Raw genomic sequence first — 72,089 nt, 5'->3', positions numbered from 1 at the left:
ACACAATTAAATTTTGATTCAAATCTGAATTTTTAAATTTTTTTGAATATGATTCAAATCTGAATTTTTAAATTTGTTTAAATGTGATTCAAATCTGAATTTTTAAATTTGTTTAAATTTTGATTCAAAACTGAATTTTTAAATTTGTTTGAATCATATTCAAATCTGAATTTTTAAGTTGAATATGAGATATTCAATTTAATTTAAGTATGTATGTTTTATTTAATTATTAAATAGTGATATGCATGATGGATGATCTTGGACTATAAAAGACCAATGTGATTGGATTTATTTCTTTTATGTTTCTTTGGGTTGTAAATTAATTAATTTATTTTGGGCATGTATTATAAAGGTTATAATATTTTTTGGGTTATAATTTCTTTTATTTGGTTCTTGTAAATTCACCTTGGTATGCCAAGAATTACTATGTAATTGGATTGCAAGAAGATCAAGGAGTTCAAGAGCATTGGAGGGACCAGTGGGAGGAATTCAAGATCAAGTATTGATTATGTACTCCTTCAGCAACTCTTGTAATATGAATGAATGAAATGCACCTAGGAATGCCCTGATTCAATTCTTGGTGGCTCAGAATCGAATCCCTTAGAAAGTCTATGATCATACCATATTTACTATTTATCCATTAGTGCATGAGATGTATGAGAATGTATGCAAGTATATGATATATGCATGCTAAATGGATAATGTGCAGAGTGAGACCATAATAGTAATTAGGACGACCACAAAATCTTCCAAACAAATGACTAAGTTGAATATGCTATAATTAAAGTAATTATAACATGGACCCTCCATTGGGGCAATTATTTTAAGAAATTTTAAATACTTGCATATGATGCAATTAATTGAAGAGATTTTCTTAAGAATAATTGTTAAGCATGAGATGTTGTAAATATGTAAATGGTTTGGTGGCCAATAATGGATGTGCCTGAGGATATTAAAATTATTTGCATGTTTACTGGCTCAATGGGATCAACTTAACTAATGCAAGATAAGTTAATAATGGATGTGCCTGAGATTTTGAGCATTAGGGGCTAGCTAAAGGATTGAACCTCACATGAGATGTGATGAGCAAGGAGTTGCTCACTTATAATTTATTGTAATTCCAATAATGGATGTGCCTGAGGATGATCAATAGGATTATAAGAATTCAATCACCCACTAGAAATCCATCCAACTAGGATTTTCGTTTTTCTACTTTGGAAGTGTAGGATTCGCTAAGTTAGTGGGGGGACCAATTTGATTAAAAGACCATAATCATTTTGGTTAATTACATGATACATTTACTAATTAATCTGGTTATTTCTGCTGTTAATTTTTTGATAATAATGAGCATAGAATAACCACCACCATCTAATATCCTTGCAAGCATACTTAATCGCAATAGGTTGACAGGACCTAATATATCTGATTGGCTAAGAAATTTGAAACTTGTCCTAAACCTTGAACATATAGGATATGTTCTAGACTCAAATGTTCCTGGTCCCTTACCTCCAGAGACCACTCAAGAGGAACATGAAACTTTGGACAAATGGAAGGAGCATGATACGAGAGCCAAGTGTTACATGCTTGCTTTTATGAGTAATGAGTTACAAAGTAGCATGAGAACATACAGAGTGTGAGTGAGATTCTCCTTCACCTACAAGAGTTGTATAGTGAGCACAGCAGGAATGCTAGGTATGAGATATCTAGGCAGCTATTCCGCATGAGGATGTCTGAGGGACAGAATGTTGGGGATCATATCCACAAGATGATTCGGGTAATTTAGCAACTAGAACATCTTGACTTTAACATGGATTTCCAACTGCAGATGGATTTGATCCTTCAGTCCCTTCCTGAGTCATTTGGAAATTTTGTGACAAATTTCCATATGATTAAACAGGAATGCACATTGGCTGGCTCAAAAGAATATGCCGGGCAATAAAGGAAAAGAGGTAGCTTTGATTGCATCTTCTTTTACTGGAAAGTCCAATAAGAAGAAGGGAAATAAGAAAAAGAAACCTCAAATTCCTGGTCCTTCCAAGAAAATAGCTAAACAGAAAGGGAAGACTAAAGCTGTTGGAGGCAAAGGAAAATGTTTCCACTGCCAGCAGGATGGGCACTAGAAAAGGAACTGCCTAAGGTATCTTGCTTCTCTGAAGGACAAGAAGGATACACCTTCAAAAGGTATGTCCATATCTTGTTATTTAGATTCTGATGATACTCATAGTTCATCTACAGCTTGGGTTTTAGATACTGGTGCCAGTTCTCACATTTCTTATGATATGCAGGAACTAGCAAATAGTAACAACTTGCGTTCTCGAGAAGTTAGACTCCGGATTGGCGATGGCTCAACTGTTGAAGCTTTAGCCATAGGATCAAAATCGTTTTACATGTTTGGACATGTTTTGTGTTTGGATAATATTTTATATGTACCTGATGCTTTTAAGAACATCATTTCTATATCTAGTTTGACTAGAAATGGCTATGAATTTCAATTCACAGATGATGTTTGCAATATTTATTTTGGAAATATATATGTTAGTTCGGGTTATATGAATGATGGTCTTTATTATTTGGATAATAATGACAAACACAAAATGAATGCAAGTGATCTAAATGAATGCAATGCCATGGTGAAAATCAACTCAAGTTCAAAATATATTTGGCACTTAAGGTTAGGTCATACTGCAAAAAATAGGATTATAAAACTAGAGAAAATGGGGATTTTATCCTCATTAGGCTCAGAGCCTACTCCAACTTGTGAATCTTGCCTTCAGGGCAAAATGACTAGATCACCCTTTGTAGGATAAGGGCTAAGAGCTGAAAATATTTTGGAGCTAATACATAGTGATGTATGTGGTCCATTTAAAGAAATGGTTAGAGGTGGCTTTCATTACTTTATTACCTTTACTGATGATAAATCAAGGTTTGGGTATTTGTATTTGATGAAATACAAACATAAATCTTTTGAAAAGTTCAAAGAATTTAAATCTGAAATATAAAATCAAATAGGAAAGAGTATTAAAGCTCTTCGATCAGATCGTGGAGGTGAATACTTGAGTACTGAATTTGATGAATACTTGAGAGAGTACGGCATTGTTTCCCAGGTGACTCCTCCAGGAACACCACAGTTGAATGGTGTATCTGAAAGGAGAAATCGTACCCTATTGGATATGGTACGTAGTATGATGAGCTATACTGATATGCCAATCTCCTTTTGGGGATTTGCATTAGAATCAACTTTGCATATTATGAATAGGATTCCATCAAAATCAGTATCTTCAATACCTTATGAGATATGGCATGGAAGAAAACTAAGTCTTAAGCATGTTAAGATTTGGGGTTGTCCAGCTTATATCAAAAAGCTGAACACTGATAAATTGGAAACTATATCAGAAAAGGGTCAATTTATTAGATATCCAAAAGATAGTTTTGGCTATTATTTTTATTTGCCTACATCATAAAAGGTTGTGATAAGTAGAGATGCCACATTTCTTGAACAACAGTTTGTTCAAGAAGGAGGCAAAGGAAGGCAAATAGAGTTAGAATTGGAGAATTCTGACCAACCAATAGATCAGATGGATATAGATCCATCTAGTCAACCTACACCTATTGATGAAACATCTACAGCTGTTCCTCGTAGAATAACCAGGGTATCTCACCCACCAGTGAGATATGGTTTCCTTCATGAAGAAGAACAAGAGTTGTCTACTCATGAAGAAGTAGATCATGGAGATGATCCACTTACCTATGAAGAAGCTATATCAGATACAAACTCTTCAAAATGGATTGATGCTATGAAATCCGAGATTGATTCTATGTATAAGAATCAAGTTTGGGATCTTGTTGACCCACCTGAAGGTATTGTACCCATAGGGAACAAATGGGTTTTCAAGAAGAAAATTGGTTCTGATGGAAAGATAGAGACTTATAAAGCAAGGTTAGTAGCAATAGCTACATACTATGATTATGAGATTTGGCAGATGGATGTCAAAATAGCTTTTCTCAATAGATACATTGAAGAAAACATTTTCAGGGAACAACCTAGAGGTTTTGAATCCCAAGATGGTTCTAAGGTATGCAAGCAAAAGCAACCCATTTATGGGTTGAAAAAAGCTTCGAGGAGTTGGAACATCCGTCTTGATGAAGTCATTAAGTCATTTGGTTTTAAAAAAATGAGGATGAGCCATGTGTATATAAGAAGGTTAGTGACAGTGCTATCACTTTCCTTGTTTTATATGTGGATGACATTCTATTGATGGGTAATAACACAGGTATGTTGACAACTGTAAAGGTATGGTTGTCAAATACATTCTCCATGAAAGACTTAGAGGAGACAACCTATATTCTTGGGATTCACATCTATAGAGATAGAGTGAAAAGAATAATTGGTTTATCCCAAAGTCTATACTTAGAAAAGGTGTTAAAGAGGTTTAACATGCTTGATTCCAATAGAGAATTGTTACCAGTGAGACATGGTATCCACCTTTCTAAAGAGATGTCTCCAAGGACACCTGAAGAAAGAGATAAAATGGCCAGGATTCCATCTGCTTCGGCTATTGGAAGTTTGATTGTAACATCCTCATTTTCATAGTCAGTACATTCTGCTGTTCCGACGGCTAATGTCTATCCCGAAAAGTCAGAATGTCTGGAACTACACTTCGGTGATAATGAACAGACATATAATGATGAAATAAATAAGAAGAAAATGCAAGAAAAATCATAGACAAATGAAAGAGAGAAAATGAAGCTAAGTTAAACGAGCCGACATGGCGATGGGTGACCACTTTGGGAAGGCCGTTGCAGGCCCGAGACCATGAGGAACCCTTAGAATTTAATTCCAGGACGTGAGTAAAGGTCTATTGAAATATAATTGACACAAGAATTATTAAAGAAAAATTAATAAATTAGTATAAAGAAAAATGAAAAATCGACAAACAGATAAAAATCGGTGTTACCGAAAAATCGGGAATATAACCCGAAGTGGGTATTTTGGTCATTTGACACCTAGAGTTGTCTTTTGACCTCAATGTCCATTAAAAATAAATGATATTACACTTTATAAATGTCATGAAAAATTAAATGGTGGTAGATTATGTAAATAGTGAAGGAAATGAGATAAATGTGCAAATTAGGAAAATTGGAATAATTAAACATTAAGTTAAAGTGAGTGCTCTACTAACTCAAGTCATGGGACAATTAATTAAGTCATTTTGGACAGAAATTCAGTCCATCTTCTTCCTCCCAAATGACCAGCTGAATTGATCCTCCCAAAACCTCCATGGAAGTCCACCATGGCCAAACTCCCTCCATCACTATACAACCATGTTCAAGCCCTCATTTCACCATAGTTTCTTCATCAAAGCTTGTTGGAAGCAAAAAGAAGAGGATTTGATGAAGTTTTGGTGAAGCTCAAAAAAGGTTAGTGCTAGTTTTTCATCCCTTGCTTCATTAAAGTTTGTATTAAGGTTGAGATGAGTTGGATGGTGAAGAAATTTGAAGGATTCGATGAGTTATTTATATATTCAATTTTAGACAGCCATGAAAGTTTATTGTAGTTGAGTTTTTCTTACCTCTAATGGATGGAAATTAAGGTTGATTAACTTAAATGGAAGTGGTAGTAAGTTAATATCCAATGATGTGCATGTTAGTGCTTGAATTAAGGGTTTGAATATGGGTCTTGATGCTTTGGCAAACTGCCATATTTGGTCTCCTATTAAATCATGAATTTGTGTGTGAATATGTAGTTTATTAATGAAATATGCTAGTATTAAATTGTGAGCAGTATGTGTAAGTGATATTGAAGTATGATTATGTTGAAGTGTATGTGTAATATTAACATTGAGATATGTTGAATTTTGGTGGAAGTGAATGTTGAACTTAATGGTGAATTATGTGCATTGAGCACTTGAATATTCTGCCCAAAATTGTTGCTGGAATTGTGTACCATATATATATGGAAGTGTCATTGATTGAATATTGAAGTAATGAGGAGGAGAAGGAATATCAAATTGAAAGTGTATGTGTTTTGTGCAGGTTGTGTATTGATGGCAGTACCTAAATTAGGTCATAAGTGCCAAACTGCAAACCCAATTGGTATGAGGCCAATGGGAGGTGAAACTAGACACCAAATAGGCCAACTTTGGTGTAGAAATATTGCCAAAATTCTGCCTAGAAACTGACCTTAAAAATGACCAAATCCGGAATAGCAACCTTGCAACCTAGATTTTTGACCATATGAACAGTAGTCATTAGGATGACCATAACTCACTCAAAACAGGTCCAGTTGACTTGAAATTTTTACCATGAATTGTTTAGACATAGATCTACAATTCTTATGAAGACACCTAAGTCCAAAAATGGCCAGAACCAAGTCAAATGGCTTGCACAAATTCAGGTACCAAAACTGACCGAACCAAAAGTGACCTAAAAATGACCTAAGCCTACTATTTTAGTGCATTCTGTCCAGCATTGGTAAATTGACCATATCTTGGTCTACACAAATCAGAATGACCTGAAATTTTACCCCGCGTGCAATAAGACATAGACCTACAAGTTTATAGTTTGGACCGAAACCCAAAAATCGAGGGAACTAGGACGTCCGGCTAGGTCAAAATAGTACACCGAAATCAGGTAAATTGCAATAAAATGCAATACACTTGGAAATGAAATTGGTAACATATACCAACACTAAAGGGCTATAAAATGTGACATATTGGTAACATTAGAATTGACTCTCATAGAGGGCATCAAGGGTCAACATTATAGGTTGACTAATGAAATGAATTGAAGGGAATAATACCAAGAGAAATAGGATCTTAAGCTAGACAAATCTAGCACACAAAAATTGAGAAATTGACCAAATTTTGCACCAAAGGTGCAATCTGTCCAGTTTTAGTAAATTGACCATATCTTGGTCTATACAACTCATAATGACCGGAAATTTTATCCCGAGTGCAATAAGACATAGAGCTACAATTTTGCTTCTTTGACTAGAAGATAAAAACCAAGGAAAATAGGACTTTAAGCTAGACCAATCTAGCACACAAAAATTGCAAATTGGTAATTACATAAAATGATGCTTGAAGTGATTTGGCAATGAATGCCAACTTGTGAAAAGGGTAAATTGCATTATATTGACAACATATTGAATTGTAAATTGTGACATGTTGATGCTAGAATCAACCTATCCATGACGCATAAAAAGGTCAATAATTTTATTGACTAGTGAAAGGCATAAAGATGTATAAACCTTATGAATAAAGAATTAAATATGTAACATTGTAATATGCCCTAATTTGCCTAGTTGACTAGTTTGGATAGGTTGGCATGCCAATAGGATTCTGACAGCTGTTCTGTAAATGACTTTACGTCATACTATGTTTTATGGCTTATTATGCCATACTATGATTTTAATAGCTTATGGCTATACAGATTGTGTTATTATACTCGGCTTAATGCCTGATTGATTATATGGCTTTTTAGCCACACTGTTTGCACACCGAGAGATACTTTGTGATCGATGGTGTGACGGCCCGAGGTACTAGGTACCCAGTGCTAGTATATCCGTTTATCCATGCAGTCGATGTATAGGCTACATGGGCGATCAATTAAAACATTATTCAATTCGATGATTAAGTTAAGTTAAGTATACGAAAATTTCAAGACAATTAAATTAAGCATTGAATGAAATGAGTAAAAGAGATTAGTAAATGTAAACATAACAAAGATACAATTTACAGAACCTTAGAGACTTAAAATACAATACAGTTAGAATAATTGATTCCTGGATATCCGAATTATGAGTTATTTCTTTCTTTATTTGTATATATTATTTCTTGTTATACTATTGCACCACTAAGCAGAAATGCTTAACGCGATGGAATTGCTTCCTCGCGCAGGTACTGAAGATAAAACCAGTAGACTATCGACTGAGATTTTTAGAGTCCAGATCTGCATAAGTGTCAGAAGAGTTTAAGATTGTCATCTCTTCAGCAATGCATGTAGATAGGGCTCATAATTATACATGTTATGCATTTTGTTCATTCTAAGTATATTGTAATTTCATTTGTATATCCTGTACTTGACAAATTTATGTACTTAATTGGAAAATTATATAAGTTAATGAAATGTAAGAATTCTGATGTCTGAATTGATTGTTTAATCATAATGATTCTGAATGAGATTGAGTTTAAGAAATTTTGAGAAACTGATGAGATATTATTGAGATAAATTGAGCTATGAATATGAATATGTTGTGAATTGTCTTTGGCAGGTTCAGAAGAACTGTTAGTCCAAATTACAGCCGACACTTTGTTGGATTATCGTTAAAATTTTTGAAATTTCCAAATTAGTTAGATTTTGATAAAAGTAAAAATAGCCTAAACCTTAAATAAAGTTTTTGAATAAATAAATCAAGAACTATAATGAAATCAGATAAGATTAGGTGCTTCGACACTCCGTGTAACACACTTTACTTGGCTACACTGTAGATGGGTGGGGGGTGTTACATCGATGTATGCAATATTGTGTACTAGGTCGGATATCACATATGCTGTTAGTTTGACTAGCAGGTATCAATCCAATCTAGGTTTGGAACACTGGATAGCTGTCAAGAATATCCTTAAGTACTTGAGAAGAACTAAGGATTTATTCTTGATATATAGAGGTGGTAACTTGCAATTAAATGGCTATACTGATTCTGATTTTTAATCAAATATCGATGATAGAAAGTCTACCTCTAGATATGTGTTCATTTGTAATGGAGGTGCAGTTAGTTGGAAGAGTTCCAAACAGAGTACGACTACAGATTCCACTACCGAGGCTGAGTATATTACTGCATCAGATGCTGCAAAGGAAGCTGTCTAAATAAAGAAGTTCGTGATAGAACTTGCAGTAGTTCCTTCCATTGAGTAAGCAATTCCACTTCACTATGACAACAATGGAGCAGTCATACAGGCTAAGGAACCCCGGTCTCACCACAAATCCAAAAACATAGAAAGGCACTACCACATTATCAGAGAAATAGTTTGACGAGGCAATGTAGCCATGCAGAAAATAGCATCAGCTGAAAATCCAGCTGATCCATTCACTAAGCCTATGTCACAAACTCAACTAGACCGACATCTTGAGAAGATGGGTCTAAGATATTGTAATGAATGGCTCTAGTGCCAGTGGGAGATTGTTAGTAGTATGTCCTAGAGCATATCATTTAATATGTATTTTGTACATGTTTTTATTAATAAAAGGCATTTTCACTTTTTTATTTACATAATATATTTATGTGTAATAGAAAAGGTCCATTGATATTTTGTTAGAAATTCTATTCTTAAGTTGTTAAGAATATGAGTGACAATATTTCTAGCACAAAGTATCATAAATAGGTTCACAATCGAGGATACTTCACAATAAGGACATGACTTATCCAGAAAGATTGTAATCATATTTGTTCCCAAGTTATTTATATGAGATGTAAATAAGATGGAATGGTGAGTCTCATGCCATATAACAAATATGATAGGCACTTATACATGATAAGTAGGTCGAACCAGTGACACTTATGACAAGCACATGGAGTTTACTCTTGTCAATGCATTGTCATAAAATCATATCAGTGCATATAATCTTTAGACCTGAGATAGCACAGTTATCTTTTATATAGGTGGTTTGAGTTTGACACTGCTTTCATACTTATACTGTGTATGGGCATATGGGCATGTGTTGGCTCCTACTAGTTATATATAGAGGTAGGTGTTGATCAAGATGGAATCTGTTACCCTAAGTAAATAGGGATAAAATCCTATGTTCATTTAATTATTATTGATGTTTCAAGTTCCTGGCCAGGACAGATAGATTTATTCAGAAAAGAGTTTCTGATGAGAAAATCTTTTTAATCAAGAACTGGAATTAAAAGAGAACATAATATTCATAGCAAATGGAGTTTAACATAAATCATGACTCCAGCTCGAATTGAGATTTTATAACAGAGAGATTCTAGTGCATGGTAACATATGATTATATGTTCATTTAAGGTAAAACTTATTACTAATTAGGTGGCCATGGCATGCTATGCTAGGTGTTAACCATGGTCTATGAGGTGCATAAAATGATTTAGAGAAATCATTTATGTAAGAAAGATCTCAGATGATATTAAGAGTTGATATCATGTCTCATTGCCAATTAGTGATGAGCCTAGTAAGTCACATACATACACAAGTAATCACCAAATTAAATATGATTTAATTAATTAATTAAAGAGTTTAATTGATTAATTAAATAGGTTTGGTTTGCAATTAGATTGCAAAGTCTCTATCATGGCTTGAAACCAAATCTATGTTATTGAATGTATAATATAAGTTAAATTTATATTTAAAGTGTTTAAATATGAATTTAAATATGAGAAATTAATTAATAGAGATTAATTAATTAATTTATATTTGATATAAATTGATTAGAAGAAGAGAAATAATTATTTTGGGTTGAGAACTCAAAATTAAGACACAGGGGTATTTTGGTCATTTCACAGGGTGACATTGGGTCAATTAAACCTAGAACCAATCAGAAGGTGAAATGTGACAAGGGTTTTAAGTGTTGACCTAGCTATATAAGGGAAAGGATGAAAAGAAAAAATATAATCTGCTATTTGCTTCATTGGTGCCATCACCCATAGCTCCTCTCCCTTCTCTTCTTCTTCATCTCTCATCAATTCAAAGAGATTATATAATAATCTCTTGAATTAAAAATACTAGAAATCGTTTCTAGTGTCCTATTTACATCTATAATCTCTCAAAAGGCCAAACTTGATTTTCTAATTGATTGGAAAAGCTTTAGAAGCTGTTCAAGGGGCTGCCATTAGTTATCTTAGTGTGGATAAGCTAGAGGGGCAACATCTAGTGTCCTAGGCACATCCCAAAGGTGCCAAACACACTGCAGTGCATCAAAAAGGTTAGTGCACTTGTTCTTAATCTAATCTAGGGTTTTATTGAATTAATCTGATTAATTTTAAAATCTTAAATGGCAAATGTATATCCAAAATTATATTAAAAGAATTTTAATATACTGTTTATCATTGAAATCAAATAGATAAAAATGAATCTTGCATGATGTATGTGACCCTAGGTGAAAAATTTTTGAATTCAATGATATAAACTTATATTTTTCATGCTTCTACTCCTTCAATGTGCCCATGTATTGCCTAGACACATGTGTCAGATTGGATAAATTGGCATGCGAATAGGGTATGGTTGGAGCAGTACTATGTAAGACTTTATGCCTATATTTATGACTTTATGCCCGCATTCATTATTTGTATGCCCGATTATATGTTACCATGGCTTTTTAGCCATATTGATTGTATACATGGTTGACGTTCCGTATTTCACGTCCCATGGTATGACGGCCCAAGACACCACAGTGTCCAGTGCTCAATGACCTGCTTATCTAGTTTAGTCAGCCTGTCATAGGTTACTTGGATAGTAAAATACATTAAGAATATTAGAAATTAAATAAATGAGTTAGAAAGACTTGAAAAGAATTAGTTAGAATTAAGAATATTAGTTATTATGAAATGATCCAAACTACATAAAATTTTTTAAGTAAAGTAAAGTGATAAAAGATTAGCAAAAATAGGTATAACTTAAATAAATACTATAAATGTACATTCTATAACCATATAAATATAAACTTAGTATTTTTATTAATTTTATATTTTATATATTATTACTGTGAATTTAGGAACTAAGCACTTCCAAAGAGGAACAAATTAGAACAAAAGATAGTTAATACTAGAAATATCATATTAAATTAAACTAAATTTCTGAGTATCTAAATGATGCTTCATTTCTTTCGTTATTTGTATATATTATTTTCTTGTTATATTATCGCACCACTAAGCAGAAATGCTTAGCGCGATGGATTATTTCCTTTGCGCAGGTACTGAAACTAAAATCCGATGGATATTAGACTGGGATTTTTGGAGTCCAAATCTGCAGAAGTGTCAGAAGTTTCAAGATTGTCACCTCCTCAGTAATGCATGTAGATAGGGCTCACAAAAGTCATATTATGTATTCTGTGCATTATAATTAGTTATTATGTTAAAATGTAAATTATGGAATTATAATTAATTTGTATATCATGTAAATTGTAAATTTATGTAATTAGTTTGTAAATTATGTAATTAATGAAAATTTGAGAATTTTGATATATGAATTGAGCATGGAAATGAGTTACAAGAATTGAATGTGAAAATGATTATGATGAGCATAGATGAGATTTTTATTGTCAAATATTATTGAAAATTTCAAGTAGGTGAGTAGTGAAATATGCCAAACAGTAATATAATAGGGGAAACTCCGTTAGTTTCTCCTTTAGAAATATAATTTATTTTTAAAATATAACGAGTTCAAAATTATTAAAGAAATAAAGTAAGATAAGATAGGGTGCTTCGGCACTCTGTGTGACATGCCTTGCTCAGCTATGCTGCAGACAGGTGAGGGGTGTCATAAAAGCCGCAGTGCATGATCGTGTAACTCAGGCCATGTAACCTTTAGAGACCCGTGTAACCTTCTATTGCCAAGGTTTGAAGAAGTAAATGGAGAATACACAAGTACACAGGCCATGTATGTAACACCCTCTCTGTAGCAATTCTGTACATTCTATTGTTCCGATGACTGGTGTTGGTCTGGACAGCTAGAATGTCTGAAAAAATATTTAAACTAAAGTGAGGAACCATAATTATCTCAAATATTAATAAGAAAAATTTAGAAAAAATTTTATAAATAAAATACAACAAAGTTAAATGAGCCGGTGCCCTAGCGATGGGTAACCCAGTGGGAAGTTGCGGTCCTCGCAACGAGGAGCCTTAAACCAAGGAGAAAATTCATAAAATAATTTTTGGGACTCCAAAGAAGAGTCATTGAGGTTTCTAAGACATTAGAATGCCAAGAAAATGCTTAGAAAAATTTTTCAATCGATATAGACAATTTTAGTCTGTTAAGCCAAACGGAGGGCATTTTGGTCATTTTGCCTTCAGAGGTGATTTTTAGCCAACTTGTCTAGTTAAGTAAATAATTATTATGATATAAAATGTGAATAAATATTGCTAAAAATAAAATTGAAAATGAGTAGAGAAGAAAAGGAAAGAAAATGAGATTAAATGACAATTTTGACATCACATGATGGCATCAACCCTTTCTCCACCAATCACAATTAAAGGCCACTAACTTAAGTAATAAAAGAAGATAAAGGAAACAAAAAAAAAGTCATCAGCCTTCTCCAAACCAACCCAGCCGTCTCCCTCTCCTCCATACCCAAACCTCTATTAAAGCTTACCAAAGCTTCAAACCTCACCAAATCTCACATTGAAACTACTACTTAGCTTCACAAAAATTTGATCTTACAACTTGAACATCCTTTAGGTAGCCAAAAGAGGAAGGAAAAAACAAGTTTGGTTAGCTTGAAATTCAGCTCCAACAAGGTTAGTGTCCAACTCTTATTCTTTTTGGTTTAGTTCATGTTTAATGGCATGAATTGTGTAGGAATTATAAGAAAATAAAATAAACATATGTGTGTGTGCACCCTACAAATTTCGGTAGCTAGGGTTAGTTAGGGTTTGATGATTTTGCTTGATAGCAAAGTGGTTATAAGCAGCCCTAGGTATTAGATGAGTGATGGAACATGATTGTGTAAGTGAAATGCAAGGATTATGCATGAATGAACTTGAAAAAAATGTGGACACTTAACAACATTAGGGTTTGCTCATGTAATGGTATGTTAACTTTGTAATGGTCAATTAGTGACCATTTGAATGTGTATGAGAAGGAATTGAAGTGAGTAAGGATGTTGGAGTTAAAATTTGGTGTGCTGCCCTTGGTGACCTACAGGACTTAGTATGAGTCCAGCAGGTTTGGGCAGCTATAAATGGAGTTGTAGAGGTTCAATTGGGGCAAGGCCAATTGGACATAAAACTAGACATATAATGGCACAACTTTGGTGAAGAAACCCTGCCCATAAAATCAAACCAAGTTGACCAAAAAATTGCCCTAATCCGGGTGACTTACATTCTACCTGGGCAAAATGACCAAATGAACAGTGTTTATTCATTTAGTCATAACTCAGTATAGAAAGGTCCAATTGACCTAAAATTTTACCAGAAGATAGCTGAGACATAGACCTACAACTTTCATGAAGAAATCAAACCCAAATTTTGATTATAACATGTTCAAAATTTGACCTGCATTCAGTGTACAAAATACTGTAGATTTGGTTCTGTCAAGAATATCTAGAAAATTTGCAATCCGGCCAGTTATGGTATTTAGGCCATAACTTGAGTTACAAAACTCCAAATGGAGTGATTCAAAAAAAGAAATATAACTAGACACAATAAGAAACAACTTTCATGAAGACAACTTTGCCAAATTCCTACTGTACAAATGACCAATGGAACAATAAACATATTGCTTGAAATCTGAAAATTGTGAATAACTAACACTAAGCTTAGAAATGGTATTGGCAACCAATACCAACAACTTTAGAATGCAAAATGTGATATGTTGGGAGTATTAGAACCAATGTACCTATTGTCTATGCGAAAGTTAACATTTTAGTTGACTAATAAAATAATAGTAACACCTAAACCTAAATTTCAAGAATTGTAAAATTTAAAAGTGTAACATGCCCTAGTACACCTAGTAAGATTGGTTTAAACAGGTTGGCATGCCAATAGGGTTCAGTTAGCAATACTACACATGGCATTATGCCATTTTGTGATTTCATGGCCTTCAGCCATTCTGACATTGTGTTGATACTTGGCCTTGTTCCTAATGTTATTATAGCTTATTAGCTATTTTGTTGCATACCAAAAGATACATATGTGACCGATGGTGTGACGACCCGAGGTACTTGATACCCAGTGCTAGTTTACCCGTTTATCCAGTCCAGTCATCTAGTATAGGTTACTTAGGCAACCAAAAATGAAAGTGGATAAATTTAATGAAATAATGAATATAACAAGTACAAAATAAATAACACTATAAATAATTATCGAAAAATTGTCTGCATAAGACATCAGAATATTCACTGCATATTTATTTTCTGTTATTTCTTTTTATTCTATTATTGGAACCACTAAGTATTTTTGCTTAGCGCGTTGCTTTTTGCCATGCGTAGGTTCTGGAGAGACCGATAGAGAGCCCAGTAGACCATAGACTGGGTGAGACCATCTGCAGCTCTGCATAGTATCCGTGTCACCTCACTGTCTTCAGTGCATTGGTAGGACACTAGGTTTCATTTTGGTATATTGTAATTAACTTTTATTTTTTTCATGTGCAATTGAGACTTATGTAATATATTTTGGTATTAATGTAAATAGTGAAAATTGTGTTTATGAATGAAAAATTGAGTATTTATTTATGACTTATATATGAATATCATGAGGAATGAATGAATGAAAAATGGGATTATTATTGAAAAATATTGAGACTTTGTTGATGAAATGGAGTTTGAGAATGATTGAAAACATATTGGAAGTGTTTTTCACGGGTTTCGAAGAACTATTTTCTCCATTTTTAGCCGGTAATCTGTTGGATTTTCTATAAAATTTGCTGAACCTCAAATGAATTTATGTTTCAATAAATGACTTAAATGAATGATATTTCACAAATTGTACCTTATAACTATGAAAAAAATAAATAAGAAAAAATAAAAATAATTGAAATAAAATAGGGTGTTCCGGTACTCGGTATGTCATATCTTACTTGGCTATACTGTAGATGGGTAAGGGGTGTCACAATGTAAGTTGACTCGTGTAAGCATTCAAGGCCCTTGTAACTTACTGCCCCCCATCCGAAAAGAGGCCATCAGCTCCAGGAACTTACACGCCCTAGGTCGTGTAGTGATACATGGGCCATGTACTATGTTTTTGCAACTTTCTAAATCTGACTTCAACTCCTATTTTGGCACACTAATTGGAATTTTAATGCCCTTGGGACTCTAAAACTTAACCCTAGGACACCTAATATAAATAAAAGCCAGCAGAAAACAGAAAAGGAGAGAAAAAAAAAATACACAGCTTCATACACACAGAAAGGGAAGAGTTTTGAGAGAAGTTTTCCTAAGGAACCCTAGCCGTCTTGAAGAAGGATCACATCAGTGCCAAGGACAGACTTCTCAACTAAAGTTTCACAAGTTCACAGTTGCAGAATCTTCCCTCGGTTCTTTTGTTTTTTAGTCTTCAGATTGGTTTTATGTGCTTTTACTTTTATTACATTATAATTGTTAAACTCACCATGAGTGAGTAACTCTTTAAATTCTAGAATTTAGAAAGTAGCATTCTTGACTTTTGTTATGGATATATATTAGGTTTTATTTAATGAAATTGAGTTTTGTTCTTTGATTTAATCTCTTGTGTTTTTAATGCATGCTATATGTTGGTACCCACCTAGCCATGATGTAAGATACTAGTTGATGACCTGAGAGGTAAAGATTAGTATTAAAAAATTAAGATTTTGAACTTAGGAAATCTGACCAAGAGATAGGTTGATAACCTTTATGGAGTTTCAAAATTAATCATAAATCTCAAAGTATTTTCATTAGGACTAATCACCAACGAAAGTAGAGTTTGGCTCTAATTGAAATACATCTTAGATACCTTGAGAGAGGATCTAGGATTCCTTAAGATTGATTTTCATCAAAGAAATAAAATACTCAATCAATTGATAAAGCAAAATTAAAACTATAACATGGTTAAGGTGTGAAATCTAAAATTTCAGAATTATTCACATAATTAGAATTTTCTTTAAGTTTTCAGATTTACTTTCTTTAATGCTCAACACTTATTCATCTTAGTTTAGTATTTACCCTCTTATAACTTTTGATAGTTTAAATAGTTAAGATTGCTGTGTAGTTTAGTACTTACACTTATAACTCCTCGTGGAAATGATATTCTAGTCATTACTTTATTACTTGTTAGTGATTCGTGCACTTGCGGTGTTGTAAAACCAGGCAAACAAGTCACCTCTTGAATCGTTCCACCATGAGCGAAATTTGCACATTTGGACCAACTACAGTAGGACTTCCCTCCATGTCCTGAGACTTAATAATTTTTTTCTCCCAGTTTTTGGAGGCATGATGTTGCCTGCAAATGTGACACCCCTTACCCGTCTACAGTGTAGCCGAGCAAGTTATGCCACTCAGTGTGTCGGAACATCAATTCATGTTTTAATTTCAATTTATCCCTTTTTATTTATTTATTTACAATTTTTGAAAAAAATCTATATTTACCGCAAATTTTATAGAAAATCCGTGAGTCTGGCTATATTTTGGAAAACAGTTCTTCTGCACCTGTTTAAAAACACTCCCAATATAATTATAATCTCAATCTCAATCATTTCTCAAATCAATTCAGTATTCCAAAATTTACATTCAACTCATATTCACCAAGTTCAATGAGAAATACTCATATTTAATTCTGAACACAGTTCATAGATAATTACAGCAAAAATATAAGTACATGAGTTTATAATGTACATAACAAAAGTTTACAAAATACAAAATAACAAAATATCAAAATATCCCAGATGGCCTAATGTCCTACCAAATGCACTGCAATGTGAGGTGACTCAACTCGAGTGCGGATATGATGGCTCACCCAAGATGCGGTCTGCTGGACTCCCGGCTAAATCTCTCAGACTGCGCGTGGCAAAAGCGGCGCTAAGTATTCTGCTTAGTGGTGACAATATAAAATAGAATAAAATAAAATATAATAAAATATGCAGAATGTAGGTTTACATTTTTGGGTGGACTAAATTTCAAATATTTATTGCAATATTATTCGATTAAAGTTGAGTAAGATTTATTAACACCGCCGAGTAACCTATACTAGTTGGTGGATGGATAAACGGGTAAATCGCACAGGTACTAAGTACCTCGGATCATCACACCATCGGTCACATTGTGTCTCCGTGTGCAGCGAGCACTAATAAGTGTAATAATTATCGGGGTTAAACCCAAGTATAACAACTCACTATCATAGCCAAAGGCTATTATATTCTGAGAATGGCATGGGATGCCATGAAATACGAAACGGCATGAAGCCATATGCGATCTCGCTATGAGAACCCTATTGGCATGCCAACCTATCCAAACCAATCACATTAGGACTACTAGGGCATTTAACACTTTTAATTTGTGTAATTCTTTGAAATTGAAATTTTAATGATTACTATTCATTTCATTAGTCAACCAAAATGTTGACTTTTGCATTGACAATAGGTAAATTAGGTTAAATATCATCAACATACCACATTTTACATTTTAAACTTGTTGGTATTGGTTGCCAACACCATCTCTAAGCTTAATGATAATTAGACAAAATTTTCAGTTTTCATGCTTTAACTTTACTGTTCCATCAGTCACCTTTGCAGTGGTATTTTGGAAAAGTGATCAACATGAAAGTTGTTCCTTATTTTATCTAGATGAATTTCTTTTTTTGAATCACTCCATTTGGAGTTTTGTAGCTCAAGTTATGGCCTAAACACCATAACTGGCCGGATTGGGTAGATTCAAAATTAGGCAAACCGATTACGCGATTTGGTGTCTCAAGTTTGGTTGGCAATTTGACTAGGTTATGATCATAATTTGGGTCAGTTTTCTTCATGAAAGTTGTTGGTCTATATGTCACCTTGTTGATGGTAAAATTTCAGGTCAATTAGACTTTTCTACATTGAGTTATGGCCAAATGACCAAACACTGTTCATTTGGTCATTTTGCCCAGGCAGAGTGCAGGTCACCCGAATTAGGGCAAGCTTGTGGTCAAGTTGGTTTGGTTTTCTGGGCATGGTTTCTTCATCAAAGTTGTGCCATTATGTGTCTAGTTTTATGTCCAATTGGCCAAACACCAATTGAACCTCTACAATTCAAGTTATGGCTGTCCAAACAGGCTGGACTCACACCACACTGCAGTCACCCAAGGCGACCACTCCAACCTCAAATCCCACAACCCAATTCACTTCATTTCTGGTTCAAACCAAACCAAATGGTCACTAATTGACCATTAAAACCTACTTCTATCATCACAAGATCAAAGTCTCATTTTCCCCCCTCCAAACCCTAACTCAACATTATCAAACTTGCATTTTCACTTTATTTCTTCAATCTACTTAGCAAATACACATTGTGGGCAGCCCCAATACCCTTTTAACTTCATTAAACTCAACACCATCAAACCCTAACCATGGCTGCCAAAAATAAGGGATGGCATATCAATGTCTTTAATCAAGTTTCTTTGTCATTTAATCACCAATATAATGCTTAAACATGGAATTGAATTTAAATTTAAGGTTTTGGTCACTAACCTCTTTTAGCTCAAATCCAAGCCAACCAAAACTTTAATTTTTCTTCAAGATTTTACTGCCCAAAGCTTCCTCAAGGTGTGGGGTGAATTTTTTGTGAAGACAACTAGGGCTTTTATAGTGTGGAAGCTAGGGAAAATCAAGCTTGAAAAAGCTTGTCCATGGAGGTTAGGGAAAATTGGTTTACGGCAAGGAAGAAGAGGAAATGGAAATCTGATTTTTTTCTCTCATTTTTCAGCCCATTTTGTCTTTTTAAACATATTTATGCCATGTGTCAACACTTGAGTGGGTGAAGGCACACTAATGACATCATGTGATGTCATAAATTCCTATTTAATTCATTTTTTTTCTTTTCTTTTCTACTCATTTTCAATTCAACTTTTAGTAATATTTATTCACATTTTATGTCATAATAATTATTTACTTAACTAGACAAGTCGGCCAAAAATCACCTCTGAAGGCGAAATGACCAAAATGCCCTCCGTTTGGCTTAACGGGCCAAAATTGTCTGTACCGATTGAAAAATTTTTCTAAGTATTTTCTTGGCATTCTAATGCCATAAGAACCTCAATAACCCTTCTCTGGAGTCCCAAAAATTATTTTATAATTTTTCCCTGTCTAGGGCTCCTAGTTATAGAACCGCAACTTCTCACTAGGTTACCCATCGCTAGGGCACCTCATTTAACTTGGTTGTATTTTATTTCTAAAATTTTTGCTAAATTTTTCTTATTAATATTTGAGTTAATTATAGTCCCTCACTTTAGTTTAAATATTTTTCCATACATTCTAGCTGTCCGGACCGACACCGATCATCGGAACAGTAGACTGTACGGACTAGCTAAAGTGAGGATGTTACAACTCTTTCCCTCTAATAAAAATTTCGTCCTCGAAATTTACCTGATGCAAGATTGAGGAAGCTGTTGCCTCATCATCTCTTCACTTTCCCAAGTTGCCTCCTCGGTGTTGTGGTGCTTCCAAAGCACTTTCACGATGGAATCGCTTATGCCTCAACTCTTTTACTTCCCGAGCCAGGATTCGTATGGGTTCCTCTTCATATGTCAAATCCGGTTGTACTTCAATTTCTTCCATGGAGATGACATGTGAAGGATCTGAGCGGTATCGTCTTAGCATAGACACGTGGAACACATTGTGGATCTTATCCAGCTCTGGTGGTAAAGCTAGCCTGTAGGCTACTGGTCCCACACGTTCAATGACTTCATATGGGCCAATAAACCTAGGGCTCAACTTACCTTTTCTTTCGAACCTCAATATTTTCTTCCATGGTGAGACTTTGAGAAACACTTTATCACCAACGGTATACTCTATCTCTTTTCTCTTCAGATCGGCATAAGACTTTTGTCTATCGGAGGCAATCTTCAGGTTAGCTTTGATTATTTTCACTTTTTCCTCAGTCTGTTTCACAGTGCAGCCCCTACCCGGCTTATCTTTGCCCAATTCAGTCCGGACTGCTGAGTTCTACATTTCCTCCCATACAGTGCTTCATACGGGGCCATTTGGATGCTAGCTTGATAGCTATTGTTGTATGCAAATTCTGCCAGTGGAAGATATCTATCCCAACTTCTCTCAAACTCAATGACACAACTCCTCAGCATATCCTCAAGGACCTGGATTACTCTTTCTAATTGCCCATCCGTCTGAGGATGGAAAGCTGTGCTGAAATGGAGTTGTGTACCCAAGGATTCATGCAACTTCTTCCAGAATCTTAATGTAAACCTTGGGTCTCGATCAGATATGATAGAAAGTGGGATTCCATGCAGCCTAACTATCTCACTGATATATAATTCTGCTAGCTTCTCTAGTGAGTAGTCAGTCCTAATCGGCGAGAAAATGTCGACTTCGTCAATCATCACTATCACCCACACTGCATCATGCTTCCTTTGGGTGAGAGGTAGACCACTAACAAAATCCATAGTGACCCGGTCCCATTTCCATTCAGGTATGTTTATAGGCTGTAACAAACCCGATGGAACTTGATGTTCTGCCTTAACTTGCTGACATGTCAAGCATTTAGTCACATAGTCAGCTATATCCCTCTTCATACCAGGCCACCAATAATGAGGCTTCAAATCATTATACATTTTTGTGCTCCCCGGGTGCATAGCATAAACACTAGTGTGTGCTTCATTCAGAATATTAGTCCTCGTTTCCCCATCATCTGGTACACACACTCTCCCTCTGTAGTATAAACATCCATCTGCTTTCACCTCATATTCAGTTTCCTTCCCCTCAGGAATTTTAGCCATAATGGCCATTAGTTTTTCATCTGCCTTCTGCCCATCTTGTATCTGCTGTAGCAGAGTTGGCCTCACTTGCAACTCAGCCAAAATAGCTCCATCTTGAGCTAAGTACAGACAGGCATTTAGTGATCTTAAAGCTGTGATGGACTTCCTACTCAAAGCATCAGCCACTACATTTGCCTTCCCAGGATGATAATCTATCACACAATCATAGTCCTTCAGGAACTCAATCCATCGCCTTTGTCTAAGGTTGAGCTCCTTCTGGGTTGGCAAATATTTTAGACTCTGGTGGTGCAGTATAAATGTAGTATTTTTCACCATATAATTATTGGCTCCATATCTTCGATCACGAAGATGATTCTTTGCTAATTCTAGGTCATGAGTAGGGTAGTTTTGTTCATGTGGCCTTAACTGCCTGGAAGCATAGGCAACCACTTTCCCTTCTTGCATCAATACACACCCTAGCCCATTATGCGAGGCATCACTATAGACCACAAAGTCTTTTCCACGACCTTGTTGTGTGCACTGGTGCTTCATCAATATAGCCTTCAACCTCTCAAACCGACTTGGCACTTGTCGTTCGGCTAAATTTCACATTCTTATGCAACAACTTGGTCATTGGAGCAGCTATGAGAGAGAACCCCTTCACAAATCGTCTGTAGTATCCAGCTAGCCCCAAGAAACTTCTGACCTCAGTTGTATTTCTAGGAGGCTTCCATTCCATCACTGCTTCTATCTTTTTGGGATCTACTCTAATCCCCTCAGCTGACACTATGTGTCCAAGAAAAGAGATCTCACTCATCCAAAAATCACACTTGGACAACTTAGCATACAGCTTCTTTTCTCGCAGGGTTTGTAGAACAATCCTTAAATGTTCATCATGTTCTTCCCTGGTCTTGGAATACACCAGAATATCATCAATAAAGACCACTACAAACCGATCTAAGTATGGATGGAAGATACGGTACATAAGGTCCATAAATCTTCTTTGGTGCATTTGTTAACCCAAACGGCATCACTAGAAATTCATAGTGCCCATACCGAGTTCTGAATGCAGTTTTTGACACATCTGTATCCTTTACCCTCAGCTGATGATATCCTGATCTAAGATCAATTTTTGAAAATACACCGGCTCCTTTCAACTGATCAAACAGATCGTCGATTCTGGGCAATGGATATTTATTCTTCACAGTTACTTTATTCAAGCGCGAGAATCAACACACAATCTCAAGGTTCCATCCTTCTTCTTCACAAATAGCACCGAGCTCCCCACGGTGACACACCTTTGGGCGTATGAACCCCTTATCAAGCAACTCTTGCAACTGAGTTTTCAACTCCCTCAATTCAGTGGGTGCCATCCTATAAGGAGCAATAGAAATGGGTGCTGTACCCGGTATTACCTCAATAGCAAACTCGACTTCCCTTTCTGGTGGTAAATCAGGCAACTCCTCAGGAAACACATCTGGGAAGTCTCTTACTGTGGGTATATTACATAAGTTTGGCTCGACTGCCTTGTATCAAACACGTGTGCTAGGTAAGCTTCACGACCTTTTCTCATCATTCTTCTTGCAATCGTGGTGAGATAACATTGACAGAAATCATCCTTTCACCACAACAATGATCTCATTACCCTCAGAAGTTTTTAGAGAAATCCTCTTCAATTTGCAATCAACTATTGCCTGATGACGTGACAACCAGTCCATACCCAAAATCACATCAAACTCGTGGAAGGGCAATTCAATTAGGTCTGCCGAGAATTCATACCCCTGAATCCTCAACGGGTAACCTTTATACACCTTATTCACTACCACACTGTGGCCTAGTGGATTTGTGACCAGAATGTCTTGATCACTCTCCTCTACTGAAACTCCCCTCTCTATGGGTAGTTTGATGCAAATGTAGGAATGAGTGGATCCTGGATCCACCAATGCATGTATAGAAGTATTGTAGAGGGAAAACGTACCCCTGATGACATTTGAGGCATCTTGCTCCTCCTGAGCTCTGATGGCATAAGCCCTAGCTGGCATTCTAGTGTCTGGCCTCCCGGTGACTTCGGATGCGAGCCTCGATGATGGACCAAGGTCTCGGGTTTACTGTGCTTCCTACCTCTTTGTGGTGCAGGAGCAGGTCTATCAGTTTGTGTTAGAGCAACTGTAGTAGTCCTCTTCGGACAATTCTTGATCTGATGTTCTGTTGATCCACACCGTAAGCATGCACCAGTCACTCGCCAACATTCCCCCTTATGCCACTTCTGACAGTACTGACAGGCAGAAGATGCAGGGGCTGGTCCCCTAAACACCGTCCCTGGAGAGCTGCCCATTGATGGTGTGGGCTGGCCTCTCCTCGGTGTGAGCTGATGCAGGCCCCCGAGGCCCGACCTTGACCTGTGGTGGTCTGAACTCGAGCGGGAGGACCCTTACTCTTCTTCTTGGGAGCGAGAAAATGCACTTTGGGTGACCGGACCCCTCTTACTTGTCTTTCCCTTCTATTTTGTTCATTGATTCTGACCCTTTCCACTTTCGATGCTGCATCTACCAGTTTAGCAAAATCCGTAATCTCTAGTGCTGTGATCATAACTTTGATGTTGTCATTGAGCTCTTCCTCAAACCGTCTGCACCTCTTCGCCTCGGTAGGGACTATCTCCCTCCCATACCGGCTCAGTCTGACAAACTCACCCTCATACTCTGTAACGGCCCGGCCCACTAGTGATATTGTCCGCTCTGGGCCGAAGCCCTCACGGTTTTAAAACGCGTCACAAGGGGTTACGAACCATCAACTTATAAACCCAACATCTCTCCCGTGTTTTGCCAATGTGGGATTTGCTTAGGGTGTTACAAGAGGAAATGGAAATCTGATTTCTTTCTCTCATTTTTCAGCCCATTTTGTCTTTTTAAACATATTTATGCCATGTGTCAACACTTGAGTGGGTGAACACACACTAATGACATCATGTGATGTCATAAATTCCCATTTAATTCATTTTTTTTTCTTTTCTTTTCTACTCATTTTCAATTCAACTTTTAGTAATATTTATTCACATTTTATGTCATAATAATTATTTACTTAACTGGACAAGTCGGCCAAAAATCACCTCTGAAGGCGAAATGACCAAAATGCCCTCCGTTTGGCTTAACGGGCCAAAATTGTCTGTACCGATTAAAAAATTTTTCTAAGTATTTTCTTGGCATTCTAATGCCATAAGAACCTCAATAACCCTTCTCTGGAGTCCCAAAAATTATTTTATAATTTTTCCCCCGGGTCTAGGGCTCCTAGTTGCGAGAACCGCAACTTCTCACTAGGTTACCCATCGCTAGGGCACCGGCTCATTTAACTTGGTTGTATTTTATTTCTAAAATTTTTGCTAAATTTTTCTTATTAATATTTGAGTTAATTATAGTCCCTCACTTTAGTTTAAATATTTTTCCATACATTCTAGCTGTCCGGACTGACACCGATCATCGGAACAGTAGACTGTACGGACTAGCTAAAGTGAGGATGTTACAGCAAAAACAATAATGTCGAATGCTAAAATGAGACCTTCGTTCCAATGGGCATCTTAAAAATTATTTGCAATTTTTGGCTAAAAACAGTGGCGTAGAATGTTACTTTGGCACTATATGAGATTTATCTCATTGGACATGCCAAAAATTGTTTCCTTAGAAAATAGTTTGGTTGACTAACATTTTAGGAAAGTGGGGGCATGCTAGATACTGTGTGTATCAGTTGTGCGTTATTTGACTTTTATTAAATGGTTGCAGAAACTTGACTACACTGAATGAAATTTGGTCAAAATCTCACACAGATCAAATCGTAAAATGAGAAATTGTATTGATTACTGGAATGTTGAGTACAAAACTTGGAAATTAAATGCAAGGCTTGGAAAATTAAATGACATATAAAATAAAGATAAATAAACTATTAGAGTTTGTTGTTGTTATTGAATTGGTTGGGGGTTTTTCCATTGCTCAATAATGAATATTTATAGTAGCACCTGATTGTCTTTAAAAGAATATGGAATCAACACCTTCTCACGCTGCAAGTTCTGCAATTGCTATCAATTACTCTGTCAATTGTTTAGTAACCTCCTCTGTGGAAGGGAACCTCTATCACGTTCTAGTAACTCCTTGTAACTTCTCATCAGTTAATTAACTTCCTCCTAATAAATATCTAATAACCTCTAAAAATAATTAATAATACCTATTTTAAGCCTCATAATTAAATTAATACAACCAATTTAATTAAATTAATTTTATAAAAAAATTAATATGATTAATCACATGCCTAAAAAATAAATAATGAGCTGGCCTAATTATTTTTTATGCAAACAAGAATAAAATATTAAATAAATAAATACTTTCATATTATTACATTTCAAATTTCCAAATAATTATAAAATAATATTAAATTAAAATACTTTATGCATTTAAATTTCAATTTGTTACACAAATGAACTAATTCAATTGAGTCTTGGTTGCCATTTTTTGATTGTTTATATATCCAGTAATGTCAAACTTCACAAGCGTTACTTCATATATCAAGCCTAGTTTATGAACTAAAATTAAATAATTCTTTAATTCTTCTTCTCTTCTTCTTTCGATTTCTTTAAACTCCTACCGCATGGTTTATGCCTTGCGTAACGACGCCTCTATCCATGATGATGGCACTATGACTTTACTCCATGCCTAATGACGCCTTTATAAACTAAAATTAACAAATTTTTTAATTATTCTTTCCTTCCTTCTCCTCCTCTTTGTTCTTCTTCTTCTTTCAATTCTTCTTCACTTATTCTTTCAATTTCTTTAACCCCCTATCACAAGCTCCACACCTAATTTGACTACACCTTTACCCCTGATGATGGCATGATGCCTCTACTCCCTCCTTGACCACATCTCTACCTCTAACGTTGCATTTTCTTTGACCTCCCTTACCTAATCTCGATTCTTTTTCACAATTGCATGTACCAGAGGAAATGTAATTGATTTTGCTCCATCAAATGGTTGGGTGCTCCGATGGTGATGGATGGGTTATTAGGTTTTTGTTTTTTTTTGCTTCAATTGTTTTTACCAAATATGCTATTTCTTAGTTTTGATTTCTTTTGTATTTGTTGTATTATTTTAATTTTTTAAAAAATAAAATTGAAAAGTAAAATTGATGCGAGATTGATTCAGAATTTTGAATGATTTTATTATTATTGAGATATTATGTATGAAGAGTAAAATAATAATATTTGAGTGAATTAAATTTTGTCTAAAAATGATAAATTAAATCAAATCAATTTGGATCGATTCATTTGAGTCTTTTTCTCAATTTCAAATAGCATTTTAGATAAATTTAGTTTTTTAGTTTTTGATTTCGATTGGGTTGGAAAATGAACCAATTATTTAATCTCCTAAATGTTATGAATTAAATTAGATATTTTTTTAAGGAAATTAAATTAGGTATTTTTAAAAATTGATTGGCTGCTGTTGTCGTTGTGGTCTTTCCAGTGTCCCTAGGTCTTGGCTTCGTCATCTGGGTTTTTCTCATCTCTCCATAACCCTCTCTCTCTCTCTCTGTGAAAAGAAACCTCCACAAATTTCACGTATTGATTGGTTTAATTGAAGTGATATAATCACGGAACAAAACAAACAATCGAAACTCATTTGGAAATTAGATCTGAAATCTCAGCGAAATCATTCACATTCGTATTTTCATGGCATCCCCAAATCAACAAACCCCACAGTTTGACATGCACAAATTCTTCATGCCCACAACCACAGGAAGCGTCCAAAACCCTTCTCCCACTCTCATGATTCCTCCTACTACGTCAATCCCTTCTTCCTATCCTTCTCCTACTGGTACCCACCCTAACTTCCCCTTCCAATTCCCACAGCAATTCCTCCATATCCCTTCGTACCCACCTCCCCATAACAACCAAACCCATACCCATACCCAGCACCACCCTCCTCCTGTCTCTAACATGCCACCACAGCGTTCTATGTCATATCCTACACCGCCTCTTCAACCTCAGCCCCAACAGCACCAAAATCTTTCTCCTCGCAAAAATAATGAGCGACGTGGGGCTGAAATAATGGCCCTTCTCCGCCCACCTGCTTCTCCGCCACTTAATCAAGACCCGTCACCAACACCGCCTCAGGAGCATCAGCATAGCCCGGAATTCAGCAACAATGTTCCACCTGTGGGACCCGTTAGGATGCCGAGCAGCAAGATGCCCAAGGGCAGGCGGATTTCGGGTGATCATGTGGCATATGATGTAGATGTGAGGTCGCAAGGGGAGGTTCAGCCTCAGCTTGAGGTTACCCCAATCACTAAATACACTTCGGATCCTCAGCTGTGCTTGGGAAGGCAAATTGCTGTCAATAAGTCTTACATTTGTTACGGGTTGAAGCAGGGCAATATTAGGATTCTTAACATCAATACTGCTTTGAGGTCCTTGTTTCGCACCCAGTCCCAGGTCTAAACCAATCTAATCTCACTGTTTGTGCTTTTCTGCCACCCTTTTGTTCTTGTGTAGGGTTTGCAAAAACTGAAGCTATATTGCATTTGCTGTTTCTTTTGCATGAAGTATTTTAAAACATTACAGGGTCAGTTTAACTTGTCGAAAACTGAGCTACTTTTATGGGAAAGTGGAAAACAGGGTTTCATTGCTCCCATATGTTAGTTTCAAAATTTAACTCATTAGAAAGGAAAAAATTACTATTTAGTCCTGCATCGTAGCCATATTAACTACTTGAAATTAACTACTTGTCCCTGTGCTTTAAAAAATAAAAAAAATTTCTATTAAACTATTCAGTCCCTGCATCAAATTTTCCCTGTATTTTGAGGAACATTACTGTTTACTAATTAGATGGTTCATGTATTTTGAAAAATATATTCTTAGATAAAAATAGAAATTTTCTATGTGAAGACTAAATGCTAATTTATATATATATATATATATATATATATATATATATATATACATGTTTTTAAATTTTTAATTTTTTGGACATCATTGTTATGTTTTCTGTACTTAGAAATAATTTTACTTAATTATTTAGAAATTTAAAAAAATTGATTAACTTTTTTGTGTAGATAGTTTACACTATTTTTATTACAGATGAAACAAAGAGAATTAGGGTAGTTTAGTTATAAAAAATAATTATGAAACTAAATAGTTAATAGAGTCAAATTACAGATATTAACTAATGTATTTTTCTAAAATATGAGTAGTAACTAATTAATTTCACTAAAATAGAGGGACTAAATAATAGGTTGATCAATATTAACTAACGAAAAATTTGACAGAGGGACTAATAGTTTAATGGAAGTTTTTACAGGGACTAAATAGTGTGTTTTTTAAAATATAGGGATCAAGTAGTTAGTTTCGTTAAAATACAGGAACTAAAGAGTAATTTTTCCTATTAGAAAAACAAAAGTATTGAAAACAATGATATTTTTTAATCAAAATTATACTATAATTTTTTTTATAATTAAAGTTGATAATTGTTTAAAAATAATTATTTACAATGATAAAAAAATCATATTATTATATTATAAATTAAATAAATAGCACATTATTTTTTTAAATAAGTTTTTAAATATATTTTATATTGATTTATTTTTTAATTTTGAAAGATAGGAAATTTTTTGTTTATTTATTTGAATTAGAATATCATTTTCTATTATTCTTAGATGAATACGGTTTTCATATTTTCTATTGTTTTCCATAGAAAATTGGAATTTTATTTTAGAAAATTAAAAATGGAAAACAGAAAACTGTTATGCAAGTAAATAGGCCCATGGAGTCTCAGAGGAAAACAGAGGCGAATATAGTCTGCTTTTACCCTGTTGTTAATGGTTTTGCAAAATTGAAGTTAGATTGTTCTTTATAAGCTTATTGATTCTTAACATGTTAAAGAGCATAATTTTATTGATTGGTTGTGGGGTTCACTCCGTTGTACATGATAAATTGTTTGATTTTGTTGATTCAAGGAGGAAAGAGCAGTATTTTGCCACTGTAGTTCAAGTCTTGTGTATGTGTAGTTGCCTTGTGCAAATGAGGGATGCTTAAGTAAAAGAGTTGGTATTTTATGTGATACAACTCAACTCAACTCAACTAAACTAAACTTTTATCCCAAAAATTTGGGGTCGGCTATATGGTGGTATTTTATGTGATAATAAGCTATATTTATCCTTAACAAATATGGAATACAATTGTGAATGCTGGATTTGGAGCCATGCAAGTTAATAGACATGGTAGAAAATAACAACCCAACTCAATTAATTTTTATTCCAAAGATTAGAGATATAAATTTCTTCCTTTATAGTAAACAACAACAACAACTACAACAAAGTTTTTAATCCCAAACTAGGTTGGCTATATGTAATTTGTCATTTAACTCTTTTTTGAGACTATTTCTGTATCAATATAAATAAAGTAAAATGATCAACAATTAAGTATTGTTTGCCTAGCTCAAATCAGATTACTTACTTTCCTCCTTTTACTCTGGAGGCATTTGGTTCATTTTTTTGCTAGCTGTTGCATGCTGCTCTAATACTCTCTGTCTGCTCTAATATTCATCGCTACTACTTTGTATAATGTTGCATGGACAAGTAGCCTTATTTTGCCATAAAAATCAATAGGGATGTGAATCAATATGGCTTATATATCAGTTAGGCATTCTTATTCAGCTTTAATGTCCTTATCCATGAATATTCATTTCAAGGACAGGAATTATTGTTACGCAGTTACAGGGAAAGGGCAATAGGATGGTGGACTTGAAAATTGCTAAATTATGTTGATTGCAAGTTTATCCTCTGTTTTTGTGAACCTTTGGTGTGTCTTTCTTGGTAATATTATATACCTGGCTGCTATTGCAAGAAGTAAAGAGGTATTTATGCTTACTTTAGCTGTTCTGATTGTCATGTATTTAGATTTGGAAATGATTATAATAAATGATGCCTTGCAACTGTTGAATACGTTATCAACTAAAAGAAATACAAAAAACTGTTGTATGCATTGGAATAATGCTTTTGTCATCTGGTTATCATTTCTGTTTGGTCTAGAACTAGGAGGTTTTTTATTTGGCTGATGTTATGATTATTTCAAATATGGTATGCCTGATCACCTAATGTTCCTCCTTGTGATATCTACAATATGGTCCATTTTGTGGAGTTTCTTTTGTTTTTTAACAGTGTCATAACTTTCTGCAGAGAATTGATTTGCATTTCTTAATTCACTTAATAGACTATTTAAAAGGGCTGATAAAACAAAATTTTTTAGGCACCCATGTTTTTGCTTCGCTTCTCATCTTAGTGGTTTTTCTTTCAGAGAGTCACCGATATGACTTTCTTTGCTGAGGATGTTCATCTCTTGGCTAGGTAGCTTTCTCTCTGTATTCTGTATATTCCTATCCTGGTTTGCTTCAGCTTGTATGACATGTTTTTATGCAGTGCTGGCATAGATGGACGGATTAATGTCTGGAAAATTTCTGAAGGTCCAGATGAAGAAGATAAGCCTCAAATTACAGGAAAGACAGTTATTGCTGTTCAAATAGTAGGAGAGGGGGAAAATAAAAATCCACGAGTTTGTTGGCACTGCTATAAACAAGTATGACATTTTATTACTTATCCTCAATGGAAGGCTCTCTTCTTTATCCATTTTATTATTTGTTTCAATTTTTAACTTTCTACTTGTTATCCTGGTTATGACCTTTTTATATCATACTTTTAATAGGAAATTTTGGTTGTTGGGGTTGGTAAACGAGTTCTTAGAATTGATACTAACAAAGTTGGAAAGACTGGAGTCTATTCGTCTGAGGTTCCTCTTCAGTGTCCTGTTGAGAAACTGATTGATGGCATCCAGTTGGTTGGCAAACATGATGGAGAAGTTACTGATTTATCAATGTGTCAGTGGATGACCACCCGTTTGGTTTCTGCTTCTATGGATGGCACGGTTTGAATTTGTCCTTGTCTTCTGTCCGTTTTTGATACTCATGTTTTCTTCTTGAATCTTTTGTTTTTATTTTATTTTATTTTAATAACTTATTGTGAACTAGTTGTTGATGCATGTGAATTTTTATCCATCCTTTACGTGGTAGAAATTCTGAAACTTAAACTAGATTTTCTTTGTGGTTGGCTTGTTGAATTAGGTTAGGGATAAAACAGGTAAAATGAATGTAAAGATATTACCCTAGAGAAGTGGATAGGATAGTTGCAGTTCTAGTTGAATTATAGATAGAAAAGATCTTAAAATTAACTCTTTTCTTAAACTTTGACTCTGAGAACTCCAATGGTGATGTAAGATTTACAATAACCTATATCTCCCCTTCAGATGTCCCTGAGCATAGAATGCTTTTTGTAAATGCATGCATACTTTTTTCCTGTTGATTTTGATCAAGTCACAGAAATTGAACTTCTTTTTAATGGTGTCGATTTAAATTTCATTTTTTAACCAGATTAAGATTTGGGAAGATCTCAAGGCTGTGCCTCTTGTGGTGTTGAGACCACATGATGGTCAGTCTGTGTACTCAGCTACCTTCTTGACTGCCACAAACCGGCCAGATCACATCATCCTTATCACAGCGGTACATGTCTCTAAGATCTTTATTTTTGTTGGCCAAAGTCTTGTGATGTTTGTGCTAGCCAAGTATTGAGTAACTAAGTTGCTTTTGTGGAGTTAAAGGATTATTAAGCACCATTTATTTTATTGGGATTGCATTTGTCGAAGATGTAAACTTTGGCCACTTTAGAGTATTAAACATTTCATCTTTAGTTTTCAAATTTAGCTAATCAATGTTTTTGTTATTCAATCTTCCAAAATTTATGAACAGGGGCCCCAGAATCGGGAAGTAAAAATTTGGGTCTCAGCCAAAGAAGAAGGATGGCTATTACCTAGTGATGCTGATTCATTAAATTGCACCCAGACATTAGAGCTGAAGAGTTCAGCTGAACCTCGAGTCGAAGCGGCATTCTTCAATCAAGTTGTAGCTCTATCCCAAGTGGGTCTTCTCTTAGTTGCAAATGCAAAGAGGAATGCCATATATGCTTTGCACTTGGATTATGGTCCTAATCCAGCAGCAACCCATGTGGATTACATATCAGAGTTTACTGTTACCATGCCTATCTTGAGTTTAACAGGGACTAGTGATGTTTTACATGGCCAATGTGTGGCTCAGATTTATTGTGTTCAGACGCAGGCTATTCAGCAGTACAGTTTGGACTTATGCCAGTGCTTACCCCCACTTTTATCGGATGTGGGTTCAGAGAAGTCAGATTCCAATGTTTCACATGATCTGGCTAATGTTGAAGGAGTTGATCCTTTGGATTCACGTGGAAGTGACTTTTCTGACATCCCTGCATGTTCTGCTTCAGTGGATGCAGCCACTTTGCATGATATTTCCTCTTCCAATATTGACTCTAAGCCTCTTGTTTTACCCCCTTCAATTAGCGATGGTGAGATTGCTTGTGTCGCATCATCTCCTCTTTCCTTGACACCTAAGGATTTCGCTGGGGTTACAGTTGCAGCAAGACTTGAGCCAGGCCCTCCACTTGGTGACCAAATTGTAAATCAGCCAGTCATTGATTATTTAGTTGACCAACAAATGGACAGTATTAATGCAAACTTATCAGATGTTCCTTCCTTAGATAGTGACTCAAGGACTGATGAGATGAAAGGCACACAAGATGAAAATTCTAGCATCCTTAATCCCCCTATCATGTTTAAACACCCAACACATCTGATAACTCCTTCCGAGATTTTAATGGGTGCTTCATCACCTAGTGGTAATAATAATAATAATGAGCTCAAGGCTGAGTTTGAAGCTAACATTCAAGATGTTGTCGATAACAATGTCAGTAATGCAGAGGTGGAGGTTAAAGTAGTTGGTGAAACAAAATCTACTCAGAATGATGAATTTGGCCTCCGAGGAGAACCTAAACACCTTATTTCTGAAAACAGGGAGAAATATTTTTGCTCCCAGGCTTCAGATCTTGGTATTGAGATGGCCAGGGAGTGTTGTTCCATATCAGCAGAAAATTATACAATGGAGGAACCTCAGCAAGTTGACGGTGTTGATATGGCTGAGTTTCTTGCTCAACCTTCTCACACAAGTAAGGAAGAAGTCCATGATGACTCCACAAAAGATACATTAGGGAAAGCGTCTGAGTTGAGCATGCCCACAATAGTTCAACGATCAACAACTCCAAATACGAAGGGGAAGAAGCAGAAGGGAAAAAATTCTCAACCATCAGGCCCATCTCCTTCTTCAAGTGCTTTTAATTCAACAGATTCTTCCAATGAACCAACTGGCACTTCAAGTCTCCTGTCTTTGGAAGCTGCCTTTCCTCAAATTTTCGCTATGCTGGAGATTCTTAATCAGGTAATGAGCTAATGATTTAGATTTTGGACATATAAAAGAACTACTGTATTTGTATGATATTTTGTGCTCTCACATATTAACCTTGGTTTTAAAGGCTTTCAAATGCATCATAGTTGGATTTGTCTGATAGACTCGTACCCTGTGTTCGGAAACAAATTTAAGAAGGGAAATAGGAGGAATGAAAGTTAAAGAGGTGAAAATTATTCTCTGCTTTTGTTTGGATTGGAAAGAAAATGGGAGGAATGAAAATGAGTGTAAAATTGTTTTATGATAGTCAAATTACAAATATATCCCTTATAGTCAAAGATGTTGTTATAGGGGTAAATAATTATTTAATATACTTACACCATTTTACTTCCAAGTGTGGGAATAAAATTTTTGGTTGGTCTTTGTTACAATTTCCTTTCATTTTTCCCTTCCCTCCACTTTTCTCTCTCTCCCAAACAGGTTAAAGAATAACTTCTCAAAATTTTTTATCCCCTTTTTTCTTCCTCCTATCTTTCTTTCTTTTCCAAGCATAGTTGTACGCTTACATGATGTGTAACATGTTCAATAGAACTATTGTTTTTTTTTTCTTTTTTTGGCATCTTTTATAGTTACTATTATTTTATCTTTTAGTGTTGAGGATGAAGATGTTAGGATCTGAAGCCTGAACCCTAACAAGCAGTTACAGCAGAGAATAGACTAGAGAAAGGAGAGAAACAACGAGAAAGTTGAGAGATAGACCCGGAAAGAAAAGAGACAGAATTTGGACTGAGAGAAAGAAACTTAATTTCTATTATTGCTTTAGAATGATTCTTCCTCTTACAATTCTGTTATTTATACTCCACCCCCTCTAATTAACTGTTCCCGCCAATTGCCATCTCTTAACCTTAAGTAGTCCAGCAACTCTCATCTAACTAATTTCCCTCCAATTCTCTAACTTAATCCATCTCAACTACTTACATCTGCATTAAATCATATAATTTCTTTATTCTTCCTAAACCTTCTCCCACATCTTTGAGATTTGAATATATTTTCTCTTCTAACAACTTATCCAATTTTGTCCATTTTTGATACAGCAACTCCTCTTCACATTCTTTTAATTTTCTATCGATTAATTTCCAACATTCCCTAAGTGCCTTTTGTTCCCAAGATTATACTTCCATGGTCTGATGATAGAATGCCAGGGTATGGGGAGCAAAGCATGGAAACGACAATATTTGAAGTTTCCCTGTGTGGGAAACATTTTCGACACCGAAACAGCAAGACATGGCAAAGACATGTTTCGGCGCCATGTCCAGAAATTCTGAAAAATGGAAATGCGTTTCGGTTATAAAAAAAAAAGAAGAAAAGACATTAGACAGAAGAAGGAGAAGACTTACCTGGTTGGCTACAGGATCTACATTCATAGGAGATCTAAGAGTTGAAGAGATTTTTGATGCGTTTGTTGGATCTAGAAGCAAGAATTTTGAATTGGCATCTGCAATTCAGATTCGACCATCTTCGACCATCTCCTGCACTTCTTATACTGGTCGAGCCACAATCAAGAGTGATGCATGTCATCAATAAGAAGAGATGGTGAGTTTATAGAGATGAGGAGAGTGCGGTGAAGCAATAAGGAGAGAAATAGAAGAGCGAAAATTGAAGTGCTCTGCAAACAAATGTTTGTTCATGGCGTTTATCATATTCTATTGAGAGCGGGATGATCAGATGGAGGGAGCGAGGGAAGGAAGGTGATAGTAGAGGGTAGGAATTGGGTGGGATTGCATGGCTCCGCAAATAGATTTTCTTTTTCGATACAGTGTAAATAGAAATTTATAATGGGTTATTGTATGTTGTTTTTAAAAGTTAATACTTAATGTCAAATCATTATAGTATTTTATCCTCTTGTAACTAGTGAAAAGTATAACTGCATAAGAGAATATCACTATATATTAATCCTATTAACCCTATTCAGTTTAATAAAATAATAAAAAAATGTCTATATTAAATTTTTTAATAGCTAACTGAAATTAATTCAATTAGATTTAATTAAAATAAAAATAAAATTTAATAAATTAATTGTAATAAATTGAATTTGTATAATAATGTAAAAAGAGATAATTCTCCTTGATTTCGATTATTCTGTACATGACTGTATATATACAATTGATTCCTATAATTGTGTTCTACTAATTAGGAAGAAATCCTAAATAGGAATACAACTCAACTCAACTCAACTAAGCCTTTATCCCAAAAATTTGGGGTCGGCTATATGGATTCGATTTTTCCACTCTGAACGATTTTGGGTTAAATCCTCAGAAATGTGTAATGCTTCTAAGTCATGCTGTACTACTCTCCTCCAAGTCAATTTAGGTCTACCCCTTTTTTTCTTTCTATCCTCTAGCCTAATGTGCTCTACTTGTCTAACTGGAGCCTCCGTATGTCTACGCTTCACATGACCAAACCACCTCAATCTCCCTTCTCTCAACTTATCTTCAATTGGCACCACTCCTACCTTTTCTCTAATACTTTCATTACGGACTTTATCTAGTCTAGTATGGCCACTCATCCACCTTAACATTCTCATCTCTGCAACTTTTATCTTAGATGCATACGACTCTTTCAGTGCCCAACACTCACTACCATATAGCATAGCCGGTCGTATGGTCATGCGGTAAAATTTTCCTTTTAATTTATTGGGAATCTTACGATCACATAAAACTCCGTGCACGTCTCCACTTCAACCATCCCGCTTTAATCCTATGACTAACATCCTCCTCACATCCCCATCTACTTGAAGGATCGAGCCTAGATATTTAAAGTGATTACTTTGGGACAGTGCCACTCCATTCAAACTAACTCCTTCCCTATCACCGTTTGGCCTTCACCGAACTTGCAATGCATGTATTCGTCTTCGTTCTACTTAACTTAAAACCCTTTGACTCTAGAGTACTTCTCCAAAGTTCTAGCTTCCTATTGACTACTTATAGTGTCTCATCTATCAGAATAATATCATCCGCAAACATCATGCACCAATGAATACTCTCTTGTATATGTTTAGTCAATTCATCTAAAACTAATGTAAAAAGGTAAGAGTTTATAGCTGATCATTGGTGTAATCCAATTGAGACCAGAAAATCTCTTGTGTCCCCTCCCACTGTGCGCACAATAGTAGTTGCTCCTTCATACATATCTTTCAATACTTGTATATACCTAATAGATACCCTCTTTTGTTCTAACGCATTCCATAAGACCTCTCTTGGAACACTATCATAAGCCTTCTCCAAATCAATAAAAACCATGTGTAGATCTTTCTTCCCATCTCTATATTTCTCCATCAAGCTTCTAATGAGAAAGATCGCTTCCATAGTTGAACGACCAGGCATGAAACCAAATTGATTGAGAGAGATAGAAGTATCATGACGTAGTCGATGCTCCACAACTCTCTCCCACAACTTCATAGTATGGCTCATGAGTTTAATTCCCCTATAGTTTGAGCAACTTTGTATGTCTCCCTTATTTTTAAAAATAGGTACTAAAATACTCTTCCTCCATTCATCAGGCATTTTCTTTGAGTTTAGAATCTTATTAAATAATTTAGTTAACCATGCCACTCCCATATCTCCCAAATACTTCCACACTTCAATTGGTATTTTATCGGGTCCACAGGCTTTACCTACTTTCATTCTCTTAAGTGCTTCCTTTACTTCTAAAGATCTAATCCTTCTAGTATAATTTACATTCTTTTCTATTTTTCTATAATCTATATTCACGTTATTTCCATTTTGACTATTATTAAAGAGATCATTAAAATAATTTCTCCATCTTTCTTTAATGTCCTCATCTTTCACCAACACTTTTCCTTCTTTATCCTTAATGCACCTGACTTGATTGAGATCTTGACATTTCCTTTCTCTACTCCTTGCTAATCTATAAATATCTTTCTCCCCTTCTTTAGTTCCAAGTTTCTCATATAACTTTTCAAAGGCCTGTGCTCTTGCTTGGCTAACTGCCTTTTTTGCCTCTTTCTTTGCTATCTTGTACTGTTCATATGCCTCATTATTATCACATTTAGGTAATTTCTTATACCATTCCCTTTTTCTCTTCACTGCCTTTTGTACTTCCTCATTCCACCACCATCTCTCTTTTGAGGGTGGTCCATGTCCTTTAGACTCCCCAAGTACTTTTCTAGCTACTTCTCTAATCTTTGATGCCATCTGTATCCACATATCATTGGCCTCCATATCTAGCTTCCATACTTCGGACTCAAGAAGCTCATTTTTGAACTTCACTTGCTTTACTCCTTTGAACTCCCACCACTTTGTTCGAGCTACACTATTTCTTCTGACCTTACTTGAATTGTTCCTAAACTTGACATCCAAGACCACCAACCTATGTTGACTTGTTAAAGCCTCTCCTGGAATGACCTTGCAATCCTTGCATAGAGCTCTATTTGTCTTCCTGGTTAAAAGGAAGTCAATTTGGCTTCTATGTTGCCCACTTTTGAAAGTCACTAAATGTGACTCTCTTTTTATAAAGTAGGTATTTGCTAGTATTAGGTCGTATGCCATAGCAAAATCCAGGATGCTTTTTCCCTCCTCATTTCGACTGCCAAAACCAAAACCTCCATGAACATTCTCATAACCTTGCCTATCACTTCCTACATGTCCATTCAAATCTCCACCAATGAAAACATTCTCTTCATTCGGTATGCTTTGCATTAAATCATCTATATCTTCCCAAAACCTTTGTTTACTCTCCTTTGTCTAGTCCTATTTGTGGGGCATAAGCACTAACTATATTTATTGTTTCTCCGTCTAGTAATAGATTTATGAGTATAATTCTATCTCCTTCTCTTTTCACAACTACTCTGCGTCTTTCAATATCACATCTATGATTATACCCACTCCGTTCTTGTTTCTCTCCTTTCCGGTAAACCACAATTTGTACCCTGAATTACCCACTTCCTTACTTTTCTCTCCTACCCATTTAGTCTCCTGAATGCAAGCAATATTCACCCTTCTCCTTTCCAAGGTATCCACCAGCTCCATTAATTTTCCTTTAAGTGATCCAACATTCCAAGTACCAACCCTGATCCTCCTCCTATCCTGCTCCTTCCTAATTGGTCTCCTTCTATGATATCTTCTATTATTTTCTATGTCTATCTTGTGTTCTGTTCCACTATTTGTTCTATTATCTGTCTTATGGACTAACTTCTTTACCCACACCCGTCCATGATGTGGGAACCCTTGCTCACTTAACACCACACCCGGGCGCCGGCATGGCGCGTCGCTTTCGGTGAACGCCCTACACCCTTGCATATTTATCACTACACCCAGGCTCCGATGTAGCGCGTCGTTAGTAGAGGACGCCCCAACGTTTATATCATTTGAATCCATATCATAGGGTGTGACGAAATTTTTACGCTGGTTGTCACCTACCGCAACCCTCCTCCTTTATCCGGGCTTGGGACCGGCTAAGCGCAAACTACTTAGGCGGAGTTCTAAATAGGAATACAGAATACAGAATATACAGAGAAATAATATAGTGATTGACTTTCCATGAAACTCCTCCTCAAGTTGGAGTATAGATGTTAATCATGCTCAACTTTTTACAAATGTAGTTAATTCTAGCTCCATTCAGAGCTTTTATGAAAATATCTCTTAATTGCTCTCCAGTTTTGATGTGTCCTGTTGAGATGATCTGTTGTTAAATCTTTTCACGAACAAAGTGACAATCAATCTCAATATGTTTAGTCCGCTCATGTAACACCGGATTAGAAGCAATATGGAGAGCAGCTTGATTATCACACTACAATTTCGCAGGCAGGGAGGTCTTAAAACCTGTCTTATCTAGTAATTGAAGTATTCACATTACCTCACATACTGATTGTGCCATGGCTCTGTATTCCGATTCAGCACTAGATCGAGGAACTACAATATGCATTTTGCTTCTCCAAGACACCAAATTTTCTCCAACAAAAACGCAATATCCAGTATTTGACCTCCTTTCAACCTTAGATCCAGCCCAGTCGGCATCTGAAAAACATTCAACATTCAAATGCCTATGATTATCATATAACAAATCTCTTCCTGGAGCGCCCTTCAAATAACACAAGATTTGTCCCAAGACTTTCCAATGAGCAACAGTTGAGGAAGACATAAACTGACTTACCACACTAACGGCATAAGCAATGTCAGGACGAGTGACTGTAAGGTAGTTCAATTTTCCTACCAATCTCCTGTATCTCTCTGGATCTTCAAACAACTCACTATCCCCTGCTAACAGTTGTAAATTTGGAGTTATTGGTGCACTGCAAGGCTTAGCACCTAATTTTCCTGTCTCTGTCAATAGATCAAGGACATATTTTCTTTGAGACAAGAAAATACCCTTCTTACTTCTCATAACTTCAATACCCAAGAAATACTTTAACAATCCCAAGTCTTTGGTCTAAAACTGGGTTTGTAGGAAGGTTTTAAGAGATGAAATACCTGCAGAGTCACTCTCAGTAATGACAATGTCATCCACATAGACTACTAGGAGAATTAGATCAGCCTCAGATTGCCTATAAAATACTGAGTGATCACACTCACTCTTTTGCATACCAAATTCCTGTATTGCTTCACTGAATCTTCCAAACCAGGTCCTAAGACTTTGTTTCAAGCCATAAAGAGACTTCCGAAGCCTACAAATTTTACTAACTCCCCCTGAGCAACAAACTCAGGTGGTTGATCCATATATACCTCCTCCTGAAGATCACCATGAAGGAAAACATTCTTGATATCCAATTAGTGCAGGAGCCAATCATATGTAGCTGCTAAAGAGATAAACAAGCGAATAGAAGTAAGTTTAGCTACAGGAGAAAAAGTGTCAGAGTAATCAACCCCATATGTCTGAGCATATCCTTTTGCCACAAGGCGTGTTTTAACCTAGCCACAGAACCATCAGGATTTATCCTTACTGTAAATACCCATTTGCAACCAATAGTGTTTTGCAACCAATAGCATTCTTATCAGTGGGCAAAGGTAACAGTTCCCATGTACCATTAGTATCTAAGGCCTCCATTTCCTCTTTCATAGCAGCACACCAGCCAAGATGAGACAGTGCCTCACCAACAGCATTAGGGATAGGAATAGAGTCTAAAGAAGTAACAAAACACCAAGAACAAGAAGACAATTGATTATAAGAAATAAAAGGATAGATGGCGTAAGTGGATGAACGCTTACCTTTACCAAGAGCAATGGGTAAGTCTAGGTCAGAATCATGATCAGTATGAGGTACAGGATCTCCCAACGAAGTAGCTGGTGGAGGATCCGAGTCAGGAATCTCCAATCTCCTAGAATAAACATGAACAACGGGAGGTCGGGGAGGTCGAGTAGGTCTAGAGACAGAAGGAACAGACTGTGAGAGAGGACTAGACATTGGTTGGACAATATATATTAAGAGATCATCCTCCACCTCCTGACTCTCATACACAGATGATTGAGGAAAAAATGGAGTGGATTCAAAAAATGTGATATCTACAGAAACAAGATAACGATTAAGAGTAGGAGAGACAGCAGTACCCTTTTTGGAGTGAGGAGTACCCAAGGAAGACACATTTGAGAGACTTCGGATCCAATTTAGTAACCTGTGGACGAACATGAGGCACAAAATAGGTACAACAAAAAATACGGGGCTCAACAGGGAACAAAGATTTTGTAGGAAACAAAGTAGTATAAGGAATATCCCCATTAAGGACAGAAGACGGCATACGATTGATCAAAAACCATGCCGTAGAAACTGCATCGGCGCAAAAGTGTTTAGGAACTTTCATATGAAAAAGAAGAGCACGAGTTACCTCAAGAAGATGCCGATTTTTTCTTTCAACCACGCCATTTTGGGATGGGGTATCAACACAGGAAGAATGATGAAGAATGCCATTTTGTGTCATATAAGACTGAAATTGTGCTGAAAAATACTCTTTGGCATTGTCACTTCTTAATATGCGTACAAAAATATTATATTGAGTTTTGATTTCATTCCAAAAAGCACAAAAGATAGAAAACAACTCAGAATGATTCTTCATTAAATATAACCAGGTAACACGAGAGTAATCATCAATAAAAGTAACAAAATAACGAAATCCAGGTTTAGAAGTAACAGAACAAGGACCCCAAGCATCAGAACGAACTAACTTAAAAAGGGATGAAGCCCGTTTATTGACTCTAGACACAGAAGGCAAACGATGATGTTTTGCAAACTGATACGACTCACATTCTAGTACTGATAAAGATTGAAATTGAGGACACAGCTTTTTCATAGTAGACAAAGAAGGATGACCCAATCTACAATAAACTTCAAGAGGTGTTAAGGTACTGGAGCAAACAAGCGACCGCGGTACATGATTTTCCAGAATGTAGAGACCAACGACTCACGTCGTCTACTAATAATCTGCTTTGTCGTAAGATCCTGAAACAAAACACTGGTCAGGAAAAAATGAAATAAAACAATTTAAGGTACGAGTAAGTTTACTAACAGAAAAAAAATTAAAAGAGAATTTTGGTAGATACAAAATAGATGACAAAGAAATTGACAAAGTCGGGTTCGCAGTTCCAGAACCCATGACAAAAGAATTAGAACCATAAGCTAAAGTAACAGTAGAGGAAGTGAGATTAGATTGAAAAGCAGATAGAAGACTAGAATTACCTGTCATGTGATCTGTCACATCAGAATCAATAACCCATTTGGATGAGGAAGACACAAGGCATGTAGTGGATTTACCTGACTCAGCGATCGCAATGATAAGGGAACTAGTAGGCTTTAGAGATGTCTGATACTAGGAAAACTGTGCAAAATCCTCTGCAGATACCAAAACAGTTTTCTCAGAGGAAGATACTGTAGAATTCTCCGCTGCCATATTAGCCATCTGTGATCGTTGATTTTTCCTCTGAAGTTGCGGACAATTATATTTTGTATGGCCAGACTCATGGCAATAATAACAAATGACTCCTCTTGAGTCATGATTAGAACTAGCCTTCCCATTACGCTGATTACCTTTGTTGCCTGTAATTCCTCCTCTGCTTCCTCTTATATTACCCTGTTGTCCATTTGGATTACAGCTAATAAGAGCACTACTGGCAGGCTGTGAAGATTGAGTACTCTTTGTACGAAGGACTCGTGTGAACGTTTCATGTAAAGAGGAAATCTCAGAACTGTAGAGAATCTGAGATTTAGCAGTCTCATACTCTGAAGGAAGGCCTGCAAGAAAACTCATAACAGTCAGTTGCTTCCGTTGTGCCTGCTGAACTTTCACATCAGAACTAAAAGGCAACAATACATTAAGTTTCTCATATACCCGTTTAAAATCTATAAAATATGTTGTGAGAGACTTATCCTCTTTCTCAGCACAGTAGAATGCCTTACAAATATCATAAATACGGGAGATATTCCCTTTACCAGAATATAGAAAATTTAAGTAATCCATCAATTCCTTAACAAATTCACAGTGATTAATTAAACTAATTACCTCACTATAAATCGAGTTCCGAAGCTGCAAAAACTACTGAGCATCCTCCCTTAGCCAAGTTTGTCATGTATCATCAGTAGGTGGGTCTTTAGTAAGGTGATCATCCTTATCAATGCTACGCAAATAGACCCTAACAGTCTTATTTCACTCCAGGTAATTCGAACCATTACGTTTGTGTTCTGTGATCTTAGTCATAACCGGAATTACATCAGAAATATCATTCTTATTGTATGCCATTTATTGAGACAAAGAAAATTAGCCGAAACGCTAATTCAAAGTGCTTGCAGCCGCAAAATAACCCAAAATCACAAATCAAGCAAATACCGAAACAGGATTTGAGAGCCAAACCTCAGAAGTTCTTTAATGGTGTATTGGATCAGGCAACAACACATAGTGGTGGAATGAGGGGGTTGAGGTGATGCCAGCGATGCTGATTGGAGTCGAAACGGCTAGAACCTGAGTTGGGCACGTGAGCCTCACGCGCTTAGATTCCGACGATTGGATCAGAGGGGACGGCAGGCCGGCGGCCAAGATCTCTCCTGAGCTGGGTGGTGAAAACAAATAGTCACCTTAGATAGGTGACTTGCTCTGATACCATGTAGAAAGAGATGATTTTCCTTGATTTCAATTAATCTATATATATATATATACACAATTGATTCCTATAATTGTGTTCTACTAATTAGGAAGATATCCTAAATAAGGAATCCTAAATAAGAATACAGAATACAGAATATACAGAGAAATAATACAGTGATTGACTTTCCATAACAAATAACAATAGAATTTAATAATTATCATTACTATTAAAGTAATTTATCTAAAAATTTGGCCAAAGAATTTAAGAGTAATGGTATTGGAGTCGCCTTCAGAACTATTAAATTTCAAATTTAAGTTCTGATTGTAATATCTTTTGTAATTTGTGGTTGGGTATATATATATATGGAAAGGGAAACTCCGAACACAGGGAAACACGGAAATGGACACGGGAAAACAACATTTACAAAATTATAGGAAACGGAAATGTGGGAAACACATAAATATAAAAAATATATGGGCATATATATAAATATAAAATATATATATTTTGTAAATGTTATTTTCCCGTGTCCATTTCCGTGTTTCCCTGTGTCGGAGTTTCCGTTTCCATGCTACATAGGGTATTGGTTATGACAGAAAACAGAAGTTAAAAGATATAATTCGATGAAAATTGAGGAAGAAAATAGTGAAAGAAAACCAGCTGATAAAAGAGTCTAGGATTGTTATTTAAATCTGGAATTTCAAGAACTTCAAGAACAGGGTTTCAGTACAATCTGGAATTTCAAGAACTTCAAGAAACCGGGATCTGAAACAAGAAACAGAGAAATAGAACCCCTAGAATGAATCTGAGAATGAAATTAGTTGGGAAAGGAGTTAGAGAATAGTAAAGAGAGAGAGATATTTTGCAGAGAATGATAAATGGAAGAAAGAAATAGGAAAGAAAGGAATATCTGGAGATTGAAAGAGAAAAGATGAGAAGAATTGAGAGAGAGAAAGGGATTTCTATTAATTCTTGGAATTTCAAGAAAGAAAGAAGAAGAAAAAAACAGGGTCTGACAAAAAGAAAAGAAGGAATACAGGAAGAATGGAAGAAATCTCAAGGAAAGGAGGAATTAGAGGGAAAGAAGAGAGAACAGAGAAGAACAGAGAGAAACCTCGTCTTTGGGAAGACTACCACTGCTCTGCTTTAGATGTGGCTCAGAAGGACCACTTTGCAGCTCAAGCCCACTCAAAAACTAGCTTTTATGCCAATTTGTTAGGATCTGAACCCTAACAAGCAGTTGCAGGAGAGAACAGACTAGAGAAGAGAGAAATAGCAAGAGAGTTGAGAGAAAGAGACTCTGAAAGGAAAAGAAAGAGAGAATTTAGACACAGAGAAAGAAACAAAATATCTATTATTGCTTTAGAATAATTCTTCCTCTTACAATTCTGTTATTTATACTCCTCCCCCATAATTAACTGTTTCTGCCAATTGCCATCCCTTAACTACCTCTAGCTACTCTCATCTAACTAATTTCCCTTCAATTCTTTTACTCAGTCCATCTCAGCTGCTTACATCTGCATTAAATCATATTTCTATATTCTTCCTAAATCTTCTCCTGCAAGATGTAACAGAAGATTCATCTCAGAAATAGGGGCAGAATTAGAAATTTATGTTATGGGGCTTCTTTTTTTGTTGGGGGGGGGGGGGGGGGGTGACGGCGCGGGTGGGGGAGGAGCAAAATAAATATTGGAAAGAAGTAAAATCAGATCTTGACAAAAATATAGAGGCTAAAATTAAAATATAAAACATTAAGATATCAAAATTACAGAATATAAAAATTATGAATAAAATTTACATAAAGTGTAAAGATTGGAAAAAAAAATATGAAAATATTAGAGGGATAAACAGTTAAAAAAAAACCACTAAAATTTCTACATAAAATTTTAATTTTAAAATTTGGGGGTGAGGGGGGACAGTAATTTTTTCAAAAAATATATGAGAGTTTATAGGTGAAAATTTAATTTCAAATTATTATTATTATTATTATTTTGGAAGGGGGGGGGGGGGGGGAGGGGGTTTGGTTGTGGGCCAATTCTGCCCCTTCTTGCCCTCTTCTCCATCCCTGGGGTCCTCTTATTCTTTGTTTTGGCCTGGTAAGGATGTTGATTGAAAGTTGCGCCTATAAATTTGGTCTGACCTGTGAAATTTGATAAGTGCATGCTTCATTCGTCATAATTGGACGTCTAGCATTCTTAAAAGTTATTCAATTATATGCAGCTACAACTTCCCACCAAAATTACCACCCCTACTCCACAACCATTTCATGGTGAAACTTTGTTGCTCTGTTCATATATGTGGAGCATTTTCTTGCTGTTAGCAAAAGGGACATCCCCAAACAACTATCCGTTTGGAATTGCATCTTCAATATGGTATCAAATTATTGACATGCACTAGGCCAATGTACCATCAATCTTGATCATGGTGTTTTTCTTTTTCGCAGCTAGTGACTACACAAAAAGAAATGCAGAAGCAGATGTCAAATATGGTAGCTGTCCCTGTTTCAAAAGAATGCAGAAGACTGGAAGCAGCTTTAGGGCGGAGCATTGAGAAAGCTGTCAAGGCAAATACTGATGCACTGTGGGCTCGATTTCAAGAAGAGAATGCAAAAAGTGAGAAGTTATTGAGAGATCGCATGCAGCAAATAACAAGTTTGATCTCTAACTTTGTCAACAAGGACTTGGCAGTCATGTTAGAGAAGGCAGTGAAGAAAGAATTGTCTTCAGCTGGGCCTGCTGTAGCTCGTTCAATGTCTCCAGTAATTGAGAAAACAATATCTTCAGCTATTGCAGAGTCATTCCAGGTTAGGAATCTGAAACTGTGGTGCTTATCACGTGATATTCATTGTTGTCTGATTGATGCATTACATTGCAGAGAGGAGTCAGTGATAAGGCAGTGAATCAACTGGAGAAATCAGTTAATTCAAAACTAGAAGCAACTGTTGCTAGGCAAATTCAAGCACAATTCCAAATTTCTGGAAAACAAGCTCTCCAGGTATGCATTTGTGCAACTTGAGTCTTGATGTAATGCGTGAGTTGTAATTGGTTGAATAGGTGCATTTTCGGTTCAACTTTTGAAGCTAGTTGGCAGTTTAAACTTCAACTGCCTGACCATAAGTGTTTGGTAAACCAAAGAACAAAGCTGGTGGTTGAAATTCTAAAAGCTGGCCATTGATTCTTATAACTAAAAGTTGCAAAAGCTGTACAAGCTAAAAATTCTAGCTTTTGGACCCAAATGTTCGCTTTTATAATAATGTGCATCAAATTTCAAAATATCTACAAAAATGCTTTGATTAACAATTTAATAATAAAAGCGTACCTTTATTTGTATTTAATATACGCATACTTTTTAAGTAGTTGAGCACATACTAATCCATTAAAACTACAAAAAATTATTTAAATTATAAAAATATCAATAATAATTTTGTGTGGCTGTTTATATTATTAAAAAAATAATTTAAAAGAGGAAATTCACTTGTATATGATAGATAAAATTTATCACATGAATTGTTAGTAAAAATAAAATGTCCCTAATGGTAATTTTATAATCAGATTGTTATCTCAACTGTTGAATTACCAATACTTTACAATGAATTATAATTACTGCCTGCCAACTGTTGGCTGCTGATCGTTGACCGCCCACAGCTAACTGGTACTGTTGAACCAAACGGGCCATAAGAATTACGAGGGCCATTGTCTGGTGCAATGGGATATGTGTTAGTCTTGCAACCCAAAGGGTTGCTGGTTCAAGCTCAAAGAGCTGCCTCTTATGCAAGCATCTTGAAAATGGTAGGACTATATAGTATATACTTGTCTTCCAACTTCGGTAGGATCTTGGCTTGGTAATGGCATTATGTGGAATGAGATGTAGACCCCAAATGGTGCGTAATACTGTTTGATGACTCTGAGAATTTCTGATATATTTGATAATAAACCTTTATTGTTTTTATGCAGGATGCCTTGAAGGCTGGTTTGGAAGCTTCAGTAGTCCCTGCCTTTGAGATGTCATGCAAAGCTATGTTTGAGCAAGTGGATTCCACCTTCCGTAAAGGGATGGTTGAACATACAACTGCAGCTCAACAGCATTTTGAATCTGCACATTCTTCGTTGGCTCTTGCTTTAAGAGTGTGTATTTTTTTCCCCATTACAAAAATTATTAGAAAGAAAAAGGAGGGGGGGTAACCAACTTATTGTTCTCAAAACCAAGGCTGTGAGCAGGAGATGTCCGTTTTATTTTTTTTGATTTGAATTCACCTTGCTGAAATATTAATTGCATCACAAAAGTATTCTGTAGTTCTGAGCATCTGTCCTTCAGATGAAATGTCATTGTGCAATGATGAACTTGGTAAAAGATCAGTCTATGTTAACTGAGTTATGCTTTTTGGTTATTTAACTTCTTATATGTGTGGATCTTTTGGATGATGAGTTTTCTCAGTCCTCATTGTAAGTGTCACAATGATAATTTGAAGTTTGTTGGGTTGGCTGCTGTAGGCATTTCTAGTAATGCAAATTAGAACAGTTGGATGGGTCTTTCCTTCTTTCTCTGCCATTTTTGCTGGTATGTGCTTTCTCCTTGAGCAAATTATCCAGGCTTCTGTTTTGTTAAATGCAGGAAGCCATCAACTCTGCTTCATCATTGACTCAAACACTGAGTGGGGAATTGGCTGAAAGTCAAAGGCAGCTGGTAGCTCTTGTGGCTGCTGGCACAAACTCAAGTGCTGCAAATCCCCTGGTTACACAACTGAGCAATGGACCTTTATCTGGCCTCCTTGAAGAGGTTTGTTTTTTATGAACCTAATTATGACTATGGAATTTCATTAGCTATCCTGAAGTTTTGTAATTTTAATCATTTTCTGTAAATGATTTAAGGTTGAGACGCATTTGGATCCAACAAAAGACCTATCAAGATTGATATCTGAACACAAGTATGATGAGGCTTTCACCATTGCCCTGCAAAGAAGTGATGTTTCGATTGTTTCTTGGTTATGTTCTCAGGTTTGTATCATGCTATCTATTCCTGATTCATTTGAATGTGATCAGATGAAACTTGTGTGCAGCTGTAAGTTGATGTTCTTGGTGAAGTTAGTTTAACAATGACTAGCTGTCTTTCATTTATGAAAACTTGGAAGATGTTCAACTCTTCATTTTCTATTGGATATTTTCTGATTATCTTAAGATGAGTTTTCAAGAGTATGTCCTGGTTATTCAATGTGATTCCATTCCTATTTTTTAATTAATTATTTTTTATACCCTCTCTAGAGCCCACAAGTGTGAGATGCTTTGTGCACTGAATTACCTTTTTTTTCTTCTACATGTCTTTGCCACAGTTAATTTGCCATTGGAAACTTAGTTGTGCAACTTTGTCTCTGCCTTTCTTTTGCTAGGTTGATTTGCGTGGGATCTTAGCAATGGTTCCTCTCCCCTTAAGCCAAGGAGTATTGCTCTCTCTTCTACAGCAGTTGGCCTGTGATGTTAGCAAGGATACAGCCCGAAAGCTCACATGGATGACGGATGTGGCAGCAGCCATAAACCCCGCAGACCAAATGATTGCAATGCACGTGCGGCCCATCTTTGAGCAAGTAACTCGGATTCTACACCATCAGCGGAGCTCACCTACAACCACTGGTGCTGAGCTCTCAACCATACGTGTTCTCATGCATGTCATTAACTCCATGCTGGTGACCTATAAATGATTCTCTCAGTAACTATTTTTGCACATTATAATTGAGTTTTGAGGTAGTTGGAACTTTGTACAAATCTTTGGTGGTTCATATGAAGGGTATGAGGTCTTTTCTCTGGTTTTTAGGGTATTTTTTGTAGGTTGCTTAGAGTTGGTTTCTAGAGGCAACTTCCTTCTTTTTTTTTTTTTTTTTTTTCGGGTAGAAAATAGCTACACTACTTTCTTACCTGTCTAATATAATTAGGATGGGGCTGCTTCAGATTTTTCCTGCTCTTCAGACAGACCTGATTCGAAGTCCAAAGCGCAAATATTCATTTTCTTTTAAATATAATGATATAATGAAAATTAAATATAATATTAGAATATTTTATTTAATTATATTATAATATATGAAATTAGAATAGTTCTGAAATTCGGCTTAGCTCTGCAGTGTATATTTTCTATTTGGACAATCGACTGATATAGTAAAAAGTGGATAAACCTAAATTTATCTCGAGGCTTTGACACTGTTCAATCGAATTAGGCCTTGAGTGGAACTAACTGGAACAGTTTATATGATACTCATTTTCTTGTAGAAATCCTGTCAATGTCACGCGAGTAGAACTAATTGGAAGAGTGTATAAAACTCTTTTTCATTGCATATTCCATTTGATTATAAATTAATTCTTTTTAATAATGAATAATTTAATTACATCAAATTACATATTTTTTTTTCTATTAAATTACTTAAATTATGAGCCGTTTGATTTTTAAAACAAGATGGATAAAGGAGTGAGTGTAACGCGTAAAAGGTAAAAGCTTATTTGATCAATTATATTATATCATAGTAAATGTTGATATTTAAGGCACAATGATAAATGTGAATGTTAAAATAAATATTAATAATTAATAAAATTAGAAATAATTACATCTGTTAAAAAGCGCATATAACACAGTAATAATAAAAGTAATAATAAAATATTTATAATTTTTGAATATTAATATAAAATAATATAAACAAAATGAAATGATAAAAAAATTTATATCACTGATCACAATTAATTTGATATTAAAGTTTTGCTATTATTTTTGTGTTAATTTTTTTTAAGACGTTATTGTGTTAATTTCATTAGCAACGCCACAAAAACATCATTTAATCTAGTTGAACTACCCCTTCACTAACATATATATATGTTATAAAAAAACTCAATCTAAGATAAAAAAAAAAAATCCCAAATATATATAAATTCAAACTGGTGCCCCAAGTCTGTAAGGCTATAATACAGCTTTGAGAGATCATTAGACAAATTTAATTTTGTCTCCATTTAAAACATCCATTACTTAAGAGTACAATCAGTTCAAACTTCAATTTTTATAAACTGGGACTCTAGGAGTCTAGTATTGTTGGTCAAATACCAAATTCACGTTTACTATCACATTCTTCTCAAGAAATTCTAAATAGCATTAGAAAAGATAAAAAAAAAAAAGAAAAAAAAATAAGATGTCATAATGTAAAAATTCAAATAAGAGTTAACATACCTGTTGGTAGGAGAGCTGTTTTGAAATCTGCTGACAATCATCTCTAGCAAGTTCTCACAAAGGTAAATCATCCAAGCACCCCTATGGTTTCTCCCATTTAAACACAACACTCGTAGCTCTTTTAAGCCCATTAAAATGATCTTCATTTCTCACTAAGAAATACAATATTTTTTGCAGTCCAATTATCATATGCATAAATAAAGCATGTACCTTAACATCCCATGAAGAAACCAAAATGGCAATGCCAACTACTTATTGTGGTTTCGCCACTTCTAAAACCCAAAATATATGTTAATTGATCCAATCAAAACATAAAAAAAAAAAGATCAAAAACAAATGGAAAAACAAAAGGATAGAAAAGAGGTTCGATATAAAAAGGAAAGGAAATTGAGATTAAATCGGTTAATAAAGTGTCGTTGCCCTATTTCATATTAAATTCAGCTATTATTGTTACTCACTTGCTTGTCTTTTTAACGTGCTAATATAATATACATATTTTCTATTATGTAGTATTTTTAATTTTTAAAACATTTTTTTTTCTCTAATGATTCAAATTATACATAAAGTAATTTATAATATAATTTAGAGAAAAATAATCTAACAAAGAAAAAAAAAATTCCATAAACATAATTTGAAGAAAAAAAATGTAAAGTAAACAAAATTTGAAAAAAAAAAGTGTAAAGTCCAAATAAAATAAAGAAAATTAATTAAGAAATAGAAGTTATCAAATAATAAATAAATCAATTTAAATTAAAAATTCAATTATTTATCTTAATTAAAAGTGCCAATTAGGAGTGAGAAAATTGCCTTATTTTTAACTTTTTTATGAAAATTGAAAAATATATTTAAAACTTATAGAAATTGCTAAGTAGGAAAGAGAAAAAAATACCATTGTCCTTTGCTTTTATATAGTTATATAGATTTTGGAGGAGGTAGCATGAAGGAAATTTCAAGTTGAAGGAAGAGAAGAAAAAAAAAAAAATTGCACATAAGAATTTATAGAGGTTCAGTTATTTAAGCCTACATCCTCTTCTCAAGACCCTCCTTGAGTTCACTCCACTTTTCAATCTTCTTTAGGTGAATATTAAAACTCTTACACAATTTTGAGAGCAAACCCTAACTCCAGGCGAGCCATGGTATAATATAGTTTATGAAAGGACTGAGATGACTTACCCTTGTCAGCTGCTCTATTCGTGTTTGCTGCTATAGTAGCTGCTCCACCATGATTAGTAGGCTCTAGGTCTGCTGCTTTCTAGTGATGGGTCCTTTATGGTGAAATGATTTGTCCCTCCTGGATTGCTCATAGTTTTCTACATACATACTAAGCCCCATGTGTGGTAGAGTGTCTACTGTTTAGAAATCATAATCTCGAAGAACAGTCATAGGTGGCTTAGTGCCAGGGTTAACTCAAAGGTGATGTGGACCACCATAAGTGCACAGATCATTCAAGTAATATAGAAAAAGATATCGTTTCCATGAAGATTTGTGTTTTCAATTGAATTTTTTTTTAGATAAAATAAAGTATGTTAAAATTGTATTTTAATCAAACAAACAAAAAAAATTTGGAAATTTAAAGTTTAAGTTATGAAGATGCAAAACTCAATTTAAACAATTAACTAAATCATTAAATGACTAAAATTAAGAAAATAAGATATTGTTCATGAAAATAGGCAAAAATGAGATAAACTAGAGCACTCAAAATTAAAATTCAAGCAACAATGGATAAAAAGATGATTCCAGAGTTAAGGGTTTATATTCAAGTCAATTTGGGATTTTCTCTAGCTAGCACAACCTATGAAATTTATGAGTTTAAAGGAGACCAATTCTAAAATCCTTTGAAATCTTTTTTGAGTGAATCAAACAGTGCCTTGGTTAATTAAATCTTACTTTCGCGGAGTTTAAAATTAACCAAGACCCATTAGATTCTTTATTCAATCTATTAAGCCTTCTTAATCCTTAGTCTATTTCTAGATCTAAGCTAATTAAGTTTAATTTCTTGATTATCTATCACTTGATATTCTCCTTTCGGTCCTTCAACCAAGGATTAAGAACATAACTTAATGGAGCCTTACATTAAGCATGCCAATAAGCTCACAAAAAGTGAATTAAACCTCATAAATTTCATTAAATTGGGACTAACCCAAATTAAAATCATAAAATTACTCAAATATTACATCTCTAATTTTAGAATCAAAGAAAATTACTCATAATCCATGTTCATTACAAGAAAATCAAGTTAGAAGAAGGAATAAAACATGAAAAATAAACTAAAACTGAAAAACCTAATGTTTCGCGTGAAGAATCTGGTGAAGAAGATGAAAATTCCAAGCTTCTAGACCAAAAGGGTTCTGCTCTTCTTTCTCTCTCTTCTTCGATAATTACTTCTTATTGTTCCTCCTCTCCTTCAAAAAGTGATGTAAGGGGGTTTAAATTGTCACACCTTACCTCTCTGTAAGGCATAATATGATCCTGTAGTATACCTGATAAATTACTGAACTTTACCTATCGATAACCCATTAAATATACTATAAGAGATTTTAAACCAATTTCTATTCATTTTAAATTGTAGGGTAATGTTGAATACTTATTAAAAGCCTTTATTAAGGTTTATGTCACGAGTCAAATTTTTGATTAATTCGGGATTTTGATAATTTTACAAAAATTTTGGCAGAGTGCTGTCTATAATTTGAGAAAACAGTTCTTCAAAACCTGTTAAAAATACTCCCAGTATATGTGTCTTAACCACAACTCCAATATTTTCAACACAACTCAATCTCAACAAACACAATTTCAAGCAATTCATTATTTGAACAATATAAAAAAAAACTTAAGCATTTCATTAATATGAAATAATAGGTTTACATTACAAATATTTACAATGATAAAAAAATAAAATTCCAAAATCTTTATACAACTGCTCAAGTCTGTTATGTATATACACACAGATACATATACATTAAACGAAAATCTACAAGGGTATAATCTATATACGCGGTAATGACTCCAAAATGCTGACCACTTTAAGTCACAAGCAGCCTACTCTGTTGCTTTATCTACCTCTTTACCTGCGATAGTGTAAACAAGCTATCGTGAGGCAAAGACTCAGTGGTGCACAACTTAAAAAAAAAAAAAATTTACACATCAACATAAATCACAATCTTTCAAATTAAATCAATTGAAATATTAACACATATAAAATCATGCTTTATTTTTAAAGCTAGAAAATTACTTAAATAAATCAAATTTTATTTCATAAATCATAGAACATGAATTTTGAAAAGTCACACAGTTTTGATCATAACACGATTATCCAATTCGTCCTAATAACCAAAGGCTAATGGGGAATGCAAAGGCTAGTTAGCACATGTATATGAGTACTCATTCAATTCGTCCTCAACTGGCACACACCTTAACACTTCAGTTAGAGGGGGAATACAAATCTAATTCGTCCCACTAGGTAAGCTAGTGAGGAATTCAAACATATAGTCATGACAACTGTGGTTTCAAACCATTTCAATAATTTTCCAAGTATCAAAATATTCATCAATTCACATTCTTATTTCATTCAAATAATTTCCTAAAATTAGGCTAGCAACACATAATTTTTGTCAATCAAAGTATTCAATAATATAATAAAAACCATAAACTATTTTCACAACTCATTCAATGCCAATTTTAATTTGAAATAAAAAAAAACAAAAGAGAGTTAGTTGTTGTGCACAAACCTCTTTAATTAGTTTTGACTTGATCCAACCTTTCCCTATTCCCTGAATGGCTCCTTATCAACAAAACACATAATTAAAGTATGTCAATATCCACCCAAGTCATTTCTACTAATTAATCCAATAAATTGAATTTTACATACTTAATTTTACTTATAAATTCTTATAAGAGTTGAGTTCTTTGCATTTGACATTATTGAAGGAGTGGAAGCAAGAAAAACATAAGTTTAGATCATTGAATTCAAAAATTTTCTTCTAGAGTATCATGCATCATGCAAGATTCATTGTTTATCTATTTGATTTCAATGTTAAACAACATATTAAGACTTTAATATATTTTTTGAATCTACATTTGCCATTTAAGATTTTAGAATTAACAGATTAATTCATTAGAACCCTATATTAGATCAAGAACATGTGCACTAACCTTTTGATGCACTGCAGTTGTGTTTGGCACCTTTGGGATGCACCTAGGACACCAGATGTTGTCCCTCTAGGTTGTCCACACCAAGATCACTAATGGCAGCCGCTTGAATAGCTTCTCAAGCCTTTCTAATCAATTAGAAATTTAGGTTTTGCCTTTTAGAGAGATTACAGTTGTATACAGGACACTAGAAATGATTTCTAGCAATTTTAATTCAAGAGAATATTGGCAATTCTCTTTGAATTGATGAGAGATGAAGAAGAAGAGAGGAAGAGCACTCCAAGGGTGGCGGCACCTATGAAGAACAGTAGCTTATTCTTTTACTCTTTCATAACAACACATTATATAGCTAGGTCGCCACTTAAAACCCTTGCCACATATCACCTTCTAATTGGCTCTTAGTTTAATTGACCCAATCATATTGTGCCAAGAGTCAAACTTAGATTTAATCTTGACTTTGATCATCTTACATGATTAAAAGACAATTGGCAAGCTTATGTGTAGTGCCATGTGTCACCATCTCATGGTGCCACATGTCACCCTGTGAAATGACCAAAATACCCCTGCGTCTTAATTTTGAGTTCTCAACCCAAAATAATTATTTCTCTTCTTCTAATCAATTTATATCAAATATAAATTAATTAATTAATCTATATTAATTAATTTCTCATAATTAAATTTATATTTAAACACTTTAAATATAAATTTAACTTATACTATACATCCAATAACCTAGATTAGGTTTCAAGCCATGCTAGGGACTTTGCAATCTAATTGCAAACCAAACCTATTTAATTAATCAATTAAACTCTTTAATTAATTAATTAAATCACATTTAACTTAGTGATTACTTGTGTATATGTGTGACTCACTAGGCTCATCACTAATTGGCAATGAGATATGATATTAACTCTTAATATCATCAGAACTCTTTCTTACCATAAATATTTTCTCTAAATCATTTTATGCACCTCATAGACTATGGTTAACACCTAGCATAGCATGCCATGGCCATCCAATCAGTAATAAGGTTTACCTTAAATGAACCTATAATCATATGTTATCATGTACTAGAATCTCTTTGTTACAAAATCTCAATTCGAGCTGGAGTCATGGTTTATGTCAAACTCCATTTGCTATGAATATTATGTTCTCTTTTAATTCCAGTTCTTGATTAAAAAGATTTTCTCATCAGAAACTTTTTTCTAATTAAATCTGTCTGTCCTGGCTAGGAACTTGAAACATCAAGAACAATTAAATGAACATAGGATTTTATTCTTATTTACTTAGGGTAACAGATTCCATCTTGATCAACACCTACCTCCATATATAACTAGTAGGAGCCAACACATGCCCATATACTCATACAGAGTACAAGTATGAAAGCAGTGTCAAACTCAAACCACCTATATACAAGATAACTGTGCTATCTCAGGTCTAAAGATTATATGCACTGATATGATTTACGAAAATATATTGACAATAGTAAACTCCATGTGCTTGTCATAAATGTCACTGGTTCGGCCTACTTATCATGTATAAGTGCCAATCATGTTTATTATATGGCATGAGACTCACAATTCCATCTTATTTACATCTCATATAAATAACTTGGGAACAAACATGATTGCAATCTTTCTAGATAAGTCATGCCCTTATTGTGAAGTATCCTCGATTGTGAACCAATTTATGATACTTTATGCTAGAAATACTGTCACTCATATTCTTAACAACTTAAGAATATAATTTCTAACAAAATATCAATGGACCTTTTCTATTACACATAAATATATTATGTAAACGGAAAAGTGAAATTGCCTTTTATCAATAAAACATGTACAAGATCAATACTAAATGATATGCTCTAAGGCATGCTACTAACAATCTCCCACTAGCACTAGAGCCTTCCATTACAATATCTTAGACCCATATTCTCAAGATGTCGGTCTAGCTGAGTTTGTAACATATGCTTAGTGAATGGATCAGCTGGATTTTCAGCTGATGCTATTTTTTGCATGGCTATATTGCCTCGCCCAACTATTTCTCTGATAATGTGGTAGCGCCTTTCTATGTGTTTGGATTTCTAGTGAGACAGGGATTCCTTAGCTTGTATGACTGCTCCATTATTATCACAGTGAAGTGAAACTGCTGACTCAATGGAAGGAACTATTGCAAGTTCTGTGACGAACTTGTTTATCCAAACAGCTTCCTTTGCAGCATCTGATGCAGCAATATACTCAGCCTCAGTTGTGGAATCTACAGTCATGCTCTGTTTGGAACTCTTTTGACTGACTGCACCTCCATTACAAATGAACACATATCCAGAGGTAGAGTTTCTATCATCGATATCTGATTGGAAATCAGAATAAGTCACCACCTCTGTATATCAAGAATAAATCCTTAGTTCTTCTCAAGTACTTAAGGATATTCTTGACAGCTATCCAGTGTTCCAAACCTGGATTAGATTGATACTTGCTAGTCAAACTAACAGCATATGCGATATCTGGCCTAGTACACAACATTTCATACATCAAACTTCCAATAGCCGAAGCATATGAAATCCTGGCCATTTTATCTTTTTCTTCAGGTGTCTTTGGAGAGACATCTCCTTAGAAAGGTGGCTACCACGTCTCACTGGTAACAATCCTCTCTTGGAATCAAGCATGTTAAATCTCTTTAACACCTTTTCCAAGTATCTTTGGGATAAACCAATTATTCTTTTTTCGCTCTATCTCTATAGATGGGAATCCCAAGAATATAGGTTGCCTCCCCTAAGTCTTTCATGGAGAATGTACTTGACAACCATACCTTTACAGTTGTCAACATACCTGTGTCATTACCCATCAATAAAATGTCATCCACATATAAGACAAGAAAAGTGACAGCACTATCACTAACCTTCTTATATACACATGGCTCATCCTCATTTTTGATAAAATCAAATGACTTAATGGCTTTATCAAAACGAATGATCCAACTCTTCAAAGCTTGTTTTAACCCATAAATGGATCACTTTAGCTTGCATACCTTGGAACCATATTGGGATTCAAAACCCCTAGGTTATTCCATGAAAATGTTTTCTTCAATGTATCCATTGAGAAAAGCTATTTTGACATCCATATGCTAAATCTCATAATCGCAGCTATTGCTAATAGAATCCTAATTGATTTAAGCATGGCAACAAGTGAGAAAGTCTCCTCATAGTCGATTCCTTGCCTTTGGCAAAACCATTTTGCAACTAGCCTTGCTTTATAGGTCTCTACCTTTCCATCAGAACCAATTTTCTTCTTGAAAACCCATTTGTTCCCTATAGGTACAATACCTTCAGGTGGGTCAACAAGATCCCAAACTTGATTCTTATACATGGAATCAATCTCAGATTTTATAGCATCAATCCATTTTGAAGAGTCTATATCTGATATAGCTTCTTCATAGGTAAGTGGATCATTTCCATGATCTATTTCTTCATGAGTAGACAACTCTTGTTCTTCTTCATGAAGGAAACCATATCTCACTAGTGGGTGAGATACCCTAGTTGATCTATGAGGAATAGCTGTAGATGTTTCATCAATAGGTGTAGGTTGACTAGATGGATCCATATCCATCTGATCTGTTGGTTGGTCAGAATTCTCCAATTCTAACTCTATTTGCCTTCCTTTGCCTCCTTCTTGAACAAATTGTTGTTCAAGAAATGTGGCATCTCTACTTACCACAACCTTTTGTGATGTAGGCAAATAAAAATAATATCCAAAAATATTTTTTGGATATCCAACAAATCGACCTTAAGCTGAGCTGGTTTCCAATTTATCAGTGTTCAGCTTTTTGATATAAGCTGGACAACCCCAAATCTTAACTGCTTAAGACTTGGTTTTCTTCCATTTCATATCTCATAAGGTGTGAAAGATACTGATTTTGGTGGAATCTTATTTAGAACATACAAAGCTGATTCTAATGCAAATCCCCAAAAGGAGATTGGCATATCAGTATAGCTCATCATACTACGTACCATATCCAATAGTGTATGATTTCTCCTTTCAGATACACCATTCAGCTGTGGTGTTCCTGGAGGAGTCAGCTGGGAAACAATGCCATGCTCTCTCAAGTATTCATCAAATTCAGTACTCAAGTATTCACCTCCACGATCTGATCAAAGAGCTTTAATACTTTTTCCTATTTGATTTTCTACTTCAGATTTAAATTCTTTGAACTTTTCAAAGGATTCATGTTTGTATTTCATCAAATACAAATACCCAAACCTTGATTTATCATCAGTAAAGGTAATAAACTAGTGAAAACCGCCTCTAGCCGTTTCTTTAAATGGACCACATACATCACTATGTATTAGCTCCAAAATATTTTCAGCTCTTAGCCCTTGTCCAACAAAGGGCGATCTAGTCATTTTACCCTGAAGGCAAGATTCACAGGTTGGAGTAGGTTCAGAACCCAATGAGGATAGAATCCCCATTTTCTCCAGTTTTGTAATCCTATCTTCTGCAACATGACCTAACCTTAAGTGCCAAATATATTTTAAACTTGAGTTGATTTTCACCATGGCATTGCATTCATTTAGATCACTTGCATAAATTTTGTGTTTGTCATTATTATCCAAATAATAAAGACCATCATTCATATAACCCAAACCAATATATTTATTTCTAAAATAAATATTGCAGACATCATCTGTGAACTGAAATTCATAGCCATTTCTAGTCAAACTAGATATAGAAATGATGTTCTTAAAAGCATCAAGTACATATAAAATATTATCCAAACACAAAATATGTCCAGCCATGTAAAAAGATTTAGATCCTATGGCTAAAGCTTTAACAGTTGAGCCATCGCCAATCCGGAGTCTAACATCTCGAGAACACAAGCTGCTACTATTTGCTAGTTCCTGCATATCATAAGAAATGTGAGAACTGGCTCCAGTATCTAAAACCCAAGCTGTAGATGAACTATGAGTATCATCAGAATCTAAATAACAAGATATGAACATACCTTCCGAAGATGTATCCTTCTTGTCCTTCAGAGAAGCAAGATACTTTGGGTAGTTCCTTTTCCAGTGCCCATCCTGCTGGCAGTGGAAACACTTTCCTTTACCTCTATCAGCTTTAGTCTTCCTTTTCTGTTTAGCTATTTTCTTGGAAGGACCAAGAATCTGAGGTTTCTTTTTCTTATTGCCCTTCTTCTTGTTGGACTTTCCAGCAAAAGAAGATGCAATCAAAGCTACCTCTTTTCCTTTATTGCCCGGCAGATTCTTCTGGGTAATAACCAGCATGTTGAGTAAACCAGCCAAGGTGCATTCCTGCTTAGTCATATGGAAAATTGTCACAAAATTCCCAAATGACTCAAGAAGAGACTGAAGGATCAAATCCGTCTGCAGTTGGAAATCCATGTTAAAGTAAAGATGTTCCAGCTGCTCAATTAGCCGAATCATCTTATGGATATGATCTCCAACTTTCTGTCCCTTAGACATCCTCATGCAGAATAGCTGTCTAGATATCTCATACCTAGCATTCCTGCTAAGCTCACCATACAACTCTTGTAGGTGAAGAAGGATCTCAGTTGCACTCTGCATGTTCTCATGCTGCTTCTGTAACTCATTACTCATAGAAGCTAGCATGTAACACTTGGCTCTCATATCATGCTCCTTCCACTTGTCCAAAGTTTCATGTTCCTCTTGAGTGGCCTCTGGAGGTAAGGGACTAGGAACATTTGAGTCTAGAACATATCTTATATGTTCAAGGTTCAGGACAAGTTTCAAATTTCTTAGCCAATTAGATAGATTAGGTCCTGTCAACCTATTGCGATCAAGTATGCTTGCAAGGATATTGGATGGTGGTGGTTGTAGTGTGCTCATTATTATCAGAAAATTAACTGTAGAAAATAATCAGATTAATTAGTAAATGTATCATGTGATTAACCAATATGATTATGGTCTTTTAATTAAATTGGTCCTCCCACTAACTTAGCGAATCCTACACTTCCAAAGTAGAAAATAGAAATCCTAGCTGGATGGATTTCTAGTGGGTGATTGAATTCTTATAATCTTATTGATCATCCTCAGGTACATCCATTATTGGAATTACAATAAACTATAAGTACGCAACTCGTTGCCCATCACATCTCTTGTGAGGTTCAATCCTTTACCTGGCCTCTAATGCTCAAAATCTCAGGTACATCCATTATTGACTTATCTTGCATTAGTTAAGTTGATCCCGTTGAGCCAGTAATTGTGCAAATAATTTTAATGTCCTCAGGTACATCCAATATTGGCCACCAAACCATTTACATATTTACAACATCTCATGCTTAACAATTATACTTAAGAAAAACTTAACAATAATTTTAATGTCCTCAGGTACATCCAATTATTCACGTTATAATTACTTTAATTATACCATTTCCAACTTAATTATTTGATTGGAAGATTTTGTAGTCATCCTAATTACTATTAAGGTCTCACTTTGCACATTATCCAATTAGCATGCATATATCATATACTTGCATACATTCCCATACATCTCATGCATTCATGGATAATAAATATGGTAAGATCATGGACTTTCTAAGGGATTTAATTCTGAGCCACCAAGATTTGAATCAGGGCATTTCTAGGTGCATTTCATTCATTCATATTATAAGAGTTGCTGAAGGAGTACATAATCAACACTTGATCTTGAATTCCTCTCACTAGTCCCACCAATACTGTTGACCTCCTTGATCTTCTTGCAATCCAATTACATAGTAATCCTTAACATACCAAGGCGAATTTACAAAACTAAATAAATGAAATTACAACCCAAAAATATTATAACCTTTATAATACATGCCACCAAAATAAATTAAAATAAATTAATTAATTTACAACCCAAAGAAACATAAAAGAAATTGATCCAATCACATTGCTCTTTTATTGTCCATGATCATCCATCATGCATATCACTATTTAACAATTAAATAAAACATACATACTTAAATTAAATTGAATGTCTCATATTCAACTTAAAAATCCCGATTTGAATATGATTCAAACAAATTTAAAAATTTAGATTTGAATCACGTTCAAACAAATTTAAAAATTCAGATTTGAATCACATTCAAACAAATTTAAAAATTCAGATTTGAATCAAAATTTAATTGTGATTAAAACTCCTAATTAAACACTTTAATTAGTCATGGGCCTTATTATGGGCCTTTGAAACCAAGCCCACAAACAAGCCCAAAGCCATATGCATGGTTGGATGCACCAAACCATGCGCACCAATGGAGTTCATCTCCATGCCGCCACCTATTCCTTGCAACCAGCAATGAATCAATCATCTCATGATCAAATCACATAATTAAATCATATAATCAACAATCTCAATGGCAAATATAGTGGCTCTAACACCAATTAAAGGAGCGGAAACAAGAAAAACATAAGTTTAGATCATTGAATTCAAAATTTTTCTTCTAGGGTGTCATGCATCATGTAAGATTCATTGTTTATCTATTTGATTTCAATGTTAAACAATGACCTAACCCTAGAGAAACCAATATAAATAGAAAAGAAAACATCAGGAAATGAGGTCGGTCACTGTCATCGGGACTGCTGCTGAAAATTGCTGTTGTTGGGCTCTACATCATTACCAAAAGAAGTTTTCCAGCTGAAGCTCCACAAGATCAAAGTTGTAAACTCTCTTCGGTTCCTTCGTTTCATCTCCTTAGACAGATTTTTATTATTTTATTTCTTCTACATAACTCTCTTTTTATTATATTTTTTTTACTTTTTATCTTGACATTTGCTGAACTCACCATGAGTGAGTAGTTTTATTATTCTGGATTTGGGAGAGTAGCTCTTGTAATTATTATTATGGATGAACACTGAGTTTTATTTGTTGGATTTGAGATTCGTTTCTTGATTTAATTTCTTGCGATCTTAATGCATGCTATGTGTCGGTACCCACTTAGTTATGATTGTAGATGTTAATTGAAGGACTGAAAGGTGAAGATTAACATTAGAAAATCAAGATCTTGAACCTAGGAATTCTGACCTAGACATAGGCTGATACCTTTGTGGAACCTAAAAATTGGTCAAAGGTTTTAAAGGATTTTAATTAATTTGATCACTATGAAAGTAGGGTTCGAGTTAATTAGAATACACCTTAGATGCCTTGAGAAAGGATTTAGGATAACTTAGGACTGATTTCCATCAAGGAAAACGATCCTCAATTCAGTAAATAAACGAGATAACATCGTAAAATTCAAGTATGAAATCTTAATTCTAGAATTGCTTCAAATAAATCATTTTGTTTTAAGTTTACCATTTTAGTGTTTAAAGTTAACAAACTTCATTCGCTAAGTATTCGATAGCCTAGACAGTCAAGATTTCTGTGTAGATTGGTACTTGCTAAACAAAATTTCTCGTGGGAACGATACTCTACTTATCACTTTATTACTTGTTAGCAATACGTACACTTGCGGTGATTGCAAAATAGCGAAACAAGTTTTTGGCGCTGTTGCTGGGGAATTTTTGGTTTTAGTAATATCAAGCGATAGGCAATTTAGCTGATTTAGGTAATTATATTTATTATTTAATTTTATTTTACTGGTTGTATTTCTTTTCTTTTCTTTTAAGTGCCCAATCTGGTATATGACCAAAACAAAGCCAGAAGAAATTTTGTACTGTGATCCAGAAATAGACAGAACTCTGAAAGCCATCAGGAGGGAAAGGAAACATCAAGAGCACTCTGAAATCCCAACCATGGCCGATAATAATGACAGACCAAGACTCTTGAGAGATTACGAAGCTCCATCTGTCCAAGGATTTCAGCCCAGTGTCACTAGACCCACAGTGGAAGCCAACAACTTTGAATTAAAACTAGCATGGCTCCAAATGATTCAACAAACCCAGTTTGCAGGTTCACCAACAGAAGAACCACAGTATCACCTCCAGTGCTTTCTTGCCCTATGTGATACATTCAAGATGAATGGAGTGTCTAATCAAGCAATAAGACTCAGAGCATTCCCATTCTCCCTTCGGAATAGAGCAGGGAAGTGATTACTTTCTCAACTGGCTGGAACATTCACTACCTGGGAAAACCTCTCTCAAGCTTTTCTAGCAAGATATTTACCACCTGCAAAGACCGCAAAGCTGAGGCTTGAGCTCAACACCTTAAGACAAAAGGAAGAAGAGTCACTCTATGATGCATGGGAAAGATAAAAAGACCTGTAGAGGGAATGTCCACACCATGGCATAGAAGATTGGCTATTTGTGCAAAATTTCTATAATAGATTACTAGCCTCTATAAGGAGCACAGTTGATTCAGCTGCAGAGGGTGATCTAATGGAGAAAACAGTGCCACAAGCACTTAAACTTCTAGAAAGGGTTGCATAACCATAATTACGAGTGGTCAAATGAAAAAAGAAATGCAAGAAGAACTGCAGGGGTCCTGGAAATAAATGCCGTAAGCATGATAAATGCCCAGTTTGATCAGCTCACAAAGAAACTTGAAAGAATACAAGCCAACGCAGTTGGTATAAATAGTCAACATGAGGGCAGTTATGAAGGAGGATACATGAATTCAGAATACAGAAATTTCAACGAACCTACAGAACAGATGAACTATGTGAATAATGGAGGAAACTTCAACCAGAGGCAGCCAAACAATTCGTATTCAAATACTTACAACCTTGGATGGAGAAACCACCCAAATTTCTCATGGTCCAATTAGTAGAACCAGCCAATAAACAAGCAACAAGGGTACAAACCTCCAGCACCCCATGGATTTCAAAACAGAGGTCAGAACTTTGCACAGCCATCACTACCTCTTCAACCTCAACAACCTGAATAAAAAATAACCATGGAAACCATGATGGAAGGATTCCTAGCAGCTCAACAACAACAAACTGAATTGATTAAATAGCTAACTTCCAGAATGGACCAACTTGCTACCCATAACAAGATGCTATAGAATCAAATCGCTCAGCAAGCAAGTTCTTCAAGTAAGGCTGATGGCATACTGCCCAGTTAACCATAAATGAACCCAAGGGAGCATTATAAGGCAGTTGCATTGAGGAGTGGGAGAACTCTAGTACAATCAGAGGTAGAATCGACAGAGGAAACCATAAAAAAATCTAAAGACCAAGCAGAGAAAAAGGAGGAAGAAGATAAGAAAGATCAGGAAGAAGAAGAAAGAAAGACAAAGAAATTACCAGAACCATACAAGCCTCCCCTACCTTTCCTCAGAGATTTCAGAAAAGCCAAACTGGACAAGCAGTTTGGGAAGTTTTTGGAAGTTTTATAGAAACTTTACATCAACATCCCCATCATTGAAGCCCTTTCTCAGATGCTATCTTATGCCAAATTTCATAAGAAAATTCTGTCAAAGAAAAGGAAGCTAGAAGACTGTGGAACAGTAGCTCTAACAGAGGAATGCAGTGCCATTCTATAAAAGAAACTGCCTCCAAACTTGAAGGATCCAGGAAGCTTCTCCATACCCTGTATCATTGGTAACAAGAAAATAAACAAGGCCCTCTGCGATCTTGGGGTAAGTGTCAGTCTAATGCCTCTATCAATATGTAAAAAGCTGGAGATTGGGGAACTGAAACCCACAACAATCTCATTGCAATTGGCTGATCGATCCTTTAAATATCCTGTAGGGATACTTGAGAACATCCCTATCAAAGTGGGCAAATTCTTTATTCCAGTGGACTTTATTGTCCTTGAGATGGAAGAAGATGTCCAAATTCCTATCATTTTGGGAAGACCATTCTTGGAAACCGCCAGAGCCATCATAGACGTAAAAAATGGACGATTAACCCTCAAGGTAGGAGAAGAAGAAGTGGAGTTCAACTTGTTCGACACAATGAAACACAAATTTAAACATGATGAATGCTTCAAGGTTGACATAATTAACGAAGAAGTTAAAGAGGAATTTCATAAGACACATCCTAAAGATCCTCTTGAAGCGTGTATTGTGCACAACCACATAGTGGATGATGAAAATACAGAAATAGCAGCATGTGCACAATAGTTGGCAGCTCCTCCACCCTTACCCTTAGCTAAGGCTTCCGAGATAGAGAAGTTGAAGAAGGAATAAACCAAAGGTAAGCACCAAGAAAACTCCAAACAGGTAGAGCTTAAACCTCTCCCATCTTCACTAAGGTACACATTTCTGGACTCAAAGTCTAATTATCCTGTTATAATCAATGCTAGCTTGTCTAAGTTAGAAGAGGAAAAATTGTTAAGAGAACTTAGGATCCATAGCAAAGCATTAGGGTATAAAATAGAAGACCTGAAGGGGATCAACCCTGTAACACCCTCCCGGTAGCAACTCCGTACATTCTACTGTTTCGGTGATCGGTGTCGGTCCGGACAGTTAGAACGTTCGAAAAAATATTTAAATTAAAGTGAGGGACCATAATTAACTCAAATATTAATAAGAAAAATTTAGTAAAAATTTTAGAAATAAAATACAACTAAGTTAAATGAGCCGGTGCCCAAGCGATGGGTAACCCAGAGGGAAGTTGCGGTTCTCGCAACTAGGAGCCCTAGACCCGGGTAAAAATTCATAAAATAATTTTTGGGACTCCAGAGAAGGGTCATTGAGGTTCCTATGGCATTAGAATGCCAAGAAAATATCTAGAAAAATTTTTCAACCGGTATAGACAATTTTGACCCGTTAAGCCAAACGGAGGGCATTTTGGTCATTTTGCCTTCAGAGGTGATTTTTGGCCGACTTGTCCAGTTAAGTAAATAATTATTATGACATAAAATATGAATAAACATTACTAAAAATTAAATTGAAAATAAGTAGAGAAGAAAAGAAAAGAAAATGAGAAAAAAAGGCTTATTTATGACATAATGTGATGTCATTAAAAGCTATAACCAATCACCTTTAAACAACCAATTAACTAACTAATAAAAGAGACAAATTGAGACCAAAAAAAAAATCAAAAAGCCAGCAGCCATCTCCTTCCCCAAAACCAGCCGAAACCTAGCTTGCCCAAACCTCCATTGATTTTGCAACAAAAGCTTCATTTCCCTCTTGTTTACACTACTAAACCCTAAACACTCTTCATTAAAACTTGTCCACTCATCTTGGGAAAGTGTTTGGCAGCCTAGAAAAGGAAGGAAAGTGAAGTTAGGCTTGGGAAAAATTCTGCCACTTAAAGGTTAGTGCACATATATACCTTAAGCTCTTTATTTCCATGTTAGTAACTTGAATTGAGTAAGAGTTTGCAACTTAAATGAACAAAAATTATGTGTATACACACTATGGATTTCGACAGCCCTATTGAAGGAATAGGAATGAGTATTTTTGATGAACTTGGAGTGAACTAGAAATCATGTTTGAAGTTTATAAACATAAGAATAATGAATTAGTAGCTAACTAAAGTAAATTGTGTAAACCATGAATTTGAACTAGGGTTTTGGGAGTAAAATGTGGACTTGGCTTATGAAATGATTAAAGGACATTCTAATGGTCAATTAGTGACCATTTGAGGCAATTTAATCATAATTTCAAGTGAGCTAATGCATGGCAAAGTGAAATGTGCAGCTGCCTAGAGACAGCAGTAATGAGGCTGTGATTCCAGCCCACTTAGACAGCCATAACTTTGGCTGTGTAGGTCCAATCGGTGTTTGGCCAATTGGACATGAAACTAGACTTATAATGGCACATTTTTTCTGAAGAAACCATGCCCAAAAGACCAAAGCAAGAGGACCAAAAGTTGGCCCCAATCCGGGTACCCTGCAAGCCAATTCTGCAGAATGACAAATGAACACCATAACTCACTGTAGAAATAATCAATTGACCTGAAATTTTTACAGAAACAAGTTAAGACATAGACAAACAACTTTCATGAAGAAACCTACCGCAAATTATGACCAGAACCTAACCCAAATGGCAGTCACAATCACTGTTTATGGTACTGTAGATTTGGTAATTCTGCAGTTTTTCCAATCCAGCCAGCTGTGGTTTTTGAAGCATATCTGGAGCTACAAAACTCCAAATGGACTGATTCAAAAAAAGAAATTCAACTAGACAAAATAAGGAACAAATTTCATGTTTACCATTTCCTCAAATTCCTACTGCAACAGTGCCCAATGGAACAGTAAAGTTGGGCTACAAAAACTGAAAATTCTGCTTCCCTTGGTTTAAGCTTAGAAATGGTATTAATGCTTAATGCCAACAAGTTTTAAATGCAAAATGTGGTATGTTGGGAGTGTCAAAACCAATGTACCTATTTTCTATCAAAAAGTCAACATTTTTGTTGACCAATGAGGTGAATAGTGACACAAAAACTTGAAATTCAAAAATTGAAGAATTCAAAAGTATCAAATGCCCTAGTATACCTAACAAGATTGGTTTGGATAGTTTGGCATGCCAATAGGGTTTAGTTAGCAGTATTGCACATGGCAATATGCCATTCTGTGATTTCATGGCTTTTAGCCATTCTGACCTTGTATTGATATTTGGCCTTGTGCCTATTGTTATTACAGCTTATTAGCTGTTCTGTTGCACACCGGGAGATGCATATGTGACCGGTTGTGTGATGGCCCGAGGTACTAGATACCCAGTGCCAGTTTACCCGTTTATCCAGTCTTGTCATTTAGTATAGGTTACTTGGGCAACCAAATAAATGAAAGTGGACAAAGTTAACGAAATAAATGGATATACAAATACAAAACAAATAAGACTTATACATTCAATGCATATTTATTTTCTGCTATTTTCTTTTATTTTATTATTGCACCACAAAGCATCATTGCTTAGCGCGTTGCTTTTGCCACGCGTAGGTACTGGAGATACTGAACGTGAGCACAGTAGACCGCAGACTGGGTGAGTCCATCCTGCAGCTCTGCACAGTGTCCGTGTCACCTCAACCTCTACAGTGCATTGGTAGGACACTAGGTGTCATTTTGGTATTTTGTAATTAAATTTTCATTTTCTCATATGTAGTTGAATTTATGAAATGTATTTTGATAATCATGTAAATAATGAGAATTGCGTTTATGAATGGAAAAGAGAATGTTTATTTGTGATTTATACTTGATTATCACATGAGATGAATGATTGAGAAATGAAATTGAAAAATGTTGAGATTTTGATATTGGAGTTTGAGAGTGATGAGATATGAATATTGGAAGTGTCTTTAACAGGTTCCGAAGAACTGTTTTCTCCATTTTTAGCCGGTACTCTGCCGGATTTTCTTTAAAATTTTCGGAACCTCAAATAATTTACAATTTCGATAAATGGCTCAAACATATTATATTTCACAAGTTATATTCAAAAGCATGATAAAAATTAATTAAGGTATATTAGAGTGTGCCGATACACCGTGTGACATTGCTTACTCGGGTATACTGTACACGGGTAAGGGGTGTCACAAACCCTTTGATTTGCATGCATAGGATACCCATGGAAGAAAATAGTAAACCCACAATCGAACATCAAAGAAGACTAAACCCAAACATGAAAGAAGTAGTCAAGAAAGAAATTTTAAAACTATTAGATGCAGGTATCATATACCCAATTTCTGATAGTAAATGGGTTAGTCCAGTACATGTAGTTCCTAAGAAAGGTGGGACAACTGTTGTGACACCCCTTACCCGACTACAGTGTAGCCGAGCAAGTTATGCCACTCAGTGTGCCAACTGTTGCTTATTTTAGGTCTCTAATCATGGAAAGAGAAAGATGTAAGCATAATAGGCACTAACCTCTTGTAGGGCAGAATTTTCCCAAGCTTGACTTCACTTTCTTTCACTTTCTTCTCTTCTAATGGCTGCCCAAATTTAGCTCTAGTGATAAGGAAAATTTTTTTGTGAAGAGAGGGTGAGGTTTTGGTGTAGTTGGCTATGGAATCAAGCTCATTTGGAGCTTTAATGGTGGTTTTCCTCTTGTTTCTATCTTTGGTGCGTGAATAAGAAGAAGGGCAGCTGGAATTGTTCTATTTTTACCTCATTTTTTATGTCATTTTAATCTCTTTTAATTTGCTTGTCAAATAGCGATTGGTTGGAGAGTGTTGGATGACATCATATGATGTCATAATTTGCTTTTTATTTCATTTTTCTTTTCTTTTCATCACTACTCATTTTCAATTCAATTTTTAGCAATATTTATTCATATTTTAGATCATAATAATTATTTACTCAACTGGACAAGTCGGCCAAAAATCGTCTCTGAAGGCGAAATGACCAAAATGCCCTCCGTTTGGCTTAACGGGTCAAAATTGGTCAGACTGATTGAAAAATTTTTCTAAATATTTTCTTGGCATTCTAATGCCATAGGAACCTCAATGACCCTTCTCTGGAGTCCCAAAAATTATTTTATGAATTTTTCCCCGGGTCTAGGGCTCCTCGTTGCGAGAACCACAACTTCCCTTCGGTTACCCATCGCTTGGGCACCGGCTCATTTGACTTGATTGTATTTTATTTCTAAAATTTTTACTAAATTTTTCTTATTAATATTTGAGTTAATTATGGTCCCTCACTTTAGTTTAAATATTTTTCCGGACGTTCTAGCTGTCCGGACCGACACCGGTCACCGAATAAAGAGATCGTATGGAATTGCTACCGGGAGGATGTTACAACTCTTCCCCTCTTATTTAAATTTCGTCCTCGAAATTTACCCAATGTAAATAGACAAGGAGCTAATACCTCTTTATTTCTTCACCTTTCCGTGTTATCCTACTTCACTTTCTTCTTAGTCTCAATCCTATCCTCAAACCGTTATGTACTCATCCCTTTTCATCTTAAATACAGTCTCCTTCTCATCTCCATTCGCTATCTCATTGTCTCTTCACTCTCTTATTCCATACCTTAACCTAAAATAAACAGGAAATACAGATCTGCAATAGTGTCACCTCGACTCTTATGAATGCAATGCATGATATGCAATCTATCTAGGTCCAGAAACGCCTAAACCGCGCTCTGATACCACTAAATGTGACACCCCTTACCCGACTACAGTGTAGCCGAGCAAGTTATGCCACTCAGTGTGCCGAGCACTCTATTTTATCTTAATTCATTTTTATTCTTCCTTTTGAATATAACTTGTGAAATATAATTTATTTAAGCCATTTATCGAAATTATAATTTATTTGAGGTTCTGAGAATTTTATAGAAAATCCGGCAAAGTACCGGCTAAAAATGGAGAAAACAGTTCTTCGGAACCTGTGAAAAACACTTCCTATGATCATATTCAATCATCTCATCACTCTCAAACTTCAATATCAAAATCTCAACATTTTTCACCATTCATTTCTCAATCATTCATCTCATGTGATATCATGTATAAATCATAGATAAACATTCACTTTTACATTCATTAATACGATTTTTCATTATTTACATGAACCTCAAAATACATTCCATAAGTTCAAATACATATGAGAAAATAGAAATTAGTTACAAAATGTCAAAATGAAACCTAGTGTCCTACCAATGCACTGTGGATGGTGAGGTGACACGGAACATATGCATAACTGTGAAATGCCTTACCGAATCTGTGGTATACTGGTCCCTCTGTACAAATCTTTCGCACCTACGCTGCAAAGCGACGCGCTAAGCATAAAGCTTAGTGGTGCAAATAATACAAGAAAATATAATATGCAAATAAAAATAATAATTTCCTTGCTATTGTGTTCATAAGAATGAATAATTACTAACTTATTGTTTAGTCGAGGGCTAATCATGTTTTATGATATTAACTTCTTCATGCATTTCGTTAATTATTTTCTTCA

The 72,089-nt window shown here is 35.2% G+C and overlaps 1 protein-coding gene and 1 non-coding gene across 4 annotated transcripts; one reads left to right on the top strand and one right to left on the bottom strand.

Moving 5' to 3' along the window:
• The first annotated feature begins 27,056 nt into the window (after window positions 1-27,056).
• Window positions 27,057-50,049, top strand: LOC110658316 (enhancer of mRNA-decapping protein 4). 3 transcript variants are annotated; one of them, XM_021815870.2, is made up of 12 exons: window positions 27,059-28,055; window positions 30,915-30,964; window positions 31,037-31,193; window positions 31,320-31,538; window positions 32,041-32,169; window positions 32,416-33,963; window positions 46,459-46,818; window positions 46,890-47,009; window positions 47,969-48,139; window positions 48,627-48,791; window positions 48,884-49,009; window positions 49,399-50,049. In XM_021815870.2, the coding sequence occupies exons 1-12, from the start codon at window positions 27,294-27,296 to the stop codon at window positions 49,705-49,707; spliced, it is 4,116 nt and encodes a 1,371-aa protein (XP_021671562.2). In that variant the 5' UTR covers window positions 27,059-27,293; the 3' UTR covers window positions 49,708-50,049. The 3 variants fall into 3 exon arrangements, with proteins under 3 accessions (XP_021671564.2, XP_021671562.2, XP_021671563.2); XM_021815871.2 differs by lacking the exon at window positions 27,059-28,055 and adding an exon at window positions 30,315-30,474; XM_021815872.2 differs by lacking the exons at window positions 47,969-48,139; window positions 48,627-48,791; window positions 48,884-49,009; window positions 49,399-50,049 and adding an exon at window positions 47,567-47,942 and having other exon boundaries at window positions 27,057-28,055.
• A 14,442-nt stretch (window positions 50,050-64,491) lies between these two features.
• Window positions 64,492-64,598, bottom strand: LOC131183669 (small nucleolar RNA R71). Its single transcript, XR_009151708.1, has one exon. It is a non-coding gene; the product is annotated as a small nucleolar RNA R71 (small nucleolar RNA).
• Window positions 64,599-72,089: the final 7,491 nt, after the last annotated feature.

This window comes from Hevea brasiliensis, chromosome 9 (genome assembly GCF_030052815.1).
Source record: "Hevea brasiliensis isolate MT/VB/25A 57/8 chromosome 9, ASM3005281v1, whole genome shotgun sequence".
NCBI lineage: Eukaryota > Viridiplantae > Streptophyta > Magnoliopsida > Malpighiales > Euphorbiaceae > Hevea > Hevea brasiliensis.
The sequence above is the reverse complement of the archived record's forward strand: the minus strand, read 5'-3'. Positions and strand labels throughout refer to the sequence as shown.

What these genes read in the sequence shown, in the direction of transcription:
- LOC110658316 (XM_021815870.2), top strand. Translation starts at nt 27,294, where the DNA reads ATGGCATCCCCAAATCAACAAACCCCACAGTTTGACATGCACAAATTC. An exon ending in GTTGGCACTGCTATAAACAA is followed by an intron (nt 31,194 to 31,319) that starts GTATGACATTTT and finishes TACTTTTAATAG; the next exon opens with GAAATTTTGGTTGTTGGGGT. An exon ending in CTGCTTCTATGGATGGCACG is followed by an intron (nt 31,539 to 32,040) that starts GTTTGAATTTGT and finishes TTTTTTAACCAG; the next exon opens with ATTAAGATTTGGGAAGATCT.